This window comes from Staurois parvus, unplaced genomic scaffold, assembly GCF_062004578.1.
Source record: "Staurois parvus isolate SC_StPar_1 unplaced genomic scaffold, SC_StPar_1.0 ptg002948l, whole genome shotgun sequence".
In the NCBI taxonomy this organism is placed as follows: Eukaryota; Metazoa; Chordata; class Amphibia; order Anura; family Ranidae; genus Staurois; species Staurois parvus.
The window spans coordinates 36,828-98,391 of record NW_028320744.1 but is presented as its reverse complement, the minus strand read 5'-3'; the positions used below and the strand labels follow the sequence as shown (position 1 = coordinate 98,391).

The 61,564-nt window shown below is 53.3% G+C and overlaps 2 protein-coding genes across 4 annotated transcripts; both read left to right on the top strand.

Moving 5' to 3' along the window:
* Positions 1 to 16,234: 16,234 nt before the first annotated feature.
* On the top strand, positions 16,235 to 31,614 carry LOC149428806 (programmed cell death protein 4-like). 2 transcript variants are annotated; one of them, XM_089666980.1, is made up of 11 exons: positions 16,235 to 16,316; positions 17,943 to 18,237; positions 19,775 to 19,872; positions 20,074 to 20,187; positions 20,483 to 20,704; positions 22,486 to 22,583; positions 26,120 to 26,234; positions 27,601 to 27,708; positions 29,759 to 29,869; positions 29,947 to 30,086; positions 31,466 to 31,614. In XM_089666980.1, the coding sequence occupies exons 2-11, from the start codon at positions 17,976 to 17,978 to the stop codon at positions 31,515 to 31,517; spliced, it is 1,320 nt and encodes a 439-aa protein (XP_089523106.1). In that variant the 5' UTR covers positions 16,235 to 16,316; positions 17,943 to 17,975; the 3' UTR covers positions 31,518 to 31,614. The 2 variants fall into 2 exon arrangements, with proteins under 2 accessions (XP_089523106.1, XP_089523107.1); XM_089666981.1 differs by having other exon boundaries at positions 16,259 to 16,316; positions 17,940 to 18,237.
* Positions 31,615 to 36,330: 4,716 nt separating this feature from the next.
* On the top strand, positions 36,331 to 57,733 carry MOGS (mannosyl-oligosaccharide glucosidase). 2 transcript variants are annotated; one of them, XR_016310677.1, is made up of 6 exons: positions 36,331 to 36,455; positions 41,105 to 41,434; positions 43,833 to 44,050; positions 46,466 to 46,638; positions 52,268 to 56,251; positions 56,368 to 57,733. XR_016310677.1 is itself a non-coding variant. In XM_089666979.1 (5 exons), exons 2-5 carry the CDS (start codon positions 41,113 to 41,115, stop codon positions 54,003 to 54,005), a joined length of 2,451 nt encoding a protein of 816 aa, XP_089523105.1. In that variant the 5' UTR covers positions 36,331 to 36,455; positions 41,105 to 41,112; the 3' UTR covers positions 54,006 to 57,733. The 2 variants fall into 2 exon arrangements, 1 of the variants encoding a protein (XP_089523105.1); XM_089666979.1 differs by having other exon boundaries at positions 52,268 to 57,733.
* Positions 57,734 to 61,564: the final 3,831 nt, after the last annotated feature.

Here is a 61,564-nt window from a genome sequence, read left to right as displayed (position 1 = left end):
GTGGTCAGGGTCCGGCATGTGGCCAGGGTTCGGCATGTGGTCAGGGTTCGGCATGTGGTCAGGGTTGGACATGTGGTCAGGGTTGGGCATGTGGTCAGGGTTCGGCATGTGGTCAGGGTTCGGCATGTGGCCAGGGTTCGGCATGTGGCCAGGGTTCGGCATGTGGTCAGGGTCCGGCATGTGGTCAGGGTTCGGCATGTGGTCAGGGTTCGGCATGTGGCCAGGGTTCGGCATGTGGTCAGGGTTCGGCATGTGGTCAGGGTCCGGCATGTGGTCAGGGTCCGGCATGTGGCCAGGGTTCGGCATGTGGTCAGGGTTCGGCATGTGGTCAGGGTCCGGCATGTGGTCAGGGTCCGGCATGTGGTCAGGGTCCGGCATGTGGCCAGGGTCCGGCATGTGGTCAGAGTCCGGCATGTGGCCAGGGTTCGGCATGTGGTCAGGGTCCTGCATGTGGTCAGGGTCCGGCATGTGGTCAGGGTTCGGCATGTGGTCAGGGTCCGGCATGTGGTCAGGGTTCGGCATGTGGTCAGGGTTCGGCATGTGGCCAGGGTTCGGCATGTGGTCAGGGTCCGGCATGTGGTCAGGGTTCGGCATGTGGCCAGGGTTCGGCATGTGGTCAGGGTCCTGCATGTGGTCAGGGTTGGACATGTGGTCAGGGTTTGGCATGTGGTGGACCGGGGTGATGAATGACTGGAAGGGGCGGGGCATGACCATGCAGGAACCAATGACAGAATACATGGAAGGGGCGGCTCCTTAGGAATGAATGCAAGTTGCAGGGAAGGAGCTCCGAGGTGATAGAGCCGGAGCCGTGCGCAGCTCAGGAGAGACGGGGGGGGGGGGGGGGGGAGATCAGAGAACTCCATGCATGGCTGAACACCAGGTGAAAGGGGGAGGGATTTGGGGTTCTAGAGCTCTGCGCTGACTTCTCATTGGGGGGCGACCTATATGCTAGAGATGGTCTGCACCTACATGGAGGGGGTGTGCTGTGCTGGGGGAGGGGCTTATGGGGAGGCTGGAGGAGGGGCACACTGACAACTGATGGGGCCCCCGTGCAATAAGAAATCATGGGGCCCCTGTGTCCTCGCCCACACTCAAACCACACCCAAAAAAGCCTATGAAACGTACCAGGGGCATCTCATGGGGCCCCCTACTGACCCCGGGCCCTCGGGCAGTGCCCAGGTGCCCGAATGGTCAGTCCGCCCCTGGTCTGGAGGAGTATATAAACTAGGATGGAGGGGGAGGGAGAATTAGATTATAACGGGGTAGACAGATCAGACCGGGGTCGGTCCTTATACACAGATCAGACCGGGGTCGGTCCTTATACACAGATCAGACCGGGGTCAGTCCTTATACACAGATCAGACCGGGGTCGGTCCTTATACACAGATCAGACCGGGGTCAGTCCTTATACACAGATCAGACCGGGGTCGGTCCTTATACACAGATCAGACCGGGGTCGGTCCTTATACACAGATCAGACCGGGGTCAGTCCTTATACACAGATCAGACCGGGGTCAGTCCTTATACACAGATCAGACCGGGGTCAGTCCTTATACAGATCAGACCGGGGTCGGTCCTTATAGACAGATAAGACCGGGGTCAGTCCTTATACACAGATCAGACCGGGGTCAGTCCTTATTGGGGGGTGGAATGGGGAAAGATGGGGGGAGGGGTATGGCAGATAAGACGGTTCCCATGTTACAACCAGTGGAATTGGTACCATTTGTATGAAAATAAAAAATACACAAAATCCGTGTGAACAAGGTGTCAGTGAATGAACAAGGTGTCAATGAAGGAGGTGTCAGTGAATGGAGGAGGTGTCGGTGAATGAACAAGGTGTCAGTGAATGAAGGAGGTGTCAGTGAATGAAGGAGGTGTCAGTGAATGAAGGAGGTGTCGGTGAATGAAGGAGGTGTCAGTGAATGAAGGATGTGTCAGTGAATGGAGGAGGTGTCGGTGAATGAACAAGGTGTCGGTGAATGAAGGAGGTGTCAGTGAATGAAGGATGTGTCAGTGAATGGAGGAGGTGTCGGTGAATGAACAAGGTGTCAGTGAATGAAGGATGTGTCAGTGAATGGAGGAGGTGTCGGTGAATGAACAAGGTGTCGGTGAATGAAGGAGGTGTCAGTGAATGAAGGAGGTGTCAGTGAATGAAGGATGTGTCAGTGAATGGAGGAGGTGTCGGTGAATGAACAAGGTGTCAGTGAATGAAGGAGGTGTCAGTGAATGGAGGAGGTGTCGGTGAATGAACAAGGTGTCAATGAAGGAGGTGTCAGTGAATGAACAAGGTGTCGGTGAATGGAGGAGGTGTCGGTGAATGAACAAGGTGTCAGTGAATGAAGGAGGTGTCAGTGAATGAAGTGTTTGTTCCCCAATACCAGAAGTCTGCCCAGCACAATCGGTGAGTTGGAAGGTTCGGTGAATGAAGAGAACTAGGACTGGATTGGTATTGCTGAATCTTGGCTTCATTCCTCCCATGACTGGGCCATTCATATTCCTGGCTAGGTTCTCTTTCGGAGAGACGGGGGAAATAGGAAGGGGGTGGAGTCTGTCTGGAATAGGAAAGGGGGTGGAGTCTGGAATAGGAAAGGGGGTGGAGTCTGGAATAGGAAAGGGGTGGAGTCTGTCTGGAATAGGAAAGGGGTGGAGTCTGGAATAGGAAAGGGGTGGTCTGTCTGGAATAGGAAAGGGGTGGAGTCTGGAATAGGAAAGGGGGTGGAGTCTGGAATAGGAAAGGGGTGGAGTCTGTCTGGAATAGGAAAGGGGTGGAGTCTGGAATAGGAAAGGGGGTGGAGTCTGGAATAGGAAAGGGGGTGGAGTCTGTCTCTGTGAGAAGTGATCTCAGCGAGTGTGAGAGGACCTAGGTGATGGAGAGTGTGATGAGGCTGAAGTATTATGGGTGGAGCTGCACATGGGGGGCGGTACTACAAAGGTCATCATTGGAGTTTGTTATAGGCCTTCCAGTGTTAATGAGGAGGGGGAGACTCAGCTCCTCCCACAGATGGAAAGGGCGGGGACAGTGATAATAATGGGGGATGGTAACAACCCGGAAACTGACTGGAGTAATGGTACTGCAGGAACAGTTAAAGGACAAAAATGTATAAACCTACTACAGGACAATTGTATGGTTCAGTTCATAGGGGCCCCAACTAGGAATGATGCCCTGCTGGACCTGGTCATAGAGGCCCCAACTAGGAATGATGCTCTGCTGGACCTGTGTCATAGAGGCCCCAACTAGGAATGATGCTCTGCTGGACCTGTGTCATAGAGGCCCCAACTAGGAATGATGCTCTGCTGGACCTGTGTCATAGAGGCCCCAACTAGGAATAATGCTCTGCTGGACCTGGTCATAGAGGCCCCAACTAGGAATAATGCTCTGCTGGACCTGTGTCATAGAGGCCCCAACTAGGAATAATGCTCTGCTGGACCTGGTCATAGAGGCCCCAACTAGGAATAATGCTCTGCTGGACCTGTGTCATAGAGGCCCCAACTAGGAATGATGCTCTGCTGGACCTGGTCATAGAGGCCCCAACTAGGAATGATGCTCTGCTGGACCTGGTCATAGAGGCCCCAACTAGGAATAATGCTCTGCTGGACCTGTGTCATAGAGGCCCCAACTAGGAATGATGCTCTGCTGGACCTGGTCATAGAGGCCCCAAGTAGGAATAATGCTCTGCTGGACCTGGTCATAGAGGCCCCAACTAGGAATAATGCTCTGCTGGACCTGTGTCATAGAGGCCCCAACTAGGAATGATGGTCTGCTGGACCTGGTCATAGAGGCCCCAAGTAGGAATAATGCTCTGCTGGACCTGGTCATAGAGGCCCCAACTAGGAATAATGCTCTGCTGGACCTGTGTCATAGAGGCCCCAACTAGGAATGATGGTCTGCTGGACCTGGTCATAGAGGCCCCAACTAGGAATAATGCTCTGCTGGACCTGGTCATAGAGGCCCCAACTAGGAATAATGCTCTGCTGGACCTGGTCATAGAGGCCCCAACTAGGAATGATGCTCTGCTGGACCTCTGTCATAGAGGCCCCAACTAGGAATGATGGTCTGCTGGACCTGGTCATAGAGGCCCCAACTAGGAATGATGGTCTGCTGGACCTGGTCATAGAGGCCCCAACTAGGAATGATGGTCTGCTGGACCTGTGTCATAGAGGCCCCAACTAGGAATGATGGTCTGCTGGACCTCTGTCATAGAGGCCCCAACTAGGAATGATGGTCTGCTGGACCTCTGTCATAGAGGCCCCAACTAGGAATGATGGTCTGCTGGACCTGTGTCATAGAGGCCCCAACTAGGAATGATGCTCTGCTGGACCTCTGTCATAGAGGCCCCAACTAGGAATGATGCTCTGCTGGACCTGGTCATAGAGGCCCCAACTAGGAATGATGCTCTGCTGGACCTGGTCATAGAGGCCACAACTAGGAATGATGCTCTGCTGGACCTGTGTCATAGGGGCCCAAACTAGGAATGATGCTCTGCTGGACCTGTGTCATAGAGGCCCCAACTAGGAATGATGCTCTGCTGGACCTGGTCATAGAGGCCCCAACTAGGAATGATGCTCTGCTGGACCTGTGTCATAGAGGCCCCAATTAGGAATGATGCTCTGCTGGACCTCTGTCATAGAGGCCCCAACTAGGAATGATGCTCTGCTGGACCTGTGTCATAGAGGCCCCAACTGGGAATGATGCTCTGCTGGACCTCTGTCATAGAGGCCCCAACTAGGAATGATGCTCTGCTGGACCTGGTCATAGAGGCCCCAACTAGGAATGATGCTCTGCTGGACCTGGTCATAGAGGCCCCAACTAGGAATGATGCTCTGCTGGACCTGGTCATAGAGGCCCCAACTAGGAATAATGCTCTGCTGGACCTGTGTCATAGAGGCCCCAACTAGGAATAATGCTCTGCTGGACCTGGTCATAGAGGCCCCAACTAGGAATAATGCTCTGCTGGACCTGTGTCATAGAGGCCCCAACTAGGAATGATGCTCTGCTGGACCTGGTCATAGAGGCCCCAACTAGGAATGATGCTCTGCTGGACCTGGTCATAGAGGCCCCAACTAGGAATAATGCTCTGCTGGACCTGTGTCATAGAGGCCCCAACTAGGAATGATGCTCTGCTGGACCTGGTCATAGAGGCCCCAAGTAGGAATAATGCTCTGCTGGACCTGGTCATAGAGGCCCCAACTAGGAATAATGCTCTGCTGGACCTGTGTCATAGAGGCCCCAACTAGGAATGATGGTCTGCTGGACCTGGTCATAGAGGCCCCAAGTAGGAATAATGCTCTGCTGGACCTGGTCATAGAGGCCCCAACTAGGAATAATGCTCTGCTGGACCTGTGTCATAGAGGCCCCAACTAGGAATGATGGTCTGCTGGACCTGGTCATAGAGGCCCCAACTAGGAATAATGCTCTGCTGGACCTGGTCATAGAGGCCCCAACTAGGAATAATGCTCTGCTGGACCTGTGTCATAGAGGCCCCAACTAGGAATAATGCTCTGCTGGACCTGGTCATAGAGGCCCCAACTAGGAATGATGCTCTGCTGGACCTCTGTCATAGAGGCCCCAACTAGGAATGATGGTCTGCTGGACCTGGTCATAGAGGCCCCAACTAGGAATGATGGTCTGCTGGACCTGGTCATAGAGGCCCCAACTAGGAATGATGGTCTGCTGGACCTGTGTCATAGAGGCCCCAACTAGGAATGATGGTCTGCTGGACCTCTGTCATAGAGGCCCCAACTAGGAATGATGGTCTGCTGGACCTCTGTCATAGAGGCCCCAACTAGGAATGATGGTCTGCTGGACCTGTGTCATAGAGGCCCCAACTAGGAATGATGCTCTGCTGGACCTCTGTCATAGAGGCCCCAACTAGGAATGATGCTCTGCTGGACCTGGTCATAGAGGCCCCAACTAGGAATGATGCTCTGCTGGACCTGGTCATAGAGGCCACAACTAGGAATGATGCTCTGCTGGACCTGTGTCATAGGGGCCCAAACTAGGAATGATGCTCTGCTGGACCTGTGTCATAGAGGCCCCAACTAGGAATGATGCTCTGCTGGACCTGGTCATAGAGGCCCCAACTAGGAATGATGCTCTGCTGGACCTGTGTCATAGAGGCCCCAACTAGGAATGATGCTCTGCTGGACCTCTGTCATAGAGGCCCCAACTAGGAATGATGCTCTGCTGGACCTGTGTCATAGAGGCCCCAACTAGGAATGATGCTCTGCTGGACCTGGTCATAGAGGCCACAACTAGGAATGATGCTCTGCTGGACCTGGTCATAGAGGCCACAACTAGGAATGATGCTCTGCTGGACCTGTGTCATAGGGGCCCAAACTAGGAATGATGCTCTGCTGGACCTGTGTCATAGAGGCCCCAACTAGGAATGATGCTCTGCTGGACCTGGTCATAGAGGCCCCAACTAGGAATGATGCTCTGCTGGACCTGTGTCATAGAGGCCCCAACTAGGAATGATGCTCTGCTGGACCTCTGTCATAGAGGCCCCAACTAGGAATGATGCTCTGCTGGACCTGTGTCATAGAGGCCCCAACTGGGAATGATGCTCTGCTGGACCTCTGTCATAGAGGCCCCAACTAGGAATGATGCTCTGCTGGACCTGGTCATAGAGGCCCCAACTAGGAATGATGCTCTGCTGGACCTGGTCATAGAGGCCCCAACTAGGAATGATGCTCTGCTGGACCTGGTCATAGAGGCCCCAACTAGGAATGATGCTCTGCTGGACCTCTGTCATAGAGGCCCCAACTAGGAATGATGCTCTGCTGGACCTGTGTCATAGGGGCCCCAACTAGGAATGATGCTCTGCTGGACCTGTGTCATAGAGGCCCCAACTAGGAGTGATGCTCTGCTGGACCTCTGTCATAGAGGCCCCAACTAGGAATGATGCTCTGCTGGACCTGTGTCATAGGGGCCCCAACTAGGAATGATGCTCTGCTGGACCTGTGTCATAGAGGCCCCAACTAGGAGTGATGCTCTGCTGGACCTGTGTCATAGAGGCCCCAACTAGGAGTGATGCTCTGCTGGACCTGTGTCATAGAGGCCCCAACTAGGAATGATGCTCTGCTGGACCTGGTCATAGAGGCCCCAACTAGGAGTGATGCTCTGCTGGACCTGTGTCATAGAGGCCCCAACTAGGAAGGATGCTCTGCTGGACCTGTGTCATAGAGGCCCCAACTAGGAATGATGCTCTGCTGGACCTGTGTCATAGAGGCCCCAACTAGGAATGATGCTCTGCTGGACCTGGTCATAGAGGCCCCAACTAGGAATGATGCTCTGCTGGACCTGGTCATAGAGGCCCCAACTAGGAATGATGCCCTGCTGGACCTGTGTCATAGAGGCCCCAACTAGGAATGATGCTCTGCTGGACCTGGTCATAGAGGCCCCAACTAGGAATGATGCTCTGCTGGACCTGGTCATAGAGGCCCCAACTAGGAATGATGCTCTGCTGGACCTGGTCATCTCCAACCATGCAGAGATTATTAGGAATGTCCATATATAGAACATCTGGGTAGCCGTGACCATAACATGATCTCATTGTTAGCTGTAAACAGCAAACACATACGGGGAGAATAAAAACACTGAACTTTAAGAGAGCTAATTCTCCAAGGCTGAGATCTGCTCTCCAAGACTTAGACTGGGAGGAATATTGGCATGGATGGACACAACACAGAAATGGGAGTTCTTCACAAAGACTGTATGTGACCACACTGCAGAATATATCCCCGTGGGCACCACGTATAAAAGGCTACAAATCCAACCTCTGTGTCTTCCGGCCATAGATAGGAAGAGCTTTTATCAGCCCCTCCCCCTCCGGAGGATTTACCCCCCTTAATGACCACGCCTCTTCTTGCTACTCGGCGCTGCACTAATTCCACTGACAATTGCGCGGTCATGCAACGCGGCACCCTAATGAAATCTCCGTCCTTTCTGCACACAATAGAGCTCCTGTCGGTGGGACGTCCTCATCTGCGCGAGTTTTATATTTCACGCTATAAACAAAAAAAAGACCAAAAATTTTGAAGAAAAACGATATTTATTACTTTCAGCTATAAAAAAATATAAAGTAACCTCAAAGTTATAAATTTATACTAAAATGTATTCTGCCCACGGCGGACTGACCATTCGAACACCGAGGGCCCGGGGTCAGTAGGGGCCCCATGAGATGCCCCTGGTACCTTTCATAGGCTTTTTTGGGTGTGGTTTGAGTGTGGGTGAGGACCCAGGGCCCCATGATCCCCTATTGCCCGGGGGCCCCATGATCCCCTATTGCCCTGGGGCCCCATGATCCCCTATTGCCCTGGGGCCCCATGAACCCCTATTGCCCGGGGGCCCCATGAACCCTATTGCCCGGGGGCCCCATGATCCCCTATTGCTCGGGGGCCCCATAATCCCCTATTGCCCGGGGGCCCCATGAATTGTCAGTCCGCCCCTGAATCTGCTCCATGTTTATGGTAAAAGAACCCCAATAAGTGTATATTGATTGATTTGTGTGAACGTCATCGCGTCTGCAGACTACGGCACAGATCATGGGATGTACACAGCTTGTACTTCTGACTGCACAGCACATTTCTGGGGGGCTGAAATACCAGGACGGGACACCCCCCCCAAATACCAGGATGGGACACCCCCAAATAACAGGACAGGACAGGACAAACACCCCCAAATACCAGGACAGGACACCCCCCCAAATACAAGGACCGGACACCCCCAAATACCAGGACAGGACAAACACCCCCAAATACCAGGACAGGACAAACACCCCCAAATACCAGGACAGGATACCCCCCCAAATACCAGGAAAGGACACCCCCAAATACCAGGACAGGACACCCCCAAATACCAGGACAGGATACCCCCCCCAAATACCAAGACAGGACACCACCAAATACCAGGACAGGACACCCCCAAATACCAGGACAGGACACCCCCCAAATACCAGGACAGTACAGACACCCCCAAATACCAGGACGGTACAAACACCCCCAAATACCAGGACGGTACAAACACCCCCAAATACCAGGACGGTACAAACCCCCCCAAATACCAGGATAGTACAAACACCCCCAAATACCAGGACAGTACAAACACCCCAAATACCAGGACAGGACAAACACCCCCAAATACCAGGACGGTACAAATCCCCCAAATACCAGGACAGGACACCCCCAAATACCAGGACAGGACAAACACCCCCAAATACCAGGACGGTACAAACACCCCCAAATACCAGGACAGTACAAACACCCCCAAATACCAGGACAGTACAAACACCCCCAAATACCAGGACAGTACACCCCCCCAAATACCAGGACGGTACAAACACCCCCAAATACCAGGACAGGACACCCCCCCCCAAATACCAGGACAGTAAAAACACCCCCAAATACCAGGACAGGACAAACACCCCCAAATACCAGGACGGTACAAACACCCCCAAATACCAGGACAGAACAAACACCCCCAAATACCAGGACAGGACAAACACCCCCAAATACCAGGACAGTGCAAACACCCCCAAATACCAGGACGGTACAAACCCCCCAAATACCAGGACAGTACACCCCCCCCCCAAAATACCAGGACAGTACAAACACCCCCAAATACCAGGACAGTACAAACACCCCCAAATACCAGGACGGTACAAACACCCCCAAATACCAGGACAGGACACCCCCCCAAATACCAGGACAGTACACCCCCCCCCAAATACCAGGACAAACACCCCCAAATGTCAGGACATTTTTTTCAGTAAATGACAAAAACATTTTTATTTTACACAAAGTTGTCATTTAAATGATTTATTTCTCTCACAAGCCATGGGTTTATGTGGAATTACACCCCAAAATACATTCTGCTACTTCTCCTGAGTATGGGGGTACCACATGTGTGAGACTTTTTGGGAGCCTAGCCACATACAGGGGCCTGAAATCCAATGACCACTTTGAAAGCCTGAAGGTGTGTAACTTCCTCATTCCACTTCCTCACTACCTATCACAGTTTCGGAGGCCCTGACATGCCAGAATAGCACCCCCCCCCCAATGACCCCTTTCTGGAAAGTAGACACCCCAAGGAATTTGATAAGACACATGGGGAGTATTTTGCAGATCTCGTTTTTTCTCACAAGGTTTTGGAATATAAAAAACAATAGAAAAAATGTTTTTGTTTTTTTTCTTCATTTTCCAGAAACTTGTGGCAACAAACGAGATCTACAAAATACTCCCCATGTGTCTTATCAAATTCCTTGGGGTGTCTACTTTCCAGAAAGGGGTCATTTGGGGGGGGGGGGGTGGTACTATCCTGGCATGTCAGGGCCTCCGAAACTGTGATAGTCAGGAAGTGTAATGAGGAAATAAAGCCCTTTAAAAGCCTGAAGGTTCTTATTGGATTTGGGGTCCTGTACTTGGCTAGACTGCCAACACGTCACACATGTGGTACCCCCATACTCGGGAGAAGTAGCAGAATGTATTTTGGGGAGTCATTCCACATATATCCATGGCATGTGTGAGCAGTAAATCCTTTAAGTGACAATTTTGTGTAAAAAAAATGTTTTTTTTTGTCATTTTCCAAAAACTTGTAGTAAAAAATAAATCCTTCTATTGACTCAACATTCCCCTCAGCAAATAGTTTGGGGTGACTACTTTCCAAAAAGGGGTCATTTTGGGGGGTGGGGGTGTTCTCTTCTCCCCACCTGAGGCCGCGCCTTTAATGACACTTTCTGTTCACGTGAAAATAATCGTATTATTTGCTAGGAAATTAATTTCATTTTTTTTAGTTATTTTGATTTTTCTATTATTTCTACACTTTACCTTTCGTGTTTTATCACTTTTAATGCTATGACAGGGAATGCAGATATCCCCGACAACCTCAATGGGCCTTGCCATAGATTGTTCAGAGATCTGGGGTCTATCAGACGTCCTCGGCCCCTCCATCATCTAATCAATCCAACATCAGAGATCAGACGCTTTCCCAATTTACAAATGGCGCAGCTTGTATCCTGCGCAACTGAAGTGATGAAATGCTCGGAGCTTCCAAATTTTTATGCCGGCCATAGACGGGTTGGATATCGGCCGATTTTCGCACCATTAGTGGGTTAATTGGTCGGCCGTTTTTGAGGATTTTGGCACATTTTTTTTTATTGGTAAAGTTGGAAAAAAATCGGCCGATTTTGCCGATCGGCTGATTTTCCTGGAAATGATGGGCAAATCGGCTGATCTTTTTACCGATAAAAAATCTGTGCATGAGCTGTGACCTGGAGGAAGAAGAAGGAAAAGAAGAAGAAGAAAAAGAAGAAGAAGAAAAAGAAGAAGGAAAATAAGAGAAAAAGAAGAAAAGAAGAAGAAGAAAAAGAAGAAGAAGAAAAAGAAGAAGTAAAAATAGAAGAAGAAGTAGAAGAAAAAGAAGAAGTAGAAGAAGAAAAAGAAGAAGTAGAAATAGAAGAAGAAGAAGAAGAAAAGAAGAAGTAGAAATAGAAGAAGAAGAAGTAGAAAAAGAAGTAGAAGAAAAAGAAGAAGAAGAAGAAAAAGAAGAAGTAGAAGAAGAAAAAGAAGAAGTATAAATAGAAGAAGAAGAAGAAGAAAAGAAGAAGTAGAAATAGAAGAAGAAGAAGAAGAAAAGAAGAAGAAAAGAAGAAGTAGAAATAGAAGAAGAGGAAAAAGAAGAAGTAGAAAAAGAAGAAGGAAAATAGGAGAAAAAGAAGAAAAAGAAGAAGAAGAAATAGAAGAAGAAGTAGAAAAAGAAGTAGAAGAAGAGGAAGAAAAAGAAGTAGAAATAGAAAAGAAGAAAAAGAAGAAGAAGAAGAAAAAGAAGAAGAGGTAGAAGAAAAGAAGAAGTAGAAGAAGAAGAAGAAGAAAAAGAAGAAGTAGAAATAGAAGAAGAAGAAGAAGAAGAAGAAGAAAAGAAGAAGTAGAAGAAGAAGAAGAAGAAAAAGAAGAAGTAGAAATAGAAGAAGAAGAAGAAGAAGAAGAAGAAGAAGAAGAAAAGAAGAAGTAGAAATAGAAGAAGGAAAATAGGAGAAAAAGAAGAAAAAGAAATAGAAGAAGAAGTAGAAAAAGAAGTAGAAGAAGAGGAAGAAAAAGAAGTAGAAATAGAAAAGAAGAAAAAGAAGAAGTAGAAGAAAAGAAGAAGTAGAAGAAGAAGAAGAAAAAGAAGAAGTAGAAATAGAAGAAGAAGAAAAAGAAGAAGAAGAAGAAGAAGAAAAGAAGAAGTAGAAATCGAAGAAGAAGAAGAAGAAGAAAAATAAGAGAAAAAGAAGAAGACAAAGAAGTAGAAATAGAAGAAGAAGAAGAAAAGAAGAAAAAAAAAAGAAGTAGAAATAGAAGAAGAAAATAAGAGAAAAAGAAGAAAAAGAATAAGTAGAAATAGAAGAAGAAAAAGAAGAAGTAAAAATAGAAGAAAAAGAAGTAAAAGAAGTAGAAATAGAAGAAAAAGAAGAGAAAAAGAAGAAGAAGAATTCCAGTCCGCTATTCTATGTGACATGAAAGTCTTGCGGTTACAATGTATCTATTTGTATCCGAATATAAACATCTTTATCTGAAATGGATACAAATGGATACAAATGGATACAAATAGATACATTGTAACCGCAAGACTTTCATGTCACATATAATAGCGGACTCTCTGCAGGGACAGAAGTAAATGGCGGCTGTAGACGGGACGAGAATCGGCTGATTTGTCTTACCGTTGGTGGTAACGTCGGCCGATTGAACGACCGATTTTTCGTTTTTTTTTTTTAAACGGCAGGTTTTCTCCCCGTCTATGGTCACCATTAGTAATGCCCATGTTAGTGGTTAGGCCCAAAACAACTTTAAATTCGGGATCCGTGATGGGTTTCCATGGCAATGGTCTGGGAAGGTTTGAGTTTGGGTTGGCGGTGATACATTGTTGTGAATATAAATTGCTTTGATCCACAATCAGCGCATACAGATATTCCGTGAAAAACAGCTCCAAAAATCAAGGGGAGGAGTTAAATTTGCTATTTCCACCTGAATTCCGGGTTGGGCAGTGAATGGGGGAAGTATGGGGGCTGCAGATTCTGTGGGCTGCCAAGTGGGATTTGTAAGCACATCCAGGAGGACACTAGGGGCTCTATGGGCCTGTCTGCGAATTATTGGTGGTTGCGGCACATACTTGTACTCACCACCGCATCGGCTTGTACTGCACTTATGGGACTCACCACGTCGCCAAGTCATACTGCAGGGCTGGTATGTGAAAGACCAGGATGCGCTAGGCCGGGATGCGCTAGGCCGGGATGTGCTAGGCCGGGATGCGCTAGGCAGGGATGCGCTAGGCCGGGATGCGCTAGGCCGGGATGCGCTAGGCAGGGATGCGCTAGGCCGGGATGCGCTAGGCCGGGATGCGCTAGGCAGGGATGCGCTAGGCCGGGATGCGCTAGGCAGGGATGCACTAGGCAGGGATGCGCTAGGCCGGGATGCACTAGGCAGGGATGCGCTAGGCCGGGATGCGCTAGGCTGGGATGCGCTAGGCAGGGATGCGCTAGACCGGGATGCGCTAGACCGGGATGCGCTAGGCAGGGATGCGCTAGGCCGGGATGCGCTAGGCAGGGATGCGCTAGGCCGGGATGCGCTAGGCAGGGATGCGCTAGGCTGGGATGTGCAAGGCTGGGATGCGCTAGGCCGGGATGCGCTAGGCTGGGATGTGCAAGGCTGGGATGCGCTAGACCGGGATGCGCTAGGCAGGGATGCGCTAGGCTGGGATGCGCTAGGCAGGGATGCGCTAGACCGGGATGCGCTAGACCGGGATGTGCAAGGCTGGGATGCGCTAGACCGGGATGTGCAAGGCCGGGATGTGCTAGGCAGGGATGCGCTAGGCCGGGATGCGCTAGGCCGGGATGCGCTAGGCCGGGATGCGCTAGGCAGGGATGCGCTAGGCTGGGATGCGCAAGGCTGGGATGCGCAAGGCTGGGATGCGCTAGACCGGGATGTGCAAGGCCGGGATGCGCTAGGCCGGGATGCGCTAGGCTGGGATGCGCTAGGCAGGGATGCGCTAGACCGGGATGCGCTAGACCGGGATGTGCAAGGCTGGGATGCGCTAGACCGGGATGTGCAAGGCCGGGATGTGCTAGGCAGGGATGCGCTAGGCCGGGATGCGCTAGGCCGGGATGCGCTAGGCCGGGATGCGCTAGGCAGGGATGCGCTAGGCTGGGATGCGCAAGGCTGGGATGCGCAAGGCTGGGATGCGCTAGACCGGGATGTGCAAGGCCGGGATGTGCTAGGCAGGGATGCGCTAGGCCGGGATGCGCTAGGCCGGGATGCGCTAGGCCGGGATGCGCTAGGCCGGGATGCGCTAGACCGGGATGCGCTAGGCAGGGATGCGCAAGGCCGGGATGCGCAAGGCCGGGATGCGCTAGGCCGGGATGCGCTAGGCCGGGATGCGCTAGGCCGGGATGTGCAAGGCCGGGATGTGCAAGGCTGGGATGCGCTAGGCCGGGATGCGCTAGGCCGGGATGCGCTAGGCCGGGATGTGCAAGGCCGGGATGTGCAAGGCCGGGATGCGCTAGGCAGGGATGCGCTAGACCGGGATGCGCTAGGCCGGGATGCGCTAGGCCGGGATGTGCAAGGCTGGGATGCGCTAGGCCGGGATGTGCAAGGCCGGGATGCGCTAGGCCGGGATGCGCTAGACCGGGATGTACTAGGCCGGGATGTGCAAGGCAGGGATGCGCTAGGCCGGGATGCGCTAGGCCAGGATGCGCTAGACCAGGATGCGCTAGGCCAGGATGCGCTAGACCAGGATGCGCTAGGCCGGGATGTGCTAGACCAGGGTATACTAGGCCGCTGGTACTCACCAGTTCACCAAAAGGTAGCGCAGCACTAGTACTGGCACTCTGCTGTATATGAGAGTCATCAGATGATTGTAACACCTCAGCAACCTGGGAATGAGGTCGGGCACGCCTGTCCTTAGCAGGGACCACTTCCTCGTCGTCTGAGCTACCTGTCAGGGTGTCACCGCTGTCTACAGGTTCATATTCTGAGGCGGATTCTGTCATTCTTCCCCTTCACTCTCACCTGACATGCTCAGAATCCTGTAGGCCTCTTCACTAGAGAACCTTTTGTTGGACATTTTGGCCATTAAATGTATAGGTCCCTAGTGAGACTCACGGGAAGAAGAGCGCCTGGCTGTCAGGGACCACTACAAATGTACCTGCTAGTGCTAGCGGAGATCAGGCCTGATTCTGCCAACACTGCGATTCTGTGTGCAATGTATGAAGTGACAGGGACCTACTGACACTGCACTGGCTGGGGGAGGGGGGGGGGGGGTAATCGTAGGGACTAAACGCAGGTGCTGGCAGGTGTCGGGGCTGATCCCGCTAACGCTGCATTTCTGGGGACAATATACTAATGTGAACGCTGGAATAGTCAGATCTGATCAAAGATATTGAACCGTTCAGACACTATACTAGCAATGGAGGATTATTGTGTGAGTGTGCTCCTGGCAATCAAGGGGTTAAATGTGAGTGGTGTACTGACGGGCAATCTGACGCCATCTGGGAGGGGCACACTGACACTAACTGAATCCTGACACCCCCCCAATCCTGACACCCCCCCTCCCCAATCCTGACACCCCCCTCCCTTAATCCTGACTCCCCAATCCTGACATCCCCTCCCCAATCCTGACATCCCCTCCCCAATCCTGACACCCCCCTCCCTTAATCCTGACTCCCCCCCCTCCCCCAATCCTGACACCCTCCTCCCCAATCCTGACACCCCAATTCTGACACCCCCCTCCCCCAATCCTGACACCCTCCTCCCCAATCCTGACACCCCCCTCCCTTAATCCTGACCCCCCCCCCCAATCCTGACCCCCCTCCGCAATCCTTACCGGTCCCTTTAGATGTGGTGGGACTATTCAGGGAAACCCCCAAGAAATAAAGGGAGAATAGAGCGGGGTCCTCTCTACATTCCTATCAGACTCTTGAAAGAAAATGGCAGGAATGGTGTGAGGGGGTCACCCTGGGAGGAAGTGAAGGGGAATCCCCCCATGGAGTCCTCCGGAGATCGCTGCGTGGGCGGGGCCAGAGAAGGGACTCCGGGGGAGGGGCGAGATCTCAGGGGGAGGGTAGACGGGTGATGCTGTGCTGTGGGCGGGGTGTCAGTACGTGGAGGAGGCGGGGTGATGCTGTGCTGTGGGCGGGGTGTCAGTACGTGGAGGAGGCGGGGTGATGCTGTGCTGTGGGCGGGGTGTCAGTACGTGGAGGAGGCGGGGTGATGCTGTGCTGTGGGCGGGGTGTCAGTACATCACTTCCGGTAGAGCGGTGTGGACTGGACGGTGGTTCGGTGGTTCGGTGAGGAGGAGGGGGCGGGGGATATTATTATCCGGTGTGTTCGGGAGGGGAGGGTGATGATGAACGGAGGTGTGCTGGGGGACGGGTCAGTGTGGTGGGGGAGGGGAGGAGGTGTCTGGTCGGTGTGTGCGGTGGTGGGGGAGGGGAGGAGGGGTCTCCGGTCGGTGTGTTCGGAGGTGTCGGTGTGATGGGGGAGGGGAGGGTCTCTGGTCGGTGGAGGGGGGGCGGGGATCTCCGGGATACATTGTATCTGGGGCAGAGATCTCCGCACGTGGATGCATTCCATTCCATATGTTATCCTGACAGACCCCGCCCACCCCGACCTGTCACTCCTCGCCCGTCCCCGCCCACTCTGCGCTACAACGACTGTGCAGACTCCGCCTCTGCTGTCAGTCTAATAAACCCCGCCCCTCCGCGCTGTCATCTCCTCTACACTCCGCCCATTTCTTATCTCCGCTGTTTCTGAACCTATAACCCCTCCCCCATCTCCTTACTAACCCCTCCCCTGCTGTATATCCCTCCCCCATCTCCTTACTAACCCCTCCCCATCTCCTTATTAACCCCTCCCCTGCTGTATATCCCTCCCCCATCTCCTTACTAACCCCTCCCCATCTCCTTATTAACCCCTCCCCTGCTGTATACCTCTCCCCCATCTCCTTATTAACCCCTCCCCCATCTCCTTATTAACTCCTCCCCTGCTGTATACCCCTCCCCATCTCCTTATTAACCCCTCCCCATCTCCTTATTAACCCCTCCCCCATCTCCTTATTAACCCCTCCCCATCTCCTTATTAACCCCTCCCCTGCTGTATACCCCTCCCCATCTCCTTATTAACCCCTCCCCTTCTGTATACCCCTCCCCATCTCCTTATTAACCCCTCCCCTTCTGTATACCCCTCCCCATCTCCTTATTAACCCCTCCCCTTCTGTATACCCCTTCCCCATCTCCTTATTAACCCCTCCCCTGCTGTATACCCCTCCCCATCTCCTTATTAACCCCTCCCCTGCTGTATACCCCTCCCCATCTCCTTATTAACCCCTCCCCTTCTGTATACCCCTCCCCATCTCCTTATTAACCCCTCCCCTTCTGTATACCCCTTCCCCATCTCCTTATTAACCCCTCCCCTGCTGTATACCCCTCCCCATCTCCTTATTAACCCCTCCCCTGCTGTATACCCCTCCCCCATCTCCTTATTAACCCCTCCCCTGCTGTATACCCCTCCCCCATCTCCTTATTAACCCCTCCCCTGCTGTATACCCCTCCCCATCTCCTTATTAACCCCTCCCCATCTCCTTATTAACCCCTCCCCCATCTCCTTATTAACCCCTCCCCATCTCCTTATTAACCCCTCCCCTGCTGTATACCCCTCCCCCTTCTCCTTTTTGTACTATTAACCCCTCACTGTGCTGCCCCAATCTGCTCATTAACCTCTTCCTTGCTGTACCCCATACCACTCCCTCCATTAACCCCTCCCCTACACTGCCTCCTGCTGTATATGACGGGAGACCTGTGGCCCCATTGAGTAGAATTGTCCCCTCTTCCTGTCCCGGGGTCACCGGTAGACTGTTCCGCCCTATCACACGCCGTGGTTAGGAGGTCTCATTAACCCCTTCCTGTCCTCAGCAGGGTTCGGCTCCTCCGGCGGGATCATCTTCTGGGATGGGTAAGAGTGAGGATGAGGCTCCGGAGGGGGAGGAGATGAGCGATGAGGAGGTGTCACCTAATTGGACTCCGCAGGAGAAGGCGTTACACGAAGCCAAAATGAAAGCCAAGGCCAAGCGCCGGCTCCGCCGAACCTCCTCCCGGGACTCCGCCAGGGAATCGGAGAGCGCAGAATGCACCGTGGAACCGGTCAACCCGCGGGGAAAGGTCAACGACCGCAAATCACGTATGGGCAAGGGGCGGGGCCTGCCGAAGAAAGGTGAGAGGACCGCCAAGAGAAAGGGAGGGGCCTGGTCAGGGTGGGGGTTGGGTTGAGAATGGCAGAGATTGAGTAGGAACAGTGGGGATTGGTCGGGGTAGGAATGGTGGGGATTGGATATGGCGGGATTGGTCAAGTCGGAAATGATGAGGACTGATTCATTTGGGGACTGGCAGGGAAAGGTTTAGGTGAGCGTTGAGCAGGGTGTAGATTGGCCTAGGGTTCTAGGCCATGTTGGGGATGGGTGGTCCGGGGGGTGGTTAGCTGTGGCCCAACTTGGGGAGGATTGGTCAGTGTGTGGACTGGTCTGGTCTAAGACAATGAAGATTGGTTGGGTGAGAATTGGTTTGGTCTAAGATACTGGGGATTGGTCAGGGTGTGGGTTGATCTGGTGTAAGATGACGAGGATTGGCCAGGTTGTACTCTGGACTTGGCCGGGATGGTGATTGGCTAGGTTGTGGATTGCTCTGGCCTAAGATGGTGAGGATTGGACTTGGCCGAGCTGATGACGATTGGTCAGGGTGTGGATTGGTCTGTGCTAGGCCTGGGTGGTGACGATTGGCCAAGCTGTGGAATGGTTTTTATTGGTCTGTGCCAGGATGATGACGATTGACCAGTTCTCACCATCCCAGGAAGAACAGAGTGTGGATTGGCTTGGGCTAGGATGGTGACGATTGGTCAGGCTGTGGATTGGCTTTGGCCAAAATGATGTGGATTGGCATGGGATAAGATGGTGAGGATTGGTCAGGGTGAAGATTGGATTGGCTGAGATGATGAGGATTTGTCAGGGTGTGGACTGTGGGCCAGGATGGTGGCGATTGGTCAAGGTGGGAATGGCAGGGATTGGTCAGGGTGTGGACTGTGGGCCAGGATGGTGGCGATTGGTCAAGGTGGGAATGGCAGGGATTGGTCAGGGTGTGGACTGTGGGCCAGGATGGTGGCGATTGGTCAAGGTGGGAATGGCAGGGATTGGTCAGGGTGTGGACTGTGGGCCAGGATGGTGGCGATTGGTCAAGGTGGGAATGGCAGGGATTGGTCAGGGTGGGGACTGTGGGCCAGGATGGTGGCGATTGGTCAAGGTGGGAATGGCAGGGATTGGTCAGGGTGTGGACTGTGGGCCAGGATGGTGGCGATTGGTCAAGGTGGGAATGGCAGGGATTGGTCAGGGTGTGGACTGTGGGCCAGGATGGTGGCGATTGGTCAAGGTGGGAATGGCAGGGATTGGTCAGGGTGTGGACTGTGGGCCAAGATGGTGGCGATTGGTCAAGGTGGGAATGGCAGGGATTGGTCAGGGTGTGGACTGTGGGCCAGGATGGTGGCGATTGGTCAAGGTGGGCATGGCAGGGATTGGTCAGGGTGTGGACTGTGGGCCAAGATGGTGGTGATTGGTCAAGGTGGGAATGGCAGGGATTGGTCAGGGTGTGGACTGTGGGCCAAGATGGTGGTGATTGGTCAAGGTGGGAATGGCAGGGATTGGTCAGGTAGGAATTCTGGGATATAATAAAGTGAGTTACAAACCTCTGCTTTTTCTCTACAGGGGGAGCCGGTGGAAAGGGGGTCTGGGGGGCCCCAGGACAGATCTACAGTTACCAGGAACCAGATATCCGGGACCCCAACTATGACGAGTCTGCCCAGGTGAGCAGCCATAGACAGGGCGGTACTATGAGTACATGGCGGGCTCCATGTGATATGAGGCCACCTCTCATGCACTCCCTTACCATGACACTGCATGGTCATCTCCTGCTATTCCCCATACAGGTCTGTCTGATTCCCCATGGCGGTCCTGCGTCTTCTTCATCCTCTGGTTTCGCTCCTCTTATCATGTCTGTCCCGTAGGGTGACACGGTGTACCAGAAGGTGGTGCCGGAGCTGGACGAGGCAGAACTCCAGAAGGCGGTCCATCCCATGGTGCAGGAGTACTTTGAACACGGGGACACCGGGGAGGTCATAGTGAGTATAGAGACCCAGATACAACATAGAAGGCTGGCCTCCACCCCGGGAACCAGCATCATGTCCTCACAGCCACCAGACCTAAAGTGGAGCTCCGGAGGATGGGGTGACACCTCCATACCCAGCAGCTCTGCAGCTTCCTCCTTCACATTGGTCACATGCCTGTGCTTCAGTGGGGTCTGGTGGTCTCTTGAGCTATGATATGATATGAGGTCTTGGTTGGGTGGTCAGCCTGCCATGTGATTGGTGGACAGATCATTGTGTGTGTCCTGATTATCTCCATCCTCCATTCCAGGCTCTCCTCCGTGGGCTGAATTTGGGCGGTCAGAGGCCAGAGGTCCCCCGTCTGGCTGTGTCTCTGTCCCTGGAAGGAAAGGCAAGCCATCGGGAACTGACCTCCCGTCTCCTGTCCGATCTGCTGGGGAAAGTGCTGACTGAAGAGGACATGGCTCGGGCCTTTGACAGGCTGCTCATCAACTTACCTGACCTTATCCTGGACACTCCTGAGGCTCCACAGGTAAGTACGTGCCCGGTGTTCGGCCAAGTGCTGCCCTGCCCATTTCTGGGTGACCCGAGGCCTGTATGGTTTGTATGGTGATAAAGATGATGAAGAGTGGGGGATGGAGTCAGAGTGGGGTCAGGGAGGGTCATAGCAAGGGGTTGGGAAGGCCATAATGAAATGAGGAGGGTCAGGGCAGGGAACCAGGGGCAGGGAAGGTTACAGCAGGAACTGGCGGTGGGGTAGGGTCATAGTGGAGGGACTTGGGGAAGCTTACAGATGGCATGTGCTGCCAGAAGAGGAGACATTGGGGTTAATTTGGAGCAATTAGGTTGAACTGAAGCTGTGAATGATGGAAAATCTCCAGTTTGAGAAGGTTGGAGCTGTTGAATATGCAGAGGAGGATGTTGGGATTGAGAAAGATGGGGCTGGATATTGTCAGCTATAAAATTGGTTTGAGGATAATGGTGGTCATTAGGATGAGGATGTCCTTCAATAGTGATGGTTTTTGGAATGACAGAAATATGGAGGCATTGGTTCTGAGTGTCCAAGGTTGGAGGAGAAGAATTTCTTGGAGGGTGATTTGGGGGAGGAAGTAGTTGGAATTGAAGATGACACAAATGTTGGAAGGTGGAGTGATGGTGGACTATGGGGATGGAGGGAAGGCTTAGGAGATTTACAAATCAAGGATGAGGATGGATGTATCTTGTAGACCTTTTTAGCTTTTGTACCATCGCCATTAACTTTTGGGTGGTAGAGGATAAAGGGGACCTTTTGACGTTGAGGAGATGGACAGCAATGAGGATGTGAACACTGGGACTTGGAATGAAGCAGATAATGTGGATGGAAACTAGGAAGGATAAGGGTTTGGATGGTGTATGGTACCATCACCAATACACTTGGGGTCAAGGGAGTCATTGAGGATGAGGAAGACCTTTTTAATGTTGAGCAGCAATGGGGGCACTGGGACTTGGAATGAAGCAGATAATGTGGATGGAAACTACGAAGGATAAGGGTTTGGATGGTGTATGGTACCATCACCAGTAACCTGGTGGTGGAGGGGGGGGTTATAGATGATGGTGAGGACCGTTCCATGTTGAGAACATGGACAGTGATGAGGATATGAATTCTGGGGCTTGGAATAAAGCAGATAATGTGGATGTTGGATTCTGGGAAGGATGAGGATTTCAATGGTGGATGGTACCATCACCAAAACCTTTGGGGGTGGGAGGTGGTATTGTAGTAGATGAGAAGGACATTTGATGTTGAGGAGATGAAGGACAGCAATGAGGATGTAAACAAAGGGACTTTGAATGAAGCAGATGATGGGATTGTTGGAATCTTGGAAGGATGAGGATTTCAGTGGTGGATGGTACCATCACCAAAAACTTGAGATTGGTTGTAGAGGATGAGGAGGACCTTTTTATGTTGAGATGGACAGCAATGGATGTTGGTACCTGGGAAGGATGAGGACTTGGATGGTACCATCACCAATAACTTGGGATGGGTTGTAGAGGATGAGAACGACGTTTTGATGAAAGACATTGATGAGCGCCTACATGTTGGGACTTGGAATGAAGCAAATAATGTGGATGGAGACTAAGAAACATAAGGATTTGGATGGTACCATCACCAGGAACCTAGTGGTGGGGTGGTGGTAAGGAAGGGGGGTTTAGAAGATGGTTAGGACCTTTCATTTTTGAGGAGATCAAGGACGGTGATGGGGATGGTAGAAGGAACCATCACTGAGAAGTTGTAAGGTGACCCCAGGCTGATGACGGGGCTGTCGTGTCTTGCAGATGCTCGGACAGTTCATCGCTCGTGCTGTGGCTGATCACGCATTGCATCTTAATTTCCTGGACCGATACAAGGGACGCGTTGACTGTGATCATGCGCGGTGAGAGGGGTGGTGGGATCTGGGGACTTGTCTGGGGCGAGGGGATTGTGTGTTGATTGTCCAAGCCATAGACCAAGCCTTCCTTGTGCTTTTTACTAATAAAACATTGAGATAATTGTAGAAGGAGCCCCACATCCAAAGCACTAAGTCCACAATAAAATCCAGGGGTGGAGCCATGATAAGGGGATTGGCCCGTGAAACGTGTTGGCAACACCTCTAGATTTCATTCGACAATTCTTATCAAATGAACTTTGAGCTCGGACACTTACCTTTGGATGTGGCACTCCTACTCCTCATCCCGGTATTAGTCTGAACCTGTAGAACCTTCTGCATATGTGAGCTGCCTGCCCGGTGTGGACATCCATGTCCATCCATACAATGAATGGAGGACTCAGGATAATAGAAATAAATGTGATATTCCACTTCCACACTCACTTCACCCTGCGGCCTGCCACTAATGACGAGTCCGCTATCACCTGACGGGGGGGGCCCTGTGATCATTGTGTGGGGGTGGGATAATGTGTAAGGAGGAACCACGTGTGTGGGAGGGACAGCACAGACACTGAAGGGGAGGGGTTCACACCATGGACACTGTTCAGTTATGGGACTGGAGGGAGACTCCATGCAATGGATAGAACACTGCAGAATTGTAATGAAGGGGGTGGTGTGTAGGGAGGAGCAACATAGACATCGTACAGGGGAAGGGGGAGAAACCACGGACCAGTGCGAGGAAAAAGGACACCACTGACACTGCATGGGAGCACCATGGACATTGTACGAGAGTGGGGACACCATGGGCGTGGTACGAGAGTGGGGACACCATGGGCGTGGTACGAGAGTGGGGACACCATGGGCGTGGTACGAGAGTGGGGACACCATGGGCGTGGTACGAGAGTGGGGACACCATGGGCGTGGTACGAGAGTGGGGACACCATGGGCGTGGTACGAGAGGAAATGACACCATTCAGTCCAGCGTGTCATTTTGGTGCGGGAAGACGTGTTCTTCTATCTGTATATACACACCGGGAAGACGTGGTCTCCTATCTGTATATACACACCGGGAAGACGTGGTCTCCTATCTGTATATACACACCGGGAAGACGTGGTCTCCTATCTGTATATACACACCGGGAAGACGTGGTCTCCTATCTGTATATACACACCGGGAAGACGTGGTCTCCTATCTGTATATACACACCGGGAAGACGTGGTCTCCTATCTGTATATATACACCGGGAAGACGTGGTCTCCTATCTGTATATACACACCGGGAAGACGTGGTCTCCTATCTGTATATATACACCGGGAAGACGTGGTCTCCTATCTGTATATACACACCGGGAAGACGTGGTCTCCTATCTGTATATACACACCGGGAAGACGTGGTCTCCTATCTGTATATACACACCGGGAAGACGTGGTCTCCTATCTGTATATACACACCGGGAAGACGTGGTCTCCTATCTGTATATATACACCGGGAAGACGTGGTCTCCTATCTGTATATATACACCGGGAAGACGTGGTCTCCTATCTGTATATATACACCGGGAAGACGTGGTCTCCTATCTGTCTATATACACCGGGAAGACGTGGTCTCCTATCTGTCTATATACACCGGGAAGACGTGGTCTCCTATCTGTCTATATACACCGGGAAGACGTGGTCTCCTATCTGTATATATACACCGGGAAGACGTGGTCTCCTATCTGTATATACACACCGGGAAGACGTGGTCTCCTATCTGTATATACACACCGGGAAGACGTGGTCTTCTATCTGTCTATATACACACCGGGAAGACGTGGTCTTCTATCTGTCTATATACACACCGGGAAGACGTGGTCTCCTATCTGTCTATATACACACCGGGAAGACGTGGTATCTGTCTATATACACACCGGGAAGACGTGGTATCTGTCTATATACACACCGGGAAGACGTGGTCTCCTATCTGTCTATATACACACCGGGAAGACGTGGTATCTGTCTATATACACCGGGAAGACGTGGTCTCCTATCTGTCTATACACACCGGGAAGACGTGGTCTCCTATCTGTATATACACACCGGGAAGACGTGGTCTCCTATCTGTATATACACACCGGGAAGACGTGGTCTCCTATCTGTATATACACACCGGGAAGACGTGGTCTTCTATCTGTCTATATACACACCGGGAAGACGTGGTCTTCTATCTGTCTATATACACACCGGGAAGACGTGGTCTCCTATCTGTCTATATACACACCGGGAAGACGTGGTATCTGTCTATATACACACCGGGAAGACGTGGTATCTGTCTATATACACACCGGGAAGACGTGGTCTCCTATCTGTCTATATACACACCGGGAAGACGTGGTATCTGTCTATATACACCGGGAAGACGTGGTATCTGTCTATATACACCGGGAAGACGTGGTATCTGTCTATATACACCGGGAAGACGTGGTATCTGTCTATATACACCGGGAAGACGTGGTATCTGTCTATATACACCGGGAAGACGTGGTATCTGTCTATATACACCGGGAAGACGTGGTATCTGTCTATATACACCGGGAAGACGTGGTATCTGTCTATACACACCGGGAAGACGTGGTATCTGTCTATACACACCGGGAAGACGTGGTATCTGTCTATACACACCGGGAAGACGTGGTATCTGTCTATACACACCGGGAAGACGTGGTATCTGTCTATACACACCGGGAAGACGTGGTATCTGTCTATATACACCGGGAAGACGTGGTATCTGTCTATACACACCGGGAAGACGTGGTATCTGTATATACACACCGGGAAGACGTGGTATCTGTCTATATACACCGGGAAGACGTGGTATCTGTCTATACACACCGGGAAGACGTGGTATCTGTCTATACACACCGGGAAGACGTGGTCTCCTATCTGTCTATATACACCGGGAAGACGTGGTATCTGTCTATATACACCGGGAAGACGTATCTGTCTATATACACCGGGAAGACGTGGTCTCCTATCTGTATATACACACCGGGAAGACGTGGTCTCCTATCTGTATATACACACCGGGAAGACGTGGTCTCCTATCTGTATATACACACCGGGAAGACGTGGTATCTGTCTATATACACCGGGAAGACGTGGTATCTGTCTATACACACCGGGAAGATGTGGTATCTGTCTATACACACCGGGAAGACGTGGTATCTGTCTATATACACCGGGAAGACGTGGTATCTGTCTATACACACCGGGAAGACGTGGTATCTGTCTATATACACCGGGAAGACGTGGTATCTGTCTATACACACCGGGAAGACGTGGTATCTGTCTATACACACTGGGAAGACGTGGTATCTGTCTATACACACTGGGAAGACGTGGTATCTGTCTATACACACCGGGAAGACGTGGTATCTGTCTATATACACCGGGAAGACGTGGTATCTGTCTATACACACCAGTGTTGCTTGGTTCAGGTTTATATAATTGCACTTCTGTAATTGGCTCTGCTGGACATGTGACATCATCTTCTCGTCTTCCCTCAGGGCTGCCTTGGACCGCGCCGCCGTCCTTCTTAGGATAAAGAGAGAGATCATCCGGCTGGACAACGTGTGGGGAGTCGGAGGAGGACAGAGACCTGTGAAACATCTCGTCAAAGAGGTAACCCAGCGGGGGAGGAGGCCTGAACGACCTCTGACCCACATTCTAGATGCCTACATACCGTACAATGGCATAAACGTGTTCTAGGATGGGATCTATGATCCGTGGTGGGCGGCTGCATTGTGTGTCTTCGGGGATGAGATCCATAAATCAAGGATAAGGATGAATTGTATCTTGTGGACCTTCTTAACTTTTGTGCCGCCACCACGGACTTTGGGTTGTAGAGGTGAGAAGGACGTTTGATGTTGAAGAGGTGAAGGACAGTGATGAGGATAGGACTACAGGGACTTGGAATGGGGATGGTGGAACTAGTGATGGCACCATTGCAGGGTTATGGTCACCATAGTGGGGGTCAGGGTTTAGTTTAAGGGTTAGAATTGGGGTCAGGGTAGACTGAAGACCATTTTGGGGTCAGAGCTCAGTGGAAGGGTTAGCAATGGATTTGGGTTAGGTTGGGGACCACAGTGGGGTCAGAGCTCATTTGAAGGGTTAGCAATGGGGTTAAGTTAGGTTGGGGACCACAGTGGGGTCAGAGCTCATTTGAAGGGTTAGCAATGGGGTTAGGTTAGGTTGAGGACTACAATGGGGTCAAGTTTGGTTGAGGACCACAGCGTGGTCAGAGCATAGTTTAGGGGTTAGAATTGGGGTTAGGTTAGGTTGAGGACTACAGTGGGGTCAGAGCTTAGTTGAAGGGTTAGATTTGGGGCCAAGTTAGGGTGAAGACCACAGTGGGGTCAGGGTTTAGAATTGGGGTCAGGCTAGATTGAGGACCATTTTGGGGTCAGAGTTGAAGGGTTATAAATGGATTTGGGTTAGGTTGGGGACCACAATGGGGTCAGAGCTCATTTGAAGGGTTAGATTTGGGGCCAGGTTTGGGTGAAGACCACAGTGGGGTCAGAGCATAGTTTAGGGGTTAGAATTGGGGTTAGGTTAGGTTGAGGACTACAGTGGGGTCAAGTTTGGTTGAGGACCACAGTGGGGTCAGAGCATAGTTTAGGGGTTAGAATTGGGGTTAGGTTGAGGACTACAGTGGGGTCAGAGCTTAGTTGAAGGGTTAGATTTGGGGCCAAGTTAGGGTGAAGACCACAGTGGGGTCAGGGTTTAGAATTGGGGTCAGGCTAGATTGAGGACCATTTTGGGGTCAGAGTTGAAGGGTTATAAATGGATTTGGGTTAGGTTGGGGACCACAATGGGGTCAGAGCTTATTGGAAGGGTTAGAAATGGGGTTAGGTGGTATTGGTGTGTTGGGTGAGATTTCGGATGGGAGGTTCTTCACTGTGAGCATGCTCACGTCCATCGCCAGTGTTTGTCACGTAGAATCAGGAGACCTCAGTCAGTAATGACACCTTGGTCACCGTCCTTCCAGATGAACCTTCTCCTCCAGGAGTTCCTATCATCGGGTCAGATGTCTGAGGCGGAGCGATGTCTGCGGGATCTGGAGGTGCCCCACTTCCACCACGAGCTCGTTTATGAGGTATCGGCAGCAGAATAAAGTTTTGGGTTGGAATATAAATTGTTGGAATATTTGGGAGGAGATGAGGAAATGTGAGGCCACCAATCAGAGAGGAGCTGTCAGTGGAATCCATTCCATCATTGGTGGGTTTGTGTGGAGACCTCCAAACTCTCTGGAGTCCCGGTTCTGGGATGGTGTCCGGTGGGCAGGGAAGTCCTCTTAACTCTATGAAGTCTTGGGTGTGTAGAGAAAGAGATCTGAGCCACAGAGAGCCTTGTGACTCCTCTCAGAAACCCCTCACTGGCCACCAACAGACACAAACCTCTGGGATCGGTATAGGATGGCAGGCATTGTATCTATGGTACCGGTACCCGGGGGAGGGGGATACAGACATGGTACACCTCGGGGGATGCGGACACGGTACGCCTCGGGGGAGGGGGATGCGGACACGGTACGCCCCGGGGGAGGGGGATGTCTACACGGTACGCCCCGGGGGAGGGGGATGCGGACACGGTACGCCCCGGGGGAGGGGGATGCGGACACGGTACGCCCCGGGGGAGGGGGATGCGGACACGGTACGCCGAGGGGGATGCGGACACGGTACGCCCCGGGGGAGGGGGATGCGGAGACGGTACACCCGGGGGAGGGGGATACAGACATGGTACACCTCGGGGGAGGGGGATACGGACACGGTACACCCGGGGAGGGGGATACAGACATGGTACACCTCGGGGGAGGGGGATGCGGACACGGTACACCCGGGGAGGGGGATACAGACACGGTACACCTCGGGGGAGGGGGATGCGGACACGGTACACCCGGGGAGGGGGATGCGGACACGGTACGCCCCGGGGGGGGGATACAGACATGGTACACCTCGGGGGAGGGGGATGCGGACACGGTACACCCGGGGAGGGGGATGCGGACACGGTACGCCCCGGGGGAGGGGGATACGAACACGGTACGCCCCGGGGGAGGGGGATACGGACACGGTACGCCCCGGGGGAGGGGGATACAGACACGGTACACCCGGGGAGGGGGATGCGGACACGGTACACCCGGGGAGGGGGATGCGGACACGGTACGCCCCGGGGGAGGGGGATACGGACACGGTACACCCGGGGAGGGGGATGCGGACACGGTACGCCCCGGGGGAGGGGGATACGAACACGGTACGCCCCGGGGGAGGGGGATACGGACACGGTACGCCCCGGGGGAGGGGGATACAGACACGGTACACCCGGGGAGGGGGATGCGGACACGGTACGCCCCGGGGGAGGGGGATACGGACACGGTACACCTGGGGGAGGGGGATACGGACACGGTACGCCCCGGGGGAGGGGGATACGGACACGGTACACCCGGGGGAGGGGGATACGAACACGGTACGCCCCGGGGGAGGGGGATACGGACACGGTACACCCGGGGAGGGGGATACGGACACGGTACACCCGGGGAGGGGGATACGGACACGGTACACCCGGGGAGGGGGATACGGACACGGTACACCCGGGGAGGGGGATACGGACACGGTACACCCGGGGGGGGGGGGATACGGACACGGTACGCCCCGGGGGAGGGGGGGATGGGGACACGGTACGCCTCGGGGGAGGGGGATGGGGACACGGTACGCCCCGGGGGAGGGGGATGGGGACACGGTACGCCCCGGGGAGGGGGATGGGGACACGGTACGCCCCGGGGAGGGGGATGGGGACACGGTACGCCCCGGGGGAGGGGGATGGGGACACGGTACGCCCCGGGGAGGGGGATGGGGACACGGTACGCCCCGGGGAGGGGGATGGGGACACGGTACGCCCCGGGGGAGGGGGATGCGGACACGGTACGCCTCGGGGGAGGGGGGTGCGGACACGGTACACCCCGGGGGAGGGGGATGCGGACACGGTACGCCCCGGGGGAGGGGGATGCGGACACGGTACGCCCCGGGGGAGGGGGATGCGGACACGGTACGCCCTCTCTGGGATTGGTACATGGTAATAGGATACATTGTATATATTGTACTTCATATACAAGTCATGTATGTATGATCGGCTCCATCATTACTCGTCCTCAGGCGGTGGTCATGGTGTTGGAAGGCTCAGCCGAGGGCCACGTCATGATGGTGGTGAAGTTGTTGAAGGCGTTGTATGATAGCGGTCTGATCACCCTGGACCAGATGAACCGGGTAACGTGTCCTCATGTCTACCATCATGTGTTACATGCGTGTGCTGAGCTCGGTGCTCACTCTTCCGTGTCCTGCAGGGGTTCCAGCGCGTCTACTCGGAGCTTCCTGATCTCAGCCTGGATGTACCAAATGCCCAGAACGTCATGGAGAAACTGGTGGACCTGTGTTATCAGGAGGGGGCCATCACCCAACAGCTGCGGGACCAGTGTCCGGTCAGGTGTGTGTGAGGGGGAGGAGCTTAGAGGAGGCGTCCTTCCTGTACCTGAGGATTGAGGGGGAGGAGCTTAGAGGAGACTTCCTTCCTGTACCTGAGGATTGAGGGGGAGGAGCTTAGAGGAGACTTCCTTCCTGTACCTGAGGATTGAGGGGGAGGAGCTTAGAGGAGGCTTCCTTCCTGTACCTGAGGATTGAGGGGGAGGAGCTTAGAGGAGACTTCCTTCCTGTACCTGAGGATTGAGGGGGGGAGCTTAGAGGAGGCTTCCTTCCTGTACCTGGGGATTGAGGGGGAGGAGCTTAGAGGAGGCTTCATTCCTGAACCTGGGGATTGAGGGGGAGGAGCTTAGAGGAGGCTTTCTTCCTGTACCTGAGGATTGAGGGGAGGAGCTTAGAGGAGACTTCCTTCCTGTACCTGGGGATTGAGGGGGAGGAGCTTAGAAGAGGCTTCCATTCTGAACCTGGAGATTGAGGTGGAGGAGCATAGAGGAGGCTTCCATTCTGAACCTGGGGATAGAGTGGGAGGAGCTTAGAAGAGGCTTCCATTCTGAACCTGGAGATTGAGGGGGGGAGCTTAGAGGAGGCTTCCTTCCTGTACCTGGGGATTGAGGGGGAGGAGCTTAGAGGAGGCTTCATTCCTGAACCTGGGGATTGAGGGGGAGGAGCTTAGAGGAGGCTTTCTTCCTGTACCTGAGGATTGAGGGGAGGAGCTTAGAGGAGACTTCCTTCCTGTACCTGGGGATTGAGGGGGAGGAGCATAGAGGAGGCTTCCATTCTGAACCTGGGGATAGAGTGGGAGGAGCTTAGAAGAGGCTTCCATTCTGAACCTGGAGATTGAGGGGGGGAGCTTAGAGGTTTCCTTTCTGAACCTGGGGATTGAGAGGGGGAGGAGCTTAGAAGACTTCTTGTATCTGGGGTAATGAGTGGGGAGCTTAGAGGAGATGCTCATTCTGGATCTGCTTATTAATGGGAGGAGGAGCTTAGGAGACCTCATTGTATTTAGGGTATGAATGGTGGGAGGAGCTTAGAGGGGACGTCCTTTCTGGGTATTAATGGAAAAAGGAGCTTAGGGGACCTCCTCATTGTGTCTGGGGTAATAAGGGGAGGGAGGGGCTTAGAGGAGACGTCCTTCCTGTATCACTGAAGGAACATGGAGGCCTCCTCATATCCATGTTATTGCTGGTAGGCTGGGATAACGAGTCTCCTTCCTATATCCAGGGTGTCAGAAAACAGTCAGAGCTTTGAAGGGCCCTCTTCCTCTCCCGGGGTCATGGGAGGAGCCTGCTTTGTGTACGACTGTGGAGGAGGAGTTAAGGCAGCCTCCTTCCTGCCGCCATGTTTGGATCATGTGATCCTATAACCACCATGCCCTCTCTCCCGCAGGGGCCGCAAACGTTTTGTGAGCGAGGGAGATGGAGGACTCATCAAACAGTGACTGGACCCCTCCCCCCTGGCCTGGAGGTCAGAGATCCGGGGGAGTCCGACATCTTCTGGTGTACAAATAAACCAAAATAAAAGGGGAAAATGGGAAATGACTGGCTGGTGTCTTACTGGTGAGCTGTGCTGAGGGGTACATCAAGGTTCATGGAGACCATACAAACCTCGTCCACCACTGAAGACCTCTACAATGACCCCCCCATACACCACCGATTAGCAGGGCCATGCCTCCCCCCATTAGCAATTTCATGACCCCCCCGCAATCCATACACCACCAAGCTTTACCTACAGCAGTTCCAGTTCACGAGAACTATGGCTACCCCGTGTCTCCCCTTGTGTAGTGAGGTGGCCTCCTTATTGGCCCTTCTAAGCCTGCTGGACAAGAAATGGTGGGAAATACAAAGTTGCCCAGGTGAGTGTAGACTTTGCTGACACCACGAACCAGCAGTGGTAGCCATCTGAGTGTCATCCCTGGTCCTACAACACCTGATGAAGTCTGTAAAGGGCTCACTGTGAGCTTCTAGACCAGTACCCCCATCTGACTCCCCACCATACCTGATGAAGACCACCCAATGGAAAGGCCTCGCTCTCTGCTTCTAGACCAGTACCCCCATCTAACTGACTTCCCACCATACCTGATGAAGACCACCCAATGGAAAGGCCTCGCTCTCAGCTTCTAGACCAGTACCCCCATCTAACTGACTTCCCACCATACCTGATGAAGACCACCCAATGGAAAGGCCTCGCTCTCTGCTTCTAGACCAGTACCCCCATCTAACTGACTTCCCACCATACCTGATGAAGACCACCCAATGGAAAGGCCTCGCTCTCAGCTTCTAGACCAGTACCCCCATCTAACTGACTTCCCACCATACCTGATGAAGACCACCCAATGGAAAGGCCTCGCTCTCTGCTTCTAGACCAGTGCCCCCATCTAACTGACTCCCCACCATACCTGATGAAGACCACCCAATGGAAAGGCCTCGCTCTCTGCTTCTAGACCAGTACCCCCATCTAACTGACTCCCCACCATACCTGATGAAGACCACCCAATGGAAAGGCCTCGCTCTCAGCTTCTAGACCAGTACCCCCATCTAACTGACTCCCCACCATACCTGATGAAGACCACCCAATGTAAAGGCCTCGCTCTCAACTTCTAGACCAGTACCCCCATCTAACTGACTCCCTACCATACCTGATGAAGACCACCCAATGTAAAGGGCTCTCTCAGCTCCTAGACCAGTACCCTCATCTAACTGACTCCCCACCATACCTGATGAAGACCACCCAATGGAAAGGCCTCGCTCTCAGCTTCTAGACCAGTACCCCCATCTAACTGACTTCCCACCATACCTGATGAAGACCACCCAATGGAAAGGCCTTGCTCTCAGCTTCTAGACCAGTACCCCCATCTAACTGACTCCCCACCATACCTGATAAAGACCACCCAATGGAAAGGCCTTGCTCTCAGCTTCTAGACCAGTACCCCCATCTGACTCCCTACCATACCTGATGAAGACCACCCAATGTAAAGGCCTCGCTCTCCGCTTCTAGACCAGTACCCCCATCTAACTGACTCCCTACCATACCTGATGCAGACCACCCAATGGAAAGGCCTCGCTCTCCGCTTCTAGACCAGTACCCCCATCTAACTGACTCCCCACCATACCTGATGAAGACCACCCAATGTAAAGGGCTCTCTCAGCTCCTAGACCAGTACCCCCATCTGACTTCCCACCATACCTGATGAAGACCACCCAATGTAAAGGCCTTTTTTTCAGCTTCTAGACCAGTACCCCCATCTAACTGACTTCTCACCATACCTGATGAAGACCACCCAATGGAAAGGCCTCATTTTCAGCTTCTAGACCAGTACCTCCATCTAACTGACTCCCCACCATACCTGATGAAGACCACCCAATGTAAAGGTCTCGCTCTCAGCTTCTAGACCAGTACCCCCATCTAACTGACTTCCCACCATACCTGATGAAGACCACCCAATGGAAAGGCCTCGCTCTCTGCTTCTAGACCAGTACCCCCATCTAACTGACTCCCCACCATACCTGATGAAGACCACCCAATGGAAAGGCCTTGCTCTCAGCTTCTAGACCAGTACCCCCATCTAACTGACTTCCCACCATACCTGATGAAGACCACCCAATGGAAAGGCCTCTCAGCTCCTAGACCAGTACCCCCATCTGACTCCCTACCATACCTGATGAAGACCACCCAATGGAAAGGCCTCTCAGCCTCTAGACCTGTGTCTGTCACTCATTGATATGGGCCAATAGGAAGATTAAGGGGGTAACCTCCTCTACCTGCTGAGTCTACTGATGGACCCCCAGATACCCCCCAATCCCTGACCACCGCCTTTCATGGAAATATACCTCACCTGTGGAGCCCACCCTTGGAGGGACCCCCAAATATCCCTCAATAGAGGAGTGTTAGGGGACAACAGTTCCTGCAGGGAATGCTGACATCACATCTCAGACGGTAGCACCGCCCCCATCATCACCAATACTGAGAAACTGCTCTGACAGGAAATACCTCCTCCGCTATATTGCTGGTATAATCTGCCTTCCTCTGTATATTTCCTTCATACACTGCTCTGACAGGAAAGACCTCTTCCATTATGTAAAATCATCCTTCCTTTGTACACAGCTAAACTGCTCTGACAGGAAAGACATCCCACCTCTACTGGTACAATCATTTTTCCTCGGTACATAGCTACTCTGCTCTGACAGCAAAGACCTCCTCCCTATACTGCTGGTAAAGCATCCTTCCATACACCGTTACACTGCTATGGCAGTAAAGACTTCCTCCCAATAGAGCCAATATTATCATCCTTCCTCTGTACTCAGATACACTGTGCGTAAAGACCTCTTCCCTATACTAGTATAACCATGCTTACTCCATACACAGCTACAGCGCTCTGACAGGAAAGACCTCCTTCTTGTACTGCTGGTATACATATTCTTCCTCTGTACACAGCTCTGACAGTAAATACCATCTGCCTCTACTATTGATATTCTGCCTGCATACACTGCTCTGACAGTAGAGACCTACTCCCTACACTGCCAGTAAAATCATCCTTCTATACACTGCTATGGCAGTAAAGACTTCCTCCTCATACAGCCAGGGTAAAGATTCTTCCTCTGTACACAGCTCTGAGTAAAGATATTTGATATTCTCACCCTCCCCCCATACACTGGTCAGACAGTAGAGACCTCTTCCCTATACTGCCCGGACAATCATCTTTCCTCAACACACAGCTACACCGTACTGACAGTAAATACCCCCTCCCTATACTGCTAGTAAACCATACCTCCTACGTACACAGCTACACTGCTCTGACAGTAAAGAGATCCTCCATATGGTACCTGCTCCCTCTACTGATATGATCATCCATTCTATGGATAAAGCTATAGTGCTCTGGCAGTAAAGACCACCTCCTTGTACTGCCAATATAATACCTTCTCCATTGCACTGTTCTGACAGTAGAGACCTCCTCTCTGTATCTCCGATATGTTTCCTCCATTAAACCACTGACAGTAGAGACCTCCTCCCTGTAATTCTGATATAATGCCTCCTCCATTACAACGCTCTGACCGTAGAGAACTCCTCCCTGTATCGCTGATATAATGCCTCCTCCATTACACTGCTCTGACAGTAGAGACCTCCTCCCTGTATCCCCGATGTAATGCCTCCTCCATTACACCGCTCTGACAGTAGAGACCTCCTCCCTGTATCCCCGATGTAATGCCTCCTCTGTATCCTGCTCTGACAGTAGAGACCTCCTCCCTGTATCCCCGATGTAATGCCTCCTCCGTATCCTGCTCTGACAGTAGAGACCTCCTCCCTGTATCCCCGATGTAATGCCTCCTCCGTATCCTGCTCTAACAATAGAGACCTCCTCCCTGTATCCCCGATGTAATGCTTCCCCCATTACACCGCTCTGACAGTAGAGACCTCCTCCCTGTATCCCTGATGTAATGCCTCCTCTGTACCTGCTCTGGCAGTAGAGACCTCCTCCCTGTAATGCTTCCCCCATTACACCGCTCTGACTGTAGAGACCTCCTCCCTGTATCTCCGATGTAATGCTTCCCCCATTACACCGCTCTGACAGTAGAGACCTCCTCCCTGAGTATCCCTGATGTAATGCTTCCCCCATTAAACCGCTCTGACTGTAGAGACCTCCTCCCTGTATCCTCGATGTAATGCTTCCCCGTATCCTGCTCTGACAGTAGAGACCTCCTCCCTGTAATGCTTCCCCCATTACACCGCTCTGACTGTAGAGACCTCCTCCCTGTATCCCCGATGTAATGCTTCCCCCATTACACCACTCTGACAGTAGAGACCTCCTCCCTGTATCCCCGATGTAATGCCTCCTCCGTATCCTGCTCTGACAGTAGAGACCTCCTCCCTGAGTTTCCCTGATGTAATGCTTCCCCCATTACACCGCTCTAACAGTAGAGACCTCCTCCCTGTAATGCTTCCCCCATTACACCGCTCTGACAGTAGAGACCTCCTCCCTGAGTATCCCCCGGTCACTGATCACTGGGGATAGAGATGACAGGCAGTGATTGGAGGAGGTGACGTCACAGGACCGCCATGACTGACCCAGGTGGGGGAGGGATGATGATGACATCCTCCTCACACATGACGTCACACGATCACTATGACAGACACGCCGGAGTCTCTTCCTACGACCACGCCCCAGAGATGGAGTCGCCGCATCTGATTGGAGGTGAGGGAGGAGTAGCAGGACCAATCCCGCCCCGCCCATACAGATCCCCGCGATACGTAATGGACCCGCCTCTTTCCATTACGGAACAGCCCTTCCGCTTCCGGTTGGGTGGAGGAAGATGTTGGAGGGTGTACCTTTTGCTACACGTGTCACTTCCCGGTCAGAGCAGCCAATCAGAGAGCCGTACCGGTATGTGGAGCCCCCAGAGCCACTTCACCTGGGGGGGGGAGGGATATCGGGTGTATATATGGGAGGGGAAAGGATCCGGGGGTGGGGTATATACATACTGGGGGGAAAGGATGGGGGTGTATATATGAGGGTGTGTATATAGACTGGGGGAATATGGGGGTGTATATATGTACTGGGGGAATATGGGGGTGTATATATGTACTGGGGGAATATGGGGGTGTGTATATATATATATACTGGGGGAATATGGGGGTGTATATATATATATATACTGGGGGAATATGGGGGTGTATATATGTACTGGGGGAATATGGGGGTGTATATATATATATACTGGGGGAATATGGGGGTGTATATATGTACTGGGGGAATATGGGGGTGTATATATATACTGGGGGAATATGGGGGTGTATATATGGGGGTGTATATATGTACTGGGGGAATATGGGGGTGTATATATGTACTGGGGGAATATGGGGGTGTTTATATATACTGGGGGAATATGGGGGTGTATATATATACTGGGGGAATATGGGGGTGTATATATGTACTGGGGGTGTATATATATACTGGGGGAATATGGGGGTGTATATATATACTGGGGGAATATGGGGGTGTATATATGTACTGGGGGAATATGGGGGTGTATATATATACTGGGGGAATATGGGGGTGTATATATGTACTGGGGGTGTATATATATACTGGGGGAATATGGGGGTGTATATATATACTGGGGGAATATGGGGGTGTATATATATACTGGGGGAATATGGGGGTGTATATATATACTGGGGGAATATGGGGGTGTATATATGTACTGGGGGAATATGGGGGTGTTTATATATACTGGGGGAATATGGGGGTGTATATATATACTGGGGGAATATGGGGGTGTATATATATACTGGGGGAATATGGGGGTGTATATATGTACTGGGGGAATATGGGGGTGTTTATATATACTGGGGGAATATGGGGGTGTATATATATATATATATATATATATATATATATATATATATATACTGGGGGAATATGGGGGTGTATATATATATATATATATATACTGGGGGAATATGGGGGTGTATATATATATATATACTGGGGGAATATGGGGGTGTATATATATATATATATATACTGGGGGAATATGGGGGTGTATATATATATATACTGGGGGAATATGGGGGTGTATATATATATATACTGGGGGAATATGGGGGTGTATATATATATATATATATATATACTGGGGGAATATGGGGGTGTATATATATATATATATATATATATATATATATACTGGGGGAATATGGGGGTGTATATATATATATATATATATATATATACTGGGGGAATATGGGGGTGTATATATATACTGGGGGAATATGGGGGTGTATATATATACTGGGGGGATATGGGGGTGTATATATATACTGGGGGAATATGGGGGTGTATATATATACTGGGGGGATATGGGATGTGTATATATATATATATATACTGGGGGAATATGGGGGGGTATATATATATATACTGGGGGAATATGGGGGTGTATATATATATATATACTGGGGGAATATGGGGGTGTATATATATATATATACTGGGGGAATATGGGGGTGTATATATAATATATATATATACTGGGGGAATATGGGGGTGTATATATATACTGGGGGAATATGGGGGTGTATATATATACTGGGGGGATATGGGGGTGTGTGTATATATATATACTGGGGAATATGGGGGTGTGTGTATATATATATACTGGGGGAATATGGGGGTGTATATATATATACTGGGGGGATATGGGGGTGTATATATATACTGGGGGAATATGGGGGTGTATATATATACTGGGGGGATATGGGGGTGTGTGTATATATATATACTGGGGGAATATGGGGGTGTATATATATACTGGGGGAATATGGGGGTGTGTGTATATATATACTGGGGGAATATGGGGTGTGTGTATATATATATACTGGGGGAATATGGGGGTGTGTATATATATATATAATTATGAAAGAATAGTGCAGCGCTCAAAAAATGATACAAATGACAAAAAAAACATTCAACAGTGATAAATATTAGTGCCAACCCTTAATCAAAAACAGGAAATTAAGTGGCAAACCATGATCATAAACATAATGTGCATACATTGATAAATATTGTTTCAAAAAATGTCCAATAAGGAAAAAACTATAATGGTGCTCACACAGTGCCACACAAATAAAACCACATAAGTGTTTAAATTAAGAACAATGTCCTTTCAGTGAAAAAATATATATTCATGCGGTGTGCAGCTGTGATGATGAATAAAGCCGTGACTGTGTCAAAACTCCTTCCATAAATGGCTAAATTGCCCCCTCACCTCCTCCCTACTGACCCCGAAGGGCCAACAGGCTTGCAGGATCACCTGGATCCTTATATTTGTAGTGGCCAGCAGCTTCCTTCCTTCCCTGGATCTCCTCAGTAGAATTCCAAAGAGCCCCTAGTCAGTCAGGGCAGTCCTGGGGAGTAGTAGCTCACCAAACTTTTAGGTGATCTCTGAAAACCTATCTCTTCAGGGAAGCCTATCCTGTCCTCAGCTAATAATGGAATCTTCTACTCTTCCTACCACTTTGGAGCAGCATTCCACTGCTCCAGGAGGAACCCAGGACCCACTGCTCCAGGAGGAACCCAGGACCCACTGCTCCAGGAGGAACCCAGGACCCACTGCTCCAGGAGGAACCCAGGACCCACTGCTCCAGGAGGAACCCAGGACCCACTGCTCCAGGAGAACCCAGGACCCACTGCTCCAGGAGGAACCCAGGACCCACTGCTCCAGGAGGAACCCAGGACCCACTGCACCAGGAGGAACCCAGGACCCACTGCACCAGGAGGAACCCAGGACCCACTGCACCAGGAGGAACCCAGGACCCACTGCACCAGGAGGAACCCAGGACCCACTGCACCAGGATGGACCCAGGACCCACTACGCCAGGAGGAACCCAGGACCCACTGCACCAGGAGGAACCCAGGACCCACTGCACCAGGATGGACCCAGGACCCACTGCACCAGGATGGACCCAGGACCCACTGCGCCAGGAGGAACCCAGGACCCACTGCAGCAGGAGGAACCCAGGACCCACTGCACCAGGATGGACCCAGGACCCACTGCACCAGGATGGACCCAGACCCACTGCACCAGGATGGACCCAGGGACCCACCGCGCCAGGAGGAACCCAGGACCCACCGCGCCAGGAGGAACCCAGGACCCACCGCGCCAGGAGGAACCCAGGACCCACTGCACCAGGAGGAACCCACCGCATCGGGAGGAGCCCAGGACCCACTGCACCAGGAGGAACCCAGGACCCACTGCACCAGGAGGAATCCAGGACCCACTGCACCGGGAGGAACCCAGGACCCCCTGCACCAGTGTAGGGTCTGACAATGGGTCCAAGAATTTCATCCCCATACCTAATGGCAGTCAGGGTGTCATTGTCTATCCTGTAGAGGTCTGTGTGTCCCTCCATGGAGATGCCTCCCCAGACCATCACTGACCCACCACCACAACGGTCATACTGAACCATGTTACAGGCAGCAGAACGTTCTCCACGGCTTTTCCAGACCCTTTCATGTGTCACATGTGCTCAGGGGGAACCTGCTCTCATCTGTGAAAAGCACAGGGTGCCAGTGGTGGACCTGCCAATTCTGGGGTTCAATGGCAAAATGCCAATCCAGCTCTATGGTGCCGGGCAGTGAGCACAGGGCCCACAAGAGGACGTCGGGCCCTCAGGCCACCCTCATGAAGTCTGTTTCTGATTGTTTGGTCAGAGACATTCCCACCAGTGGCCTGCTGGAGGTCATTTTGTAGGGCTCTGGCAGGGCTCATCCTGTTCCTCCTCCACAAAGGAGCAGATCCCGGTCCTGCTGATGGGTTAAGGACCTTCTACGGCCCTGTCCAGCCCTCCTAGAGGAACTGCCTGTCTCCTGGAATCTCCTCCGTGTTCTCGTCTTCTGGAATCTCCTCCATGCTCTCGTCTTCTGGAATCTCCTCCATGCTCTCGTCTTCTGGAATCTCCTCCATGCTCTCGTCTCCTGGAATCTCCTCCATTGCTCTCGTCTCCTGGAATCTCCTCCATGCTCTTGAGACTGTGCTGGAGACACAGCAAACCTTCTGGCAATGACACGTACTGATGGGCCATCCTGGAGGAGTTGGACTGCCTGTGTGACCTCTGTAGGGTCCAGGTATGGCCTCATGCTACCAGTAGTGACACTGACCCGAGCCAAATGCAAAAACGAGTGAAAAACAGTCAGAAAAGATGAGGAGGGAAAAAATGTCAGAGGCCTCCACCTGTAAAACCATTCCTGTTTTGGGGGTCGTCTCATTGTTGCCCATCTAGTGCTCCTGTTGTTAATGTCATGAACACCAAAGCAGCTGAAACTGATTACCGCCCCCCTCTGCGACTTACCTGACCAGATCCATATCCCAGGAGTTTCAGGGACTTCATGCGACTCGGATTACAAAGTCTTCCTTTCATTTTTGAGCCGAATATATACTGGGGGGTGGTAATGATAAAATAGTGTATGTATATTGGGGGGGGGGGACCCCCATGAACTCTGATCACCAATAACCGTCCTTCTCCTCCCAGGCTGTAGGATGACACGAGAGCGGAGACGTCACGGCGGCTCTGAGCCCCGCCCTCCTCCACCTTCCAGGAAAGCTCCGCCCCCAGAGAGTGGGAGGAGCCGTGTGGTGCTGATCGCCATCCTGTCCTTCCTCATCGGGTTCGGGGCCTTCGCCTACAGCGGGTACAGGAAGTGGAGTCAGGCGGTGAAGGTGGTCACCCTGCACCCCTCCCCCCCCATCCTTCCACCCAACAGCAGCTTCCCTGACTCCTCCCCTGACTTGTTCTGGGGCTCCTATAGGCCGCAGGTTTACTTCGGTATGAAGACACGCAGTCCACGCTCTGTAGTGACAGGTAGGTGGGCGGAGCCTGCAGTGTGAAGAATGGGTGTTACCAGAACTGCACCTCCCCCGCTGTACTACCCTTCCATATAACTCCACCCCCACACTACTAACAAACCCCCTCCCCCGCTGTACTACCCTTCCATATAACTCCACCCCCACACTACTACCGAACCCCCTCCCCCGCTGTACTACCCTTCCATATAACTCCACCCCCACACTACTACCGAACCCCCTCCCCCGCTGTACTACCCTTCCATATAACTCCACCCCCACACTACTAACACCCCCTCCCCCGCTGTACTACCCTTCCATATAGCTCCACCCCCACACTACTACCGAACCCCCTCCCCTGCTGTACTGCTCTTCCCAATGTCTTATACCCCCTCCCCCCCCGTCCACCTCTCCCCATCCTTACACTCCCTACACTCCCCTCGCCCACATCTCCCCATCCCTACACTCCATCCCACCTACGTCACTCCACCCCTCCCCCATCTACCTCTCCCCTTCCCTACACTCCCCCCGCACCACGTCTCCCCATCCTTACACTTCCTCCGCACCACCTCTCCCCATCCCTACACTAAACCTCACCCCCCCCCCCCCCCCCCCATCTACCTCTCCCCATCCCTACACTCCCCCCGCACCACGTCTCCCCATCCCTGCACTCCACCTCTCCCCCCATCTACCTCTCCCCATCCCTACACTCCTCTCTCCTGCTCGCGCTCCGTGCTCCCCTCTCTCTCCTGCTCGCGCTCCGTGCTCCCCTCTCTCTCCTGCTCGCGCTCCGCGCTCCCCTCTCTCTCTCTCTCTCTCCTGCTCGCGCTCCGTGCTCCCCTCTCTCTCTCTCTCTCCTTCTCGTACTCCCCTCTCTCCTTCTTGTGCTCCGTACTCCCCTCTCTCTCTCCTTCTCGTGCTCCCCTCTCTCTCTCCTGCTCGCGCTCCGTGCTCCCCTCTCTCTCTCTCTCTCTCCTTCTCGCATTCCTCTCTCTCTCTCTCTCTCTCTGCTCGTGCTCCCCTCTCTCTCTCCTGCTCGTGCTCCGTGCTCCCCTCTCTCTCCTCGTGCTCCCCCCTCTCTCTCTCCTTCTCGCGCTCCGTGCTCCCCTCTCTCTCTCCTTCTTGTGCTCCGTGCTCCCCTCTCTCTCTCCTTCTTGCGCTCCGTACTCCCCTCTCTCTCTCCTTCTCGTACTCCCCTCTCTCTCTCCTTCTTGTGCTCCGTACTCCCCTCTCTCTCTCCTTCTCGTGCTCCCCTCTCTCTCTCCTTCTCGCGCTCCGTGCTCCCCTCTCTCTCTCCTTCTTGCGCTCCGTGCTCCCCTCTCTCTCTCCTTCTCGTGCTCCCCTCTCTCTCTCTTTCTCGCGCTCCATGCTCCCCTGTCTCTCTCCTTCTTGTGCTCCGTACTCCCCTCTCTCTCTCCTTCTTGTGCTCCGTGCTCCCCTCTCTCTCTCCTTCTTGTGCTCCGTGCTCCCCTCTCTCTCTCTCCTTCTTGTGCTCCGTGCTCCCCTCTCTCTCTCTCCTTCTTGTGCTCCGTGCTCCCCTCTCTCTCCTTCTTGTGCTCCGTGCTCCCCTCTCTCTCTCTCCTTCTTGTGCTCCGTGCTCCCCTCTCTCTCTCCTTCTCGCGCTCCGTGCTCCCCTCTCTCTCTCCTTCTTGTGCTCCGTGCTCCCCTCTCTCTCTCTCCTTCTTGTGCTCCGTGCTCCCCTCTCTCTCTCTCCTTCTTGTGCTCCGTGCTCCCCTCTCTCTCTCTCCTTCTTGTGCTCCGTGCTCCCCTCTCTCTCTCTCCTTCTCGCGCTCCGTGCTCCCCTCTCTCTCTCCTTCTCGCGCTCCGTGCTCCTCTCTCTCTCTCCTTCTCGTGCTCCGTGCTCCCCCCTCTCTCTCCTTCTTGTGCTCCGTGCTCCCCTCTCTCTCTCTCCTTCTTGTGCTCCGTGCTCCCCTCTCTCTCTCTCCTTCTTGTGCTCCGTGCTCCCCTCTCTCTCTCTCCTTCTTGTGCTCCGTGCTCCCCTCTCTCTCTCCTTCTCGCGCTCCGTGCTCCCCTCTCTCTCTCCTTCTCGTGCTCCGTGCTCCCCTCTCTCTCTCTCCTTCTCGTGCTCCGTGCTCCCCTCTCTCTCTCTCCTTCTTGTGCTCCGTGCTCCCCTCTCTCTCTCTCCTTCTTGTGCTCCGTGCTCCCCTCTCTCTCTCTCCTTCTTGTGCTCCGTGCTCCCCTCTCTCTCTCTCCTTCTTGTGCTCCGTGCTCCCCTCTCTCTCTCTCCTTCTTGTGCTCCGTGCTCCCCTCTCTCTCTCCTTCTCGCGCTCCGTGCTCCCCTCTCTCTCCTCCTCGCGCTCCGTGCTCCCCTCTCTCTCCTTCTCGCGCTCCGTGCTCCTCTCTCCTCACGCTCCGTGCTCCTCTCTCCTGATCATGCTCCTCTCTTGTCCCGGCAGGCTTGATGTGGCTCTCTCAGTCCGGATTGTCCTCCCTCCGCCACACATGTGAACAGGGCGATGGTCTTGCGCGGTACGGTTGGCTGATGCACGACGGAGTGAATTTTGGGGTCCAGGAGATAAAGGATAAGGGGTTCAGTCTGCGCACGGAGTTTGTGAAGAGTCCAGGAGGAAATCATGGTGGAGACTGGAGTTGGAGGATCACCGGCACTCCTGAGGTGAGTGGAGGAGCGTGGACTCGGGATCAGGGAAAGGCAGACGGGTGTAGGTATGGGGGAGCATTGACTCATGCTTGGGGGAGTGTAGGCTCAGGGAGAGGTGAATGGACGGGGGGGGGGGGTATAGACCTGGGAGGAGAGTAGCCTCGGGGAGAGATGAATGGATGGGGGAAGGGGGGTGTAGACCTGGGAGGAGAGTCGGCTCGGGCGAGGCGAATGGACAGGGGCTTGTAGAGCAGGGAGGAGAGTTGGCTCGGGGAGAGGTGAATGGACGGGGGGGTGTAGATCTGGGAGGAGAATCTGCTCGAGAGGTGAATGGACTGGGGGGGGGGGGGGGGGTGTAGACCTGGGATTAGAGTCAGCTCGAGGAAAGGGGAATGGACGGGGGTGTAGACCTGGGAGGAGAGTCTGCTCAGGGAGAGATGAATGGACGGGGGGGGGGGTTGTAGACCTGGGATGAGAGTCAGCTCGAGGAGAGGTGAATGGACGGGGGGGGGGTGTAGACCTGGGAGGAGAGTTGGCTCGAGGAGAGGTGAATGGACGGGGGGGGGGGGTGTAGACATGGGAGGAGAGTCAGCTCGAGGAGAGGTGAATGGACGGGGGGGGGGTGTAGACCTGGGAGGAGAGTCTGCTCAGGGAGAGATGAATGGACGGGGGGGGTGTAGACCTGGGATGAGAGTCAGCTCGAGGAGAGATGAATGGACGGGGGGGGGGGGGGGTGTAGACCTGGGATGAGAGTCAGCTCGAGGAGAGGTGAATGGACGGGGGGGGGGGGGGGGGGGTGTAGACCTGGGAGGAGAGTCGGCTCGGGGAGAGGTGAATGGACGGGGGGGGGGGGGTGTAGACCTGGGAGGAGAGTCGGCTCGGGGAGAGGTGAATGGACGGGGGGGGTGTAGACCTGGGAGGAGAGTCGGCTCGGGGAGAGGTGAATGGACGGGGGGGGGGTGTAGACCTGGGAGGAGAGTCTGCTCGGGGAGAGATGAATGGACGGGGGGGGGGGGGGGGTGTAGACCTAGGATGAGAGTCAGCTCGAGGAGAGGTGAATGGACGGGGGGGGGTGTAGACCTGGGAGGAGAGTTGGCTCGAGGAGAGGTGAATGGACGGGGGGGGGGTGTAGACCTGGGAGGAGAGTCTGCTCAGGGAGAGATGAATGGACGGGGGGGGGGGGTGTAGACCTGGGATGAGAGTCAGCTCGAGGAGAGGTGAATGGACGGGGGGGGGGTGTAGACCTGGGAGGAGAGTTGGCTCGAGGAGAGGTGAATGGACGGGGGGGGGGGGTGTAGACATGGGAGGAGAGTCAGCTCGAGGAGAGGTGAATGGACGGGGGGGGGGGGTGTAGACCTGGGAGGAGAGTCTGCTCAGGGAGAGATGAATGGACGGGGGGGGTGTAGACCTGGGATGAGAGTCAGCTCGAGGAGAGATGAATGGACGGGGGGGGGGGGGGGGTGTAGACCTGGGATGAGAGTCAGCTCGAGGAGAGGTGAATGGACGGGGGGGGGGGGGGGGGTGTAGACCTGGGAGGAGAGTCGGCTCGGGGAGAGGTGAATGGACGGGGGGGGGGGGGTGTAGACCTGGGAGGAGAGTCGGCTCGGGGAGAGGTGAATGGACGGGGGGGGTGTAGACCTGGGAGGAGAGTCGGCTCGGGGAGAGGTGAATGGACGGGGGGGGGTGTAGACCTGGGAGGAGAGTCTGCTCGGGGAGAGATGAATGGACGGGGGGGGGGGGGGGGGTGTAGACCTAGGATGAGAGTCAGCTCGAGGAGAGGTGAATGGACGGGGGGGGGGTGTAGACCTGGGAGGAGAGTCAGCTCGAGGAGAGGTGAATGGACGGGGGGGGGGTGTAGACCTGGGAGGAGAGTTGGCTCGGGGAGAGGTGAATGGACGGGGGGGGTGTAGACCTGGGAGGAGAGTTGGCTCGGGGAGAGGTGAATGGACGGGGGGGGTGTAGACCTGGGAGGAGAGTCGGCTCGGGGAGAGGTGAATGGATGGGGGGGTGTAGACCTGGGAGGAGTCGGCTCGGGGAGAGGTGGGCTAGGGAAGTGTAATCGCCGGGAGATGATTGGAGAATAGGTTTGGGGAGAGGCGGGCCAGGGAGCAGAAGTCCAGAGGCCGTCCACACTGGCCCTTGCATTGTCCCCGCAGTGTATAATGCAGGAAAGGCCGGCTGACATGCTCATCCTCTGACTTCAACGCTGAGTCAGCCTGGCAGTGAGGTGACGTGGCCTCGTCTTTGTGGTGGCCTTGTTCGAACAGATGCAGCTTAATGCCATACATGACAATATCAGGGTGTGGGAGCGTTGGATGTGACACCCCCACCTCGGAGTCCCACCAGCATGTTCTCCTGACTCTGCTCCTGCACAATTAGGTTTGTATTTGGTGTCACACAAGATATAACTGGCCTCTCCTCTCCCCACAGAGCCCCCCAGGACAGCTTCTCTCCCTCTTCTTCTATGTGGCCACAGATGGACAGGGAACGCTGACCCCCCACATGGATGGACGACAACTGAGTCATGTGACCGGCTTGTCAGACGAGCTGGGTGGCTTCACTATCAGATTCCCCAGACCAGACGTAGGAGGCGGAGCCATCAGGTGGGTGAAGTAACTCTGTGGTTCAGTGGGGTCCATTTCATACCTGCATTGTGAGGAACAATTGAAAGGAGAGTCCAGAAAAAGTTCTGGAAATTCTGGAGACTCTGAAAATAGCCTATAGATTCTAGAGACCTCAGAAATGGTTCTAGAAGCCCATGAGACTGGAAATAGTTCTGAAGGCTATGGAGACTCTGAAAAAAGTTCCAGAAGCCCTGTAGGCTCTCGAAATAGTTGGGAAAGCTCTGGAGACTCCAGAAGTAGTCCTGTTTGGCTCTGGGAATAGTCCTGGAAGCCTAAAAACTCTGTACATAGTCCATATAGCTCCAGAGACTCCAGAAATAGTTCTTGAAGCTCTGGAGGCCAGTTAAATTGTTCCTATGAGCTCTGGAGACTCTGGACACAGTCCTGGAAGCTCTGGAGACTCTGGACACAGTCCTGGAAGCTCTGGAGACTCTGGACACAGTCCTGGAAGCTCTGGAGACTCTGGACACAGTCCTGGAAGCTCTGGAGACTCTGGACACTGTCCTGGAAGCTCTGGAGACCCTGGACACTGTCCTGGAAGCTCTGGAGACTCTGGACACAGTCCTGGAAGCTCTGGAGACTCGAGACAGTCCTGGAAGCTCTGGAGACTCGAGACAGTCCTGGAAGCTCTGGAGACTCTTGGAAACAGCCCAGGAAGATACTACATACCTCTGAAAGGAGGGGAATCAGTCTTCATTAGAAGCACCTTCAATCATAAAATAGAGGGAACCCACCCATTGCAGGTACAATATGGGAGGGGTTATAGCTCCTAGGGGGCTGGCCTTTGATATCCTATGTGCCATTTCATCCTGTAGGAGGCAGTATCATCCAGGTACTGCTCCAATGCTGGAAGGGGCCTCATCATCTGAATCTGGAGGGGTGTCCTGAGCCATGCTCTCCTCCTCATCGCCTGAATCTGGTGGGGTGTCCTGAGCCATGTTCTCCTCCTCATCGCCTGAATCTGGAGGGGTGTCCTGAGCCATGTTCTCCTCCTCATCGCCTGAATCTGGAGGGGTGTCCTGAGCCATGTTCTCCTCCTCATCGCCTGAATCTGGTGGGGTGTCCTGAGCCATGTTCTCCTCCTCATCGCCTGAATCTGGTGGGGTGCCCTGAGCCATGTTCTCCTCATCGCCTGAATCTGGTGGGGTGTCCTGAGCCATGGTCTCCTCCTCATCGCCTGAATCTGGTGGGGCGTCCTGAGCCATGTTCTCCTACTCATCGCCTGAATCTGGTGGGGCGCCCTGAGCCATGTTCTCCTCCTCATCGCCTGAATCTGGTGGGGTGCCCTGAGCCATGTTCTCCTCCTCATCGCCTGAATCTGGTGGGGCGCCCTGAGCCATGTTCTCCTCCTCATCGCCTGAATCTGGTGGGGCGCCCTGAGCCATGTTCTCCTCCTCATCGCCTGAATCTGGTGGGGTGTCCTGAGCCATGTTCTCCTCCTCATCGCCTGAATCTGGTGGGGTGCCCTGAGCCATGTTCTCCTCCTCATCGCCTGAATCTGGTGGGGTGTCCTGAGCCATGTTCTCCTCATCGCCTGAATCTGGTGGGGTGTCCTGAGCCATGTTCTCCTCCTCATCGCCTGAATCTGGTGGGGTGCCCTGAGCCATGCTCTCCTCCTCATCGCCTGAATCTGGTGGGGTGTCCTGAGCCATGTTCTCCTCATCGCCTGAATCTGGTGGGGTGTCCTGAGCCATGTTCTCCTCCTCATCGCCTGAATCTGGTGGGGTGTCCTGAGCCATGTTCTCCTCCTCATCGCCTGAATCTGGTGGGGTGCCCTGAGCCATGTTCTCCTCCTCATCGCCTGAATCTGGTGGGGTGTCCTGAGCCATGTTCTCCTCCTCATCGCCTGAATCTGGTGGGGTGCCCTGAGCCATGGTCTCCTCCTCATCGCCTGAATCTGGTGGGGTGCCCTGAGCCATGGTCTCCTCCTCATCGCCTGAATCTGGTGGGGTGCCCTGAGCCATGGTCTCCTCCTCATTGCCTGAATCTGGTGGGGTGCCCTGAGCCATGGTCTCCTCCTCATTGCCTGAATCTGGTGGGGTGTCCTGAGCCATGCTCTCCTCCTCATCGCCTGAATCTTGTGGGGTGCCCTGAGCCATGTTCTCCTCCTCATTGCCTGAATCTGGTGGGGTGCCCTCAGCCATGTTCTCCTCCTCATCGCCTGAATCTGGTGGGGTGTCCTGAGCCATGTTCTCCTCCTCATCGCCTGAATCTGGTGGGGTGTCCTGAGCCATGTTCTCCTCCTCATCGCCTGAATCTGGTGGGGTGTCCTGAGCCATGTTCTCCTCCTCATCGCCTGAATCTGGTGGGGTGCCCTGAGCCATGTTCTCCTCCTCATCGCCTGAATCTGGTGGGGTGCCCTGAGCCATGTTCTCCTCCTCATCGCCTGAATCTGGTGGGGTGCCCTGAGCCATGCTCTCCAACTCCTTGAGGTCTCATCACTTACAATGTTATTTCCCAGCATTCCTCACTCACTGCCACTAACACAGACCTTCCCTCTGATTGGGCAGATGTTAAATTGCGCCACGCCCACCTGAGAGCTGTAAATAGAGATCCACGCAGCTCTGCCTCTGGGTCATGTGACCTTTAGTGAACCATTAGCCTTTGTCCACCGATGTCCTCGGTTTCCATGCTCTCTGATGACCCTGCCGACCTCTAACCTCCAGATCATGTCATGTGACTAGAATTCAATGTAGGGACTCCAAGAGATGGGTCGTCCACTGCCAGGAAATGACTCCATGTGTGGGGATATCTGGCTGATCAGCCAGTTCAGTGTCATCACATGGCCATGTACTGCACTCGTGTCATCTCTGAGGGGAACAGAACACAAATTGCTGGAAGTAGTCCTGCCCCATACCATGTGATCCCATCCAGCCAACTGCGGGAAGCAGAAAGCTCATCTAGAGCAGTGGTCTCTAAACTGTGGCCCGGGGGCCGGATGCGGCCCTTTACTTGCTTTTATCTGGCCCTTGGGGCACTATTTCCTTCACCGACACCAATAATGGGGCACAGTTTCTCCCAATGACACCAATGATAGGCCATAGGTCCTCCCAAGGACGCCAATAATGGGGCACATTTCCTGTCAATGACACCAATAATGGGGTACAGTTCCTCCCAATGATGGGCCATAGGTCCTCCCAATGACACCAACAATAGGGTCCAATGAAACTAATGATGGGGCACAATTCCTCCCAATTACATCAACGATGGGGCTCAATGGAACTAATGATTGGGCACAATTCCTACCAGTGATGCCAATGACACCAGTGATGTGGCACAATTCCTCCCAATGATACCATTAAGGTACAGTTCCTCCTGATGACACCAACAGTGGGGCCCAATGATGGGGCACAATTCCTCCCAATGACACCAATGATGGAGCACAATTCCTCCCAATGACACCAATGATGGAGCACTATTCCTCCCAATGACACCAATGATGGAGACCAATTGCTCCCAATGACAGCAATGATGGGGCACAGTTCCTCCCAATGATACCAATAAGGCACAGTTCCTCTTAATATCACCAACAGTGGGGCTCAGTGACACCAATGATGGGGCACGATTCCTCCCAATGAAGCCAGTGATGGGGCACAGTTCCTCCCAATGACACCAATGATGGGACACTGTTCCTCCCAATGATGGGGCACTATTCCTACCAATGACACCAACAATGGGGCCCAATGACACCAATGATGGGGCAACATTCCTCCCAATGAAGCAAGCCAATGATGGGGCACCATTCCTCCCAATGAAGCCAGTGATGGGGCACAGTTTCTCCCAATGATGGGGCACTCTTCCTACCAATGACACCAACAATGGGGCCCAATGACACCAATGATGGGACACTATTCCTCCCACTGACACCAATGATGGGGCACAATTCCTCCCAATGACACCAAGGATGGGGCACTATTCCTCCCACTGACACCAATGATGAGACACTATTCCTCCCACTGATACCAATGATGGGGCACTATTCCTCCCACTGACACCAATGATGGGACACTATTCCTCCCACTGATACCAATGATGGGGCACTATTCCTCCCACTGACACCAATGATGGGGCACTATTCCCCCCACTGACACCAATGATGGGGCACTATTCCTCCCACTGACACCAATGATGGGGCACTATTCCTCCCACTGACACCAATGATGGGGCACTATTCCTCCCACTGACACCAATGATGGGACACTATTCCTCCCACTGACACCAATGATGGGGCACTATTCCTCCAACTGACACCAATGATGGGGTACAGTTCCTCCCAATGATGCCAATAAGGCACAGTTCCTCTTAATATCACCAACAGTGGGGCTCAGTGACACCAATGATGGGGCACTATTCCTCCCAATGAAGCCAGTGATGGGGCACTATTCCTCCCACTGACACCAATGATGGGACACTATTCCTCCCACTGACACCAATGATGGGGCACTATTCCTCCCACTGACACCAATGATGGGGCACTATTCCTCCCACTGACACCAATGATGGGGCACTATTCCTCCCACTGACACCAATGATGGGTCACTATTCCTCCCACTGATACCAATGATGGGGCACTATTCCTCCCACTGACACCAATGATGGGGCACTATTCCTCCCACTGACACCAATGATGGGGCACTATTCCTTCCACTGACACCAATGATGGGACACTATTCCTCCCACAGACACCAATGACAGGGCACTATTCATCCCACTGACACCAATGACAGGGCACTATTCATCCCACTGACACCAATGATGGGACACTATTCCTCCCACTGATACCAATGATGGGGCACTATTCCTCCCAATGAAGCCAGTGATGGGGCACTATTCCTCCCACTGACACCAATGATGGGACACTATTCCTCCCACTGACACCAATGATGGGGCACTATTCCTCCCACTGACACCAATGATGGGGCACTATTCCTCCCACTGACACCAATGATGGGGCACTATTCCTCCCACTGACACCAATGATGGGTCACTATTCCTCCCACTGATACCAATGATGGGGCACTATTCCTCCCACTGACACCAATGATGGGGCACTATTCCTCCCACTGACACCAATGATGGGGCACTATTCCTTCCACTGACACCAATGATGGGACACTATTCCTCCCACAGACACCAATGACAGGGCACTATTCATCCCACTGACACCAATGACAGGGCACTATTCATCCCACTGACACCAATGATGGGACACTATTCCTCCCACTGATACCAATGATGGGGCACTATTCCTCCCACTGACACCAATGAGGCACTGTTCCTCCCACTGACATCAACAATGGGGCACTATTCCTCCCAGTGATGGGGCACAGTTCCTCCCAATGACACCAAGGATGAGGCATTGTTTACTCCAGCTGATGCTGGGACATTTTCTACCCCCGATGGTCATCATTAAGGACAGTAAACTGGCCCTTTGGTTAGGACGTTTTGCGACCCCTGAGCTAGAGGAATGGCCGGTTCCCTCCATAGTATGGGGCTGTAGATCAGTGTGGACTGCCGACAGATGAATGTAAACGAAGAGGGGGGAGGGGAGGGTATAGCTGCACAATTTGAGGTTTTCTGGGCACTTACCTGCTTTTCCTCTCCACAGTTACAACCACTTGGTGACGTCATGCCCGGGACTCCACCACATCACGGACGTCGTACGGGACAGTCTGAGAGATCGCTTCAGTCACCCGTCTGGAGGTTCCGGGGGCAACAAGAGACGTTACTTCGGGGTTGACGTCTACAACCCTCCCCCCCAGCCGGGCTCTGACCACTCAAAGGTCATCGTCCACCAGATCACCATGCCCCTCCCCTTCCAAGCCGAGATCCTGTTGGAATCGGACAGTTTCCTGGAGCGCTCGGAGCACCTGTCCGGACAAACGCTGACCGCCGAGCTGGAGCGGCACAAGAAGGACATGGCTGAGCGGTTCCGGCAGACGTTCCGGCTGGAGGGGAAGGGCTTCATCCCGGAGCAGGTGGCGTTCGCTCAGGCTGCCCTTTCTAACATGGTGGGGGGGATGGGCTATTTCTACGGCAGCTCCTTGGTCCGGTCCCGGTACAATCCAGAACCTGTGGCTTATCCATTGGCTCCCCTGTTCACGGCCGTCCCGTCGCGCTCCTTCTTCCCTCGCGGCTTCCTGTGGGACGAGGGGTTCCACTTGCTGCTGATCGCCCGCTGGAACCCGTCTCTGGCCTGGCAGTCTCTGGGTCACTGGTTGGATCTAATGAATGCCGACGGTTGGATCCCGCGGGAGCAGATCCTTGGACCCGAGGCTCGCAGTAAAGTGCCAGCCGAATTCGTCGTTCAGTGGGATGAAAACGCCAACCCCCCCACCCTGTTCCTGGCGCTGCGTCAGCTGCTGACCGGCGGGAACGTTACCCCGGAAGGGCGGCAGATTCTTCATCGTGCGTTTCCTCGTCTCCAGACCTGGTATGACTGGTTCAACGAGACGCAGAGTGGGCCCCTTCCACACACCTACCGATGGCGCGGGCGGGACAGGGACACCCTGCAGTTCCTGAACCCAAAAACGCTGACGTCTGGCCTGGACGACTATCCGCGGGCCTCTCACCCCTCAGATGATGAGCGGCATGTGGACTTGAGGTGTTGGATGGCTTTGGCGTCGGAGGTGATGGCGGCCATCTCTGACCTACTGGGAGAAGATGGCGGCAGGTACAGGGAGTCGCATGCGGCGCTCTCTGACAATTCCCTCTTAGATCGGCTCCACTGGTTTGACCGGCTCGGGGCTTACGCCGATTATGGGAACCACACACAGAACACGGTGCTGGAGTGGGAGCAGCCTCGTCCTTTTCCTGGGCAGGACCCGCGTAGCGTCCCTCCTCCGAGACTGATCAGGGTGGTGAGGAAGGCCCCAAAGTTACAGTACGTTGGCGCTCTGGGCTACGTGTCCCTATTTCCGTTCCTCCTGCAGCTCCTGTCCCCTGACTCCCCCAAACTGGGCCGCGTCCTAGACCAGCTCCGGGATCCTGACAAACTCTGGACGCCATACGGCATCCGCTCCTTGTCCAAGAGCAGCCCCATGTACATGCAACGCAACACGGAACATGACCCGCCCTACTGGAGGGGCCCCATATGGATCAACATAAACTACCTGGCGGTGAAGGCCCTGCACCATTACAGCCAGCTGGAGGGCCCACACCGGGAGAAGGCGACCAGCGTGTACCGTGAGCTCCGCATCAACCTCCTCGCTAATCTGTACAGACAGTACAAGGATACGGGTTTTCTCTGGGAGCAGTACAACGACCAGACGGGCCGAGGACAAGGATGTCACCCGTTCACCGGATGGAGCTCCCTGATCGTCCTGATCATGGCTGAGGAATACTGAGGCTGAGTATGACGTGGGGGTCTCCGCAGAGGGTCTCCGTCCTTCTGTGATCTACAGGCTGAGGGGGAATGCCACTTGAGTCCATTTTATGGACGATGATTGGGCTGGCCGCACCGCGTGGTCTTCCTGTGGTCGTCCCGGATCCTGAACAGCTTTTCTAGGGCTTTGTGATGGCGTTTTGTACAATTCCCTGTTTAAAGGGAACCTGTCATTAGTACATACATTGCAGACTGACAAGAGAATGACCCCATGGAACCTCTACATGGTGGTGCCCCCTCTACCTGGCCCAGGAGCTCCAAACACGCCATGTGACCAGATATTGGCTCCAGGTCAGAGGTCAGGCTTGCCCTACCTTCCCATAATACTATGTGACCGTCTCTTGGTAGGGTTCATCACATTGCATTGTGGGTAGGAGGAGTCTCTTCAGTTTAGGACCACGCCAAACACTAGGCCGGAGGTCAGGCTTGCTCCCTTCCCATTCCAGATAATACTATGTGACCCTCCCCTGGTAGGTTTCATCTCATTGTAGGGAGGGGCGTGTCTTCAATCAAGTACAAAGAGACCAATAAAAAAAGCAAACTGGGCATGTGCAAAGATATTGGCTCCAGGTCAGGGGTCAGGCTTGTTTTCCCGTACTACTCTTCTGAACGAGAGGTCAGGCGCGCCATCCCCCCACCATCCCGTAAAGCTGTGAGATGATCTTCTCTTGGAAGGTGTCTTCTCTCCAATATGGAACAAAGCGACCTAAAACGTGGTTCCAGGTCAAAGGTCAGGCATGCCCCCCTTCTCATACTACTGTGCAACCATCTCTTGGTAGGTTTTATCATGTAGCATTGTGGGGGGGGGGGGGGGGGTTCATGTATTCAATTTGGAACAACATGACTAATAGACAAAGCAACCCCCGAACATGTCACATGCACAGATATTGGCTCCAGGTCAGAGTTCAAGGTTACACTCCCATCTTATAATACTATGTGACCATCTCTTGGTAGGTTTCATCTCTTGGAGGCGGGGGGGGGGGGGGTCTTCAATTTCCAACAAATTGACCGATCGACAAAGCAATCCCAAACACGGCATCAGTACAGATATTGGTTTTATGTCCGGATCACCCGCCTTCCTAGAACACTATGACCATCTCTAAGGTCTCATCACATTGCATTGTGGTGAAAGGGGGTGTGGCTTACCTCCATTTTGGGTCAGAGGGAGCCCCGAACATGAACAGATATCAGGTCAGAGGTCAAACTTGCCCTTTTCCCATAATACTATGTGACCATCTCTTGGTAGGTTCCATCACAGTACATTGTGGGGAGGGGGTTGTGTCTTTATTTAGGAACCAAAGATATTGGCTCCAGGTCAGAGGTCAGGCTTGTTCCCCATCCTATAATACTATGCCAGGTCAAGGGTTAGGCTTGCCCACCCCACCCCACTCCACACCCACAACCATCTTGTAATACTAAGAGATGACCATCTCTTGGTAGGTTCCATCACATTGCATTGTGGAGAGAGGGCGTGTCTCATTTCCCAATCTGGGACAAAGCGACCCCTAACATGGCACATGAACAAATTTTGGCTCCAGGTCAGAGGTCAGGCTTGTTCCCCATCCCATAATACTATGCCAGGTCAATGGTTAGGCTTGCCCACCCCACCCCACTCCACACCCACAACCATCTTGTAATACTAAGAGATGACCATCTCGTGGTAGGTTCCATCACATTGCATTGTGGAGAGAGGGCGTGTCTCATTTCCCAATCTGGGACAAAGCGACCCCAAACATGGCACATGAACAGATTTTGGCTCCAGGTCAGAGGTCAGGCTTGTTCCCCATCCTATAATACTATGCCAGGTCAATGGTTAGGCTTGCCCACCCCACCCCCTCTACAGCCACAACCATCTTGTAATACTAAGAGATGACCATCTCGTGGTAGGTTCCATCACATTGCATTGTGGAGAGAGGGCGTGTCTCATTTCCCAATTTGGGAAAAACAACCCCTAACATGGCACATGAACAGATTTTGGCTCCAGGTCAGAGGTCAGGCTTGTTCCCCATCCTATAATACTATGCCAGGTCAAGGGTTAGGCTTGCCCACCCCACCCCACTCCACACCCACAACCATCTTGTAATACTAAGAGATGACCATCTCGTGGTAGGTTCCATCACATTGCATTGTGGAGAGAGGGCGTGTCTCATTTCCCAATCTGGGACAAAGCGACCCCAAACATGGCACATGAACAGATTTTGGCTCCAGGTCAGGCTTGTTCCCCATCCCATAATACCATGGGACCATCCCTTGGTGGGTTTCGTCACATTTCATGGTGGGGAGATGGTGTGACCTTATTCAGGACCCTAAGATACTGGCTCCAGGTCAGAGGTCAGGCTTGTTCCCCATCCCATAATACTATGTCAGGTCAGGGGTTAGGCTCGCCCTCCCCCCACCATCTTGTAATACTATGAGATGATCATCTCTTGGTAGGTTCCATTACATTGCAATGTGATCACTTCGGGACGTCTGTGCAGGTTCAGGAGATTTCCCCACACATGTGCAAAGACCGCAAAGGTTCAGGATTTGCAGAAGAGATCGTCTTTGTGCACCGATGTTAAGGGAATCCAAAACCCTGAGTACATGCGGGGGGATGCAAGCTTCATTCTTGACTGGGTAAAAAATGGTGGATCTAGAGAGGGGATCATCTTATCTCCTGAACATGGCACATTCACAGATATTGGCTCCAGGTCAAAGGTCAGGTTTGTTCCCCATCCCATAATACCATCCCTTGGTAGGTTTCATAACAGTTCGTTTTTGGGAGATGTTTTTGTTGAGAGATGTTGTCTTCATTTAGGAACCAAAGATGGAGGTTCCAGGTCAGAGGTCAGACTTGCCCCCTCCCGATTTTATAATATGTGACCATCTCTTGTTACATTGCATTTTGGGGAGGGGGTGTGTCTTCATTTAGGAACCAAAGATGGTGGTTCCAGGTCAGAAGTCAGACTTGCCCCCCCCCCCCCCTCCCGATTTCATAATATGTGACCATCTCTTGTTACATTGCATTTTGGGGAGGGGATGTGTCTTCATTTAGGAACCAAAGATGGTGGTTCCAGGTCAGAAGTCAGACTTGGGCAGGGGGTGTGTCTTCATTTAGGAACCAACAATCGCTCCAGGTCAGAGGTCAGGCTTGTTCCCCAAGTCAGTGGTCAGGCTGGCACATCCCATAATCCTATGCTGGGTGAATGGTTAGGCTGGCCCTCCCGTATCCCAATAAGATGACCTTCTCTTGGCTGGTTCCATCACATTGCATTGTGGGAAGGGAGCGTGTTCTCTGTGGATTTGGGGGGGGTCTCGGAGGAGGACTTTCCATAAACTGGGGTTCTTCCTCCCTCCTGTGTACTCAGTTCTCAGTGTGTGTACTAATGGCCGGTTCTCTGCTCTCCAAGACTGATATTTCTGTTCTAGGTGGAGAACAGATGGTTGAGTCGCCCACTGGCTTCTGACACCCTTCCGGAACCTCCAGTTCCCGGCGCCCCTCCCCCCAGCTGTAGATTGTAAAGTGGGGGAGATCCTGTTGCCTGTGAACCAAAAGAAAGCCGGTGAGCGTTTCAGTCCTCCGGTGTCCACCCATTGCTGAAATGTCTGTTGTGGGTGGAGTTGGCCGTTTTTCATAATGTGTGCCCTGCTGGATCGGGAGCATGCCCCAACCTGTACATGTGACCAAAATAAAAGATTCCCCCCACCCTCCGGGAAGTGGTTTTTTTTTTCTGTGTGTGTGAAGTGGTAAAGATGGCAAATTGGGGGCTGGGAACTCCCCTGGCCTGTTCTGCACATTGTTGGCAGTCAGATAAGGAAGCCACACAGACAGTTCTTATTGCAGACACATCGCTCGGTGACTTTGCTTCCCCTGTTGTGCCGGGGGGGGGGGTGGAGGTCCAAAACCCTGAGCCCATGCAGGAGGGGATGCAAGCGGCATTGTTGATGGGGTCAAAACCAGTGGTTGAAGAGTCACCCAAATCCACAGATGGTGGACCTCCCCCCAGCAGGGTCCAGGCTGACATCCTATACATTATCAGACAGTCTCTAAGAATCGTGGGGAGAGCTGGCTCAGGGGACATTGCATATGGTCTGCCCCAGAGGGGATGGGGGCGGGGGAGTGGGTGGTCCTTGCATAAAATTAACCCCACCCCTGAGGAATGAAAATGAGCCGAGTGGAGGATTTCATTCATTCTACGGTCACACTGCAGACACCTTCGTCCACATTCAGGGCTGAGATCCCGTCTGCCGTCCTTTCGTTGACCGAGACACAAATCTGCCATGGCACAAGAAGAGAGCGGACATCAGATTGAAGCCTATGTTATGGGACGTGAGATCTGATTGAAGCCCCGTCTAGGGGACGTCAGATCTGATTGAAGCCCCGTCCAGGGGACGTGAGATCTGATTGAAGCCTCGTCTAGGGGACGTGAGATCTGATTGAAGCCTATCTTATGGGACGTGAGATCTGATTGAAGCCCCGTCTAGGGGACGTGAGATCTGATTGAAGCCCCGTCTAGGGGACGTCAGATCTGATTGAAGCCTCGTCTAGGGGACGTCAGATCTGATTGAAGCCCCGTCCAGGGGACGTGAGATCTGATTGAAGCCTCGTCTAGGGTACATCAGATCTGATTGAAGCCCCGTCCAGGGGACGTGAGATCTGATTGAAGCCCCGTCTAGGGGACGTGAGATCTGATTGAAACCTCGTCTAGGGGACGTGAGATCTGATTGAAGCCTCGTCTAGGGGACGTCAGATCTGATTGAAGCCTCGTCTAGGGGACGTCAGATCTGATTGAAGCCCCGTCCAGGGGACGTGAGATCTGATTGAAGCCCCGTCCAGGGGACGTGAGATCTGATTGAAGCCCCGTCCAGGGGACGTGAGATCTGATTGAAGCCCCGTCTAGGGGACGTGAGATCTGATTGAAACCTCGTCTAGGGGACGTGAGATCTGATTGAAGCCCCGTCTAGGGGACGTCAGATCTGATTGAAGCCCCGTCTAGGGGACGTCAGATCTGATTGAAGCCTCGTCTAGGGGACGTGAGATCTGATTGAAGCCCCGTCCAGGGGACGTGAGATCTGATTGAAACCTCGTCTAGGGGACGTGAGATCTGATTGAAACCTCGTCTAGGGGACGTGAGATCTGATTGAAGCCTCGTCTAGGGGACGTGAGATCTGATTGAAGCCTCGTCTAGGGGACGTCAGATCTGATTGAAGCCCCGTCTAGGGGACGTGAGATCTGATTGAAACCTCGTCTAGGGGACGTGAGATCTGATTGAAGCCCCGTCCAGGGGACGTGAGATCTGATTGAAGCCCCGTCTAGGGGACGTCAGATCTGATTGAAGCCTCGTCTAGGGGACGTGAGATCTGATTGAAGCCTCGTCTAGGGGACGTGAGATCTGATTGAAGCCCCGTCTAGGGGACGTGAGATCTGATTGAAGCCCCGTCCAGGGGACGTGAGATCTGATTGAAGCCCCGTCCAGGGGACGTGAGATCTGGTTGAAGCCCCGTCTAGGGGACGTCAGATCTGATTGAAGCCTCGTCTAGGGGACGTCAGATCTGATTGAAGCCCCGTCCAGGGGACGTGAGATCTGATTGAAGCCTCGTCTAGGGTACGTCAGATCTAATTGAAGCCTCGTCTAGGGGACGTCAGATCTGATTGAAGCCTCGTCTAGGGGACGTCAGATCTGATTGAAGCCCCGTCCAGGGGACGTGAGATCTGATTGAAGCCCCGTCTAGGGGACGTGAGATCTGATTGAAGCCTCGTCTAGGGGACGTGAGATCTGATTGAAGCCCCGTCTAGGGGACGTGAGATCTGATTGAAGCCCCGTCCAGGGGACGTGAGATCTGATTGAAGCCCCGTCCAGGGGACGTGAGATCTGATTGAAGCCCCGTCTAGGGGACGTGAGATCTGATTGAAACCCCGTCTAGGGGACGTGAGATCTGATTGAAGCCCCGTCTAGGGGACGTGAGATCTGATTGAAGCCCCGTCTAGGGGACGTCAGATCTGATTGAAGCCTCGTCTAGGGGACGTGAGATCTGATTGAAGCCCCGTCCAGGGGACGTGAGATCTGATTGAAGCCTCGTCTAGGGGACGTGAGATCTGATTGAAGCCTCGTCTAGGGGACGTCAGATCTGATTGAAGCCCCGTCTAGGGGACGTGAGATCTGATTGAAACCTCGTCTAGGGGACGTGAGATCTGATTGAAGCCCCGTCTAGGGGACGTCAGATCTGATTGAAGCCCCGTCTAGGGGACGTCAGATCTGATTGAAGCCTCGTCTAGGGGACGTGAGATCTGATTGAATCCCTGTCTTGGGGACGTGAGATCTGATTGAAGCCCCGTCTAGGGGACGTGAGATCTGATTGAAGCCTCGTCTAGGGGACGTGAGATCTGATTGAAGCCCCGTCTAGGGGACGTGAGATCTGATTGAAGCCCCGTCTAGGGGACGTGAGATCTGATTGAAGCCTCGTCTAGGGGACGTCAGATCTGATTGAAGCCCCGTCTAGGGGACGTGAGATCTGATTGAAGCCCCGTCTAGGGGACGTGAGATCTGATTGAAGCCTCGTCTAGGGGACGTGAGATCTGATTGAATCCCCGTCTTGGGGACGTGAGATCTGATTGAAGCCCCGTCTAGGGGACGTGAGATCTGATTGAAGCCTCGTCTAGGGGACGTGAGATCTGATTGAAGCCCCCTCTAGGGGACGTGAGATCTGATTGAAGCCCCGTCTAGGGGACGTCAGATCTGATTGAAGCCCCGTCTAGGGGACGTCAGATCTGATTGAAGCCCCGTCTAGGGGACGTCAGATCTGATTGAAGCCCCGTCTAGGGGACGTCAGATCTGATTGAAGCCTCGTCTAGGGGACGTCAGATCTGATTGAAGCCCCGTCCAGGGGACGTGAGATCTGATTGAAGCCCCGTCTAGGGGACGTGAGATCTGATTGAAGCCCCGTCCAGGGGACGTGAGATCTGATTGAAGCCTCGTCTAGGGGACGTGAGATCTGATTGAAGCCCCGTCTAGGGGTCGTGAGATCTGATTGAAGCCTCGTCTAGGGGACGTCAGATCTGATTGAAGCCCCGTCTAGGGGACGTGAGATCTGATTGAAGCCTCGTCTAGGAGACGTCAGATCTGATTGAAGCCCCGTCTAGGGGACGTCAGATCTGATTGAAGCCCCGTCTAGGGGACGTCAGATCTGATTGAAGCCCCGTCTAGGGGACGTCAGATCTGATTGAAGCCCCGTCTAGGGGACGTCAGATCTGATTGAAGCCCCGTCTAGGGGACGTGAGATCTGATTGAAGCCTCGTCTAGGGGACGTGAGATCTGACTGAATCCCCGTCTTGGGGACGTGAGATCTGATTGAAGCCCCGTCTAGGGGACGTGAGATCTGATTGAAGCCTCGTCTAGGGGACGTGAGATCTGATTGAAGCCCCGTCTAGGGGACGTGAGATCTGATTGAAGCCCCGTCTAGGGGACGTGAGATCTGATTGAAGCCCCGTCTAGGGGACGTCAGATCTGATTGAAGCCCCGTCTAGGGGACGTCAGATCTGAT

Excerpts from the sequence above, each read along its gene's own strand:
- LOC149428806 (XM_089666980.1), top strand. The coding sequence starts at position 17,976 with ATGGGTAAGAGTGAGGATGAGGCTCCGGAGGGGGAGGAGATGAGCGAT. Across the intron at positions 19,873-20,073 it reads ACTATGACGAGTCTGCCCAG|GGTGACACGGTGTACCAGAA; the intron begins GTGAGCAGCCAT and ends TCTGTCCCGTAG. Across the intron at positions 26,235-27,600 it reads TGAAACATCTCGTCAAAGAG|ATGAACCTTCTCCTCCAGGA; the intron begins GTAACCCAGCGG and ends CCGTCCTTCCAG.
- MOGS (XM_089666979.1), top strand. The coding sequence starts at position 41,113 with ATGACACGAGAGCGGAGACGTCACGGCGGCTCTGAGCCCCGCCCTCCT. Across the intron at positions 41,435-43,832 it reads TCCACGCTCTGTAGTGACAG|GCTTGATGTGGCTCTCTCAG; the intron begins GTAGGTGGGCGG and ends TTGTCCCGGCAG. Across the intron at positions 44,051-46,465 it reads GGATCACCGGCACTCCTGAG|AGCCCCCCAGGACAGCTTCT; the intron begins GTGAGTGGAGGA and ends CTCTCCCCACAG.